The following is a 72,089-nucleotide window of genomic DNA, read 5'->3' on the forward strand; positions in this document are numbered from 1 at the left end:
TCCCCGAAGGACCCAACCACTGGCGATACGGGACAAATGTGGGGGATTAGACCGTGTTTGCCATGAAACTGTGCCCGAAGATGGGGCCATTGCCTCAAACTGACCCCCTGGCTACTTTCACGGACAAGCGCAGAATTTATAAATGTCCTATCCATGGCATTGGGATGGGGGAAATGTGGGGATTTGTTTTAGATGTGGATTTTCCAGATCGTCTTTAAGTTACCAGGGACAAAGATACGGTAAAAAGTCATAAGCTTCATAACCACTGCACAGTGTCTAATAGGAATACATAACAAAGCAGTGGGCACATACCACTCTCCTTCTTCAACTTGGACGAAAAACACGAACGCAGATAGTGTTAGGTAGATGTGCTGTACAATCGATCCGGTCGGCTGAAGTTGTTCGCACTATTTACGCAAACACGGCAGACATAACCGTCCGAGTTCAGAATATAGTGCGTGCCGTCTTGACACGTTAAAGGATGCTAGTTTGGTGTAATTGTTTGACATTTAGCAAGTACTATACTTTGAAACAATGTCAATAGTTAAAACTTTGAAATCATTGTCAGCTACCCTCGCTACCCCTCACTACCCGAAATCTTTTTTGGGGTAGCGGAAAATCTCATTTGAATAAATTAATCGTGCAGATGTCACCACAGATAACGTGGACAAACAACGTTTGTTGGGATGCTGAAATTCCACTTTTAATCCAAGTAACGCGAACATGTTAGTCACGGATAAGATCACTCCAGAAGGCAACGCTAGGGTGACACCAATAAACGACTGACCGCATTCCTATTGAAATTGTTCTTCACTCACCAATTCCACGTGACGGTCGCGGATTACTCGTGTCACCATTTTCATAGTTCTTGACCAGACAGTCATGATTCAATTGTTGCCGCTTGACCTCTTCCAATAAGGTAGCCATCGATGAGATTAATCACTTGTGCTACTGTGACACTTTATTTACGGTGAAACTAACCAATCGTGTCTGGTAAGGGGCACGTAAAGGTAATGTGCGGCTTTGGAAATGTCACGCCTGTATTGGCCCTATTACGCGGCTTATAATACATATTGGTTATTGTAACACAATTTCAGTACAAAATCTACTACCTCTAATTGATGAATTACAAGAACAGGAAAATAATCTAAATTTGCGATGTCATAATTAGTTTTATCGATTAGCAAAAACTGGTTAGTTTGTCGTTCAAAGTTGTCGTCAGCAACAGCTGTCTCGAAAACTAGTCTTTTTGGCCCTTAAAGGTATACTGTCACCTGTTCCAATTTTGCCACAGTTACCATGGAAAGAGAAAATCTAACCAATCATAGATTTTAAGCGGGTGGCCGCTTTTTAAAAACATCGCCCTCACATGGGCATTTTGAATACCAAGGAAGCCTCTTTGACCATATATGGGCATTTTAGATTACAGGTGACTGTACACCTTTAAACTATCCGGAAATGAGAGGTGGCGAAACTCTTGCCAGGTTTCTAGGGACGTTCCTCCCAGAATGCCCTTGGTCTTTTAAAAATATTTTTGTGATTATGACTGCAATGGCTACAAATGATAGCTGCATAAATCCATCGATTCAGCTAGATACTGTATAATGTCACAGGCAGGGCAACAACAAAGCCTCAGCTGGCTCGGTCATGACCTACACACGATACCGACTACACTGTCCCATTGCAACGAACCAGTTTATGCCCCCACAAGAGTTCTTCGTTCATTTGGGCAAACCACATAACTGACTTCAATCTTTCGTGCACAATAACACGGCAGTTTTATTGTAGTTTAAATGGGCGGGGACGAGGTTGAACTTTGGAGTTCTGAATTGAGGTGGTTTATAGCCGCAATCTTGCCTTTTCTTTGTACGACCATGAATACCGGAAAAAACAGGCCACCTCTGAAATCAAATGGGGCTCTGTTGACCTTCACCTATCACTCTACCATTTAGAGAAATGCCAGACACTATTGCAAAAAGGCAAGGTATCCAGTAAATCGCGTAGCCTTGACACCAGAGGAAAATAAATCTGTTTTGATTTTCAAAACACAAATGGTTGTAATCGCACCTTTTGCCACTATGCACATGTGTGTATTGAGGAAGGCTGTCAGAAAGATCACCCTCAGTATCGACATAAGGCAGCAACTTCTCACAAGGCTTCAAATGCTCTAGCCTAGGACAGAATCACTAGCCCTCTGACGGACTGTTTAGCAACTTGTAAACGTGAACTTGCTTCGGATTTCGACCACGATTGTCTGATCAACGGCGTAGAAAATGGCTTTGATATGATATTATTACGCCTGGTATCCCCTGTCTCGAGTGGAAAGAAGCAACTATGCATCGGTCAACCAAGCAAGTACCTGTGCAATAGTAGAGGACCAAATTATGCACGAAATTGCTTGCGGCAAATACATTCGGGTACCAACAAAACAAGACATTATCAGTAGCCTTGGGCCATCCCCAAGAATCACTCAAACGAAATCAGACCTATACATGACTGCAGTCAGCCAAAGGGCCTTGCTGTCAACTCATATGCTACCCCCACTTCATTCAATTACGAAACCATTGATTACGCTGTTTCGTTATGTACACCTGGCGCCTTCTTAGCTAAAGTGAATGAAGTCGGCATAACGATCAGTACATAAAGATTCTCAGCGAGCAACGGGACTGAAGTATAAATTCACCGGCGATACTAAATGGACACATATGGTTGACACTAGGCTTCCGTTTGGCGCGGCCAAAAGTCCAGAAATCTTCAACAGAATTACACAAAGTGTCACGCGTATGATGCGACGTAAGGGATACCAGGCAGTGATAGTATATATATATATCTCGATGACTTTTTAATTATCACGGAATCACATCAGGCGTGCGAAGATGCCTTCCAGGCACTATTTAACCTCCTGCAACTATTAGGCTTTACAATAAGCTGGACTAATAGAATCTCACACCCCCAAGGACCTGGGATCAGATTTCTCACACGAGTTGGGGATATTTTGTCTCACACTCGCCTGCGGCTCGTGTGAGACAAATAACGAGTGTGAGAAATCTGATCCAAGGTCCTTGGTGTGTGAGATTCTTTTTCTCACATGACCACAAAATGCGTTAAATTCATATTGGACACGTACAACATTATCAAAAATCGTGACAACTCTGTCGTCTGCCACTGTACTTTGACCTGCTTACTTTGTAGTTCTGGTCCATGTGTTACTCGTCGTGTCATTGGATAACATTTTGCGCGTGGAACAAAACAGACTGTTTATCATCCAATCAGAGCTCGTGTAATATTTACTGCAGAGTGTGGGACGGTTTCTGAGAGTGTGGATCGATTTTTCCCACACTGTCGATCCCGCACTCCCAGCAGCCAGGAATGTGAGAAAAAGTAATTCGTCCCTCACAGTGCCTTACCTTCTTGGGAGTGCAAATGAACACAGTTACATGGACACTGTCCCTGACTACAGCAAACTGCAGGACTTGCGTGAATATTTTAAACTCTGGCGTAATAAGAAGCATGCTACAAAACGCGAACTACAACAACTAGTTGGGAAGCTGAACTGGGCCTCTAGGGTCAGCGGTGGGCGAACTTTTCTGTGTAGACTTATTGATGTTGCAAACACACTAAATCGTCAATCTCATCATGTGCGGCTTAATGCTCAAGCAAAAGTGGACATTAGCTGGTGGACAAACCTTAGTGAAACTTTCAACGGCACGGCGTTCTGTATCGACGAGACGCCGTTGCCCCAACAGGTTTTCATCACAGATGCATGCTCCAAAGCGGCGGCAGGCGTTTATAACAATGATTGGCTCTGCTGTCAGTGGCGAGCTGACTTCCCTACACTAGTTGATATGCATATTTATTTAAAGGAATTATTCACTGTCCTCGCTTGTCGGCAATGGCACTGCTTTTGGGAAAAACGGCACATTGTGATGTACACAGACAATACAACCACTATGTATGTAGTGAACTCGGGCACTTCACGCAATAAACAAGCTATGGCACTGCTCCGGGAGATTTTCTGGCTCTCAGCCACCAGTAACTTTTACATTATGGCAAGATATGTGCCTACAAAGGAAAACAGTGCGGACTCGCTATCTAGACTGCATGAGTGCAGTAACTACTTCAAAGCAGTGGCATAGTTAGCCTTCATAGCACTGACCTCGTCAGGAACTGGCACTTACACATGTCTGACAGCATGTATTCTTTCCTATTGCAGGACCTGTGCAATCCTAAATACAGAAGTTGGATAGTGACATTGCCGCATACAAGGGAGCAGCCTACGCGGAATCTACAAGGCGCACATACAGCTCCCAACGTCTAGCCTATCTACGCTTCTGTCTGTATTTTGGAATCCGTCCAGTACCATGTGCCCAGATTACTGTCTGTCGGTACGCGGTCTTCTTGGCCAGGACTTTAAAGCCGTCCAGCATCCGAGAATACCTCAATATTATTCGCTTGATTGATGCATGCAGAGGTGGGTGCACCAAACCCCCTGGAAAACAACTGATTGTTAGATATTGGCAAGCGAGGCATCGCTCGCACTCATGGGGAACCCCCGGAAGTTAGGTGCGGAATTGTGTCTTTTCCTGAAAGTCATTTCTAAACTACGTGTATTCCTTATTGGGGCTAAACTAGCTAAAAACGATAAACACGGCAAACCCCCCGATAAATATCGCTTTCTAAATAGCGTTCTAAATGTAGAAAATACCTGTAGTTTAGAAAGTAAGGCCTCTGGTGAAAATATTTTTTCCAAGAATATATCGGATAAAAACGATAATTATCGCTTTCTTAATAGCGTTCCAAATATATAGATTAGCTGAAGTTTAGAGAATCGGCCCTGAAGTGTAAAAAGGTTTTCCAATGATATGTCAAATAAAAACGATAATTATCGCTTTGTAAATAGCGTTCTAGATTTAGAAATTAGCTGTAGATAAGAAAGTCTGGCCTTAGGTTGAAAAAACATTTCCAAAGATATATCGGATAAAACGATAATTATCGCTAAATTGCGTTCTAAATTAAGAAAATAGCTGTAGTTTAGAAAGTCGGGCCTCTGGTGAAAAAATTTTTTCCAAGGATATATCGGATAAAAACGATAATTATCGCTTTCTAAATAGCGTTCTAAATTTAGAAAATAGCTGTAGTTTAGAAAGTCGGGCAACTGGTGAAAATTTTTTCCAAGGATATGTCGGATAAAAACGATAATTATCGCTTTCTAAATAGCGTTCTAAATTTAGAAAATAGCTGTAGTTTAGAAAGTCGGGCCTGAGGTTGAAAAAGTTTTCCAAGGATATATCGGATAAAAGCGATAATTATCGCTTTCTAAATAGCGTTCTAAATTTAGAAATTAGCTGTAGTTTAGAATCTACATGGGCTGAACATCGCTGGTTCCGCAGGTGGCGGAATTTTGGTTGAGATTGACAGTTGTTGCATAGCAATATATACTGGTGCTATGAATATTCATTTTTACGGAGAGGACTGATTTACTCAGTTGGATGTATTTGGGAGTTACTAGTTGTTGCAAAACAATGTCTTTCTTCTGTGACGGCATGATGACACAAGTTCATTTCTTTTATTGAGCGTGGAAAATTCTGGATGGCGGATGATATAAATTTTTTCTGTTAAACAAAGGTTGCAACCTTTCGATTTCAAAATAAGAAATACAAATCAGGGGTCACCCTGCAAAGTTTTGGTACATGAGAAACAAGTTACCTATATTACCGATATTTGAAATTCAATATGTCCACATCGCTGTGTTATCTCCCTGGGAAAAAATAAATTCCCGATTTTCACAAAACTAAGCCGGTGACAACTTTATTTATTCCTTACACTGTCTTCCAGATGAGCCCCCACAAGTCTTAGGCAAAAAGGCTAAGAGTCAGAATATCTGTCCCCGAGGCGCATTCTAACTTAAAATAACGCTATGCACATGTTTCACAGAAAACAATTCTCTCTGAATTTGAAGGAAAGACAATGGACTATCGGCCTGTTTACAGTCGTAACAAATTCGTACCAGCCCGATTTCAAATATTGTAATTGTTTCCGTATAATCTGGTATATTATACGCGGCATTTTTTGAGCTAGGCAAAAATACGAAAGAGTATTTTGGTCTGTGGTTAATTCAGCTAGATCTTACTCTTTTAAAGTGTAAAGCACACACATAAACACAGCCATACTTTCACATCAACGTTATTGTTTCACGTTATTAGTCGGTCATCATATACCATACGTACCGAGTACGTGTGTTGCATACAAGTGTGGGACAGCCGGCCATTGTAAACTTTCATCTTTTTTACACCTGTGAAGTTCATTTTAATGTGAAAAGGCCGTAGTTTGTCTAGATGACCATGGCATCAAACGGCGTGCTGCATTTCTAGTCTGTGTTTCTATTTGTCTGTGGTCTGTGACGTAGGCTATCAACTCGCTACTCTTTTACTGTCCTTTGAACAATTTATTCGTGGCGGTCCACGTTTCCTTAAATACTTTTGAAACATTAAACGACAATGATTTCACGAAAATAGCTTAAATATTAGATAGCAAGGATCATTACAACCTGTTAAATAATAAATAGCAAAGGTTTATTAGTAAAAATGCATTATTTTAATTAGACAAAACAGGAAGTTTTAATAGTATGGCCCTTGCATTTTGCTATGCCATGTCATGTGGCCTTATATGTATGAGTCGAAAGTACTGTTTTCATGTTATACCATGGCATTTGTTGAAGATTAACGTGCCTTATTTTTAGCTTTGTTCTATGTCCATGTAAACGATACGTTTGGACCATAGGGGATCGTACAAAAGTCCGTCCCCAGGCGTAGGGATCGGGGTAGGGGTGCCTTGGTCTAAGCACAAGGCTCTTCTTGCTATGGTTTATTTTATTTTAATACGTCTGACTATGATATATATTGCTAATAAAGACTTTGCAGCTTTGGTCACGGTGAATTTGTCTTAGCACTGGTCTTGTAACGATTTCTTTTTCTCCTTAGTGCCTCCGTGCAGCCTATTTGTCCTTTCATAATCTTACGCGAAGTTTTGTCACTGTGTTGCGTCTATTATCTGACTAGTTTGATTGCCTAATTTGCCAAAGTAAGCAAGGGTAAATTACTAATCTCTGGTCGCTGTCACAAGATTATCACTGGAGTAACTTTGACAGAGTCGACAACGAACGCACCAGCAAGGTATTCTGTTTTCGCGGTCCCCATTCAAGGTTATATCGGATTGGTCGATTGTCACTATTCACAGCAAATTAGGGAGTTTTAATTTGTATTATTCAATTATAACGGTAAGATTCTGCAACCAATAGGATAACAGCTTCCAAATCGCTGCAAGTCGACTCTGATATTGTAATACAACATATTTCTCACAAACTCAATCAACTGTTTAGCTTCATCGCTTGTCCGAAATGTATACGCCGTTGTTTAATTTTCCCGGCCACGACAAGGTGCATTATGGGCACCGCGAATTATTTGAGGTTGGGCATCATTTAGAATGCAAGTATCCCGCGGCGGGTAGCAAACGTAACGTGTGACTAACTTCCATATGATCATGACTTCGTGTCGATTCATGATAGCAGGATTGTCAATGCTGACTCCATGTGCTGTCCACTGTTTTGCAATCTTCGCAGTCCTTCGACTTGAATCGCATGGCCCAGCTTTGGCGTACAGCTTCTCTCGACTCGAGTGATAAGTAAGTCCCTCTATCATATCGTGTGTTATGATTAAAGAATGAAATAAAGTGTTGCGCTGACGGCAAATCTAAAGATCATAACTAGCGTTGTACTCCGTGATCGCTGCAGGTAGAATCCCAAAGAAAGTCAGATACGACAGCATGCCGGTGACAAGACCTTGCATGGTGCCACTGAATAGATTCCCAAGTCTATACCTGTAGAACAACTTAAACATGTACCTATTCCGATCCCTATGGGGAAATATGAGAGCGTGGCTGTGCGGAGGTCGCCAAGTTTTCACAGTGGCGGCGGAACTGAAGCTAACGGGTCCTTCGTGACAAGCAATCGCGGTGAAAAGAAGCCGTACTTCAGTCGACCTGGGTACAGTCTCAGGGAAACCCCTTCGAATATCCCGTGGGTGCAGAGAAAAAACATTCAGGATATTACATGTGATTAGAAAGCTTGTCGTTCGTTTTTTAAACTTACACTATTCTAGATACATCGCACTGCTGTAACACGTTGAGTCGTTACTCTCCGTCGGTTTCTGCGGCACGTCTTCATCGTCACTGTCTTCGACCATGGAGCACTGCTAGGCGGAGAAACTCAGGAAATGTTCCAGTATCAGCATCAGGAAAATTCCGACGCAAACGAGGAATTTTGAGATCGGGCAACCAGGATCAGGACATATCACAGGCGACCCAATAAGTTCTGACTTTTTCACACTGTTTTCTCTATCATTTTCTCTTCTTTCTTCATGCTCTGAATGATCGGAATAAATAAAATAAATGGTTTATATAACCTAACCTAGCCTCTGTGACTCTCTATTTATTTTACACTCCATTACAAGGACGTATATCTCTCATACACACATGCTGTAATTAATTAGTCACACAACTAATTATGCTAATCCGTGGACTTATCAGAGGTTGGTCAACATCGGAAAGATAGTGATGTTAATGAAAAAGGGTTTTAGTAACCATTCCTATCTTTCGCGATGTTGACCAACCCGTAAAATCCCTGATAAGTCCACGGATTAGCATAATTAGTTGTGTTGACTAATTAATTACAGCATGTGTGTATGAGAGATATATATCCTTGTAATGGAGTGTAAAATAAATAAAGAGTCACAGAGGCTAGGTTAGGTTATATAAACCATTTATTTTATTTATTCCGATCATTCAGAGCATGAAGAAAGAAGAGAAAATGATAGAGAAAACAGTGTGAAAAACTCAGAACTTATTGGGTCGCCTGTGGACATATCAGACTCTCTTACTGTGATGTACTAGCTGACGTGATGAAGCTCCAAGTGAACCTTAGGTAGCATGTGCAGCGTGCTCATTGCCAAGATGACGCCCCCAAGAAAGTGTAGGAAGCCGAGCAACTGTTCCAAGACCGAACTCAGTACGCCAAGGTAGAACGGAATTAATCCGCTTGTTCACGCTACCAAGAACAGACCAATACTTGCAATGGTTTGCGCACATATTAGATCTCTGTCGAATGTGCACACAGGAACTCTGACTGAACAACAAAAAGAAAACAATTAAGGAAAAAATTGAAAAAAACAATACAAAATAGACAGATAAACAAGTAAACAAAAACAAAAGTAAACAAGCAAACAAATAAACGACTACCGGATCAATTGTGAGAATAAAAACGGTCAAAAAAGAAAACAGCCAGAATAAACAAAAACGAGTAAACAAAAACAAACAAGTAAACAAGCAAAGAAACAAAACAAACGACTGACAGACGCCATAGCAACTTGAAGGTGAAGCTAGTCTTTCATGCAAGTCTCACAATTGATCCGTCAGATATTTGTTTATTTCTTTGCTTCTTTACTTGTTTGTTTTTGTTTCCTTGTTTGTTTTGTTGATTCTGTCTATTTTTTTCCTTTTTTTACGTCAAAGTGAATGACATCTGAGACACTGACATCTTCAAACAAAGAGAACACGGGAGGAGGGGAATATTTAAGGAACAGTTAGATGTGCTGGAGATGTGCTTTTTAAAAAATACGGTTGCTCGTTCATGTTCTACTCCCTAATCCTGTTAAACGTTTATATTACCTTTGTGCGTTTCGTCAACTATTATTTCTGTCTCTGAATTTCAGCCAGGACTGGAATAAATTCACTGTTTGATAACATCATAGCAAGTTGAACACGATGAGTTGTCTTCGAAAGACTAATGGATAAGCTTACTTTTGTTTTTTACTCTAAATTGACCATAAACGTTTAATACAGACCGCGATGGCGTGTCAAATACTGCTCAATTAAAGCTAACAGTAAATAACACAAAAAGAATTACCCAAAATGTCATCAAAAATTGACTCTTGTAATCTAGGGGGAGGGGTATCATGAAATTTATTACTTTCGAAGGGTAGGGGTCGTGAATTTATATTGATACTACTTGTTTTTGGAGAGGCACGAGAAGATTATAACAAGTGAACGTTCAAGAAACCTGTCACCAAACTGAGGAATACGTCATTTCCTCTCGGAATCACTATCACAAGCACTAATTTCACCAACTTCTTTTTTAGTTTCCATTTGATAAATCCATGATTCAAGGAGTCGGGGGTTGTCTGTGATATCTTCTTCATCGTTTTTTTTTTTTTTTTTTTTTTTTTTTTTTTTTTTTTTTTGCGCTAATCTAACATGCATCGCCGTCCATTGTGTGTTATATACTAACTCGAACATGACTGACTGTTCTTTTCTGATGAGAATTCATCAGTTATAACTTCTCAACTGACAGTAAAACACTGTCGAGTTGTGTACTTCATTAAAGCTCAGTCAACCTGCCTAAAAATGGAGGCTATTTTGTCGGGCCTGTCTTCTCACGAGAACATTTAGTAGAAATATATTTGATCGGGTGATGAGTTGAAAAGCCCGATTGGAAAGTATCCAATTGATATTTTAAACCTGCTGGCTCAAGCCACACATCGTATCCTACGCCCGAGAAACCTTTTATGCCTAAAAGGCGTTCGAAAGGCATCGAACATATAAGGTTTCTCTTGCGGAACCACGCGTACTGGTGAGCATTCAAGGCGCAATTTCCCCGTGTTTCTCGTTTGTCCTAACTGGAACTGCTACGTTGTCGGACGTATCTCATGCAGTGACCCACAATTATTTTGAATTGGCTTATAACAGAGATGTCAACGGCGTTAACCAATGCGGAAAGGTGTAGTGAGCTTGATCTACCATGAGGTGTGTTCTATTTTCAACTCTTTACAGTGCGGAACAACATGTGCACATTCGTTGGAGTGATTCTCAACACCAGTTACGCTGACATAAAAACAAAAAAAAAAACAAAAAAAAAACACAACAAAAACAACACCAAAAAAACAATCAAGACATGAAATTAACACAAACAGTTGTGCTCCATATGGCTGATTGCACCTTCGAAGGGTGAGGATATTGTATCCCAACCAGTGCCAAACAATAGGGATTTCGCCAGTGTCGAGATCGTGTGTGTCTATTTGGATTGACTTTCTTTTTATCAACGTTGAGGTCGCCAGTGCTATTTCTTGTCTTTAGCGCTTTGAGTCGCCGCGACAAGAGTGACGCAGAGTGATCACGCAAGACACGTAACTTGGGATCTTCTTTGCAAAAGGTCAAACCTCCCCTAATACCTCAACAGATTCTGTGTTTTCTTAAGGTAGTATGCACCTCGAAAGTGAAAGACTTAAACTTTTGCTCTAACTTTCCTCAAGGAATCTTTCAATCATTCTCTTTCAAAATCAAGAATAAAATAGGGGGTCACCGTGCAAACTTTGGTACTAGAGAAACAAATTACCCAAGATTTACCGATATTAGAAATTCAAAATGGCCGCCATCCCTGTGTTAACTCTATGGAGAAAAATAAAATTTTCGAATTTCGAAAAACTAAGCCGGTGAAAAGTTTTCTTTCACCAAGAGCTTTAAAATGAACCCCCACATGTGGTATATCAGAAGAGAATTGTAAATGTTTGAGAGTCCGAATGTCTGTCCCCGAGGTGCGTTGTTTCTTAAGCGTGACCAGCGATCCTGTCTCGTGAACTGATGAACAGAAATTTAAACTGGGTAAAGTACGGTTCTGCAAATCATAGGTGCAAGGTATCATTACCTGGTTTATCACGGTTACTTACGATAAATGCATTACAATGTATGAAAAGTATGCATACCTTAGCTTTGAGTGCTCAATGGATCAATTTGACGACAAGAGAAAGTTGTTTAAAGTAATGTACCCTACTTTATTTGGCTACCAATACTATAAATATATTTTGTCAATTGAACTTAGTATGTACGACGCTGTGAAGATGATTAAAGGGCCAGTAATGCTAACGTTTTATAATATGTTCACCACTTTTACAGTGTTTTCTCTGCATGCTCATCGAAAGGGAGACTTCCTGCCCCACTTATCAAAATTAGGGGACAGACTTGATATTTCAGGGGGCAGTCAAGTTTGATATTGATTTTGCCTTGAGTTTCAAGGAAGAGCTTGCCTAATATCATTACGATCGCCACCAAGTTCAGTTGCGTCGTCTATGTCGCTTGCAGAACCAGTAATAACATCGACAATTCATGATGCTTGTCAGCTTGTGATATGGTCGGCTTATCTCTATCTTTTGTTGATTTGTCACCCACAGGTTTCCCCGACTCAGAATTTGACGTATTTGTTCCCTTGGACATGATTCGGTCCGAATTTGGGGGTTTAAATCCATAAAAATATACACCGGTCCCCATGCGCCGATCAAACGATTGCGTTGCATTGCGATACGCATCCCTACACAATGCCAAAGCAGAAATTTTCTAAATTCCATCATTTATACACACAGTTCCCTACACTATGCGCTTTGGTCACTCATGTATATCAGTATATGTGGACGTCTTTGTTTGCTATGTTTTGATCGCGATTTTCGCGCTGTCAGTACCTTTTTCAGGGCGACAGTATGGTTCGAAATGCGGAATTTGAGCAATCATGCAGTCGAAAGAAACCCCTGCTTTTATTTTGAATTTGAACCATAATTCCCTGTTCTATTCCCCAAAGCTTCTCGATCTATACAGTATTCATCTTCTCAACTCAGCCCATACGTGTGTAAACTGCACTGTTAGTGTTGAAATGACTTTCGGGCTGGACTAGAATTCAAATGTAAACAATAAACAATGCATTTTGCACACTGGCATGTAAACTTTATGCTAAATTGACAAGCTAAATAGTGGATGTTTCAACATTCTTTAGGGAGTAGCAAAAATGTTGCAATTTCTATATAAAATAAAAATAATGGAAAAAGTCATCGAAAGTCCGCATTACTGTCCCTTTAAAAAGAACGTGACATTATGAACTTTAGGGACAATTGATTAACGTTTTAAAGGCATGCGTCAGGCGTCAGATTGTCTTGCCAGGAAATTTACTTAGGGGCAACATCAAAAGTTCAATATAATAAATCTAACTTAATTATCTGTTGCAAAGATCAGTAATGTTAGAGTCATGTACTTTCGTCTTCTTGACACCAGCAAAAAGGAAAATTACAACATGGCTGGCGCCAAAAACTTCCCGCTAAAGTTTCTTTTGTAATTTGGTGAGCAACGGGTACAATGGATCTTCTGTGCTGTGATATGGCTTCGTCCACGCGAGATATAATATTCCCGATTTGATCATTAGTAGCTGGAAGAGGGTACTGTTCAGCTGGATCTATCCTCAAATCAAAAACAAGGGGAGGGTCGTGGCGAGTCGTTCCATCTCCTGTGCAAGGGCAATACATAGTTCTATTGCAGTCTATTTCTCCCGCTGGTATATTCGGTGTGACGTACTGCAACTTATATATCGCGTTATCTGTTAAAAGAGGACAGAGACAGGTAAAATCTGAAATTTAGTGTGCAATTATGCAATAAAATTTGACTGGGTCTGAGAAAATTATAAGGTGAAGCTATCTTGCACAAACTGATAACGTGTATCTTTCATTTCGAAATTTCTTCTTCCTTTACATTTTACTCGAAATTATTACAGCTTTGTCAATACCAGTGAATTTGTGATGTCATTCCCAGATTATTAATGATAGTATCCGATTATCCAGCATTGAAGCCCCAGATGTTTTTCTACATCTACAAATACACTGGCAATGCCCGAACTATAAAATAATAGCGATAACGCACCCCCTCCCAGCCCATAATGAACTCAAGAAACTTCACTGCATAATGTAGTCGGCTTCGCCTTGTACATTATATAATGCAACGTTGCTTAATTGGTCCATTATGGGCCGAAAGGGGTAAATTATCGCTAAAATATGACTGGAATATGGGACATAGTTTTTAATTTAGCTAGAATTTATGCAGATTATTAGCGTGGATATATGTTGTTGTGTTATATCTTCTTGAAGTGAACATGATAGATCATAATATAAATTTTGCAACAATAGCGTGTGTATACACAATAATATGAATGTATGTGATATACATCTATATCAAAAATCTATATTATCAGAGTTGTTCCAACAAGGAAGAATCGATGGTTAAGGGCCGTATAATAATTACCAAAGAAATAGATATGACAAAAAATAAAAACATTTTGGCCAGGAAAAAAAATAAATTGTTCATCGGAATCGCCGCTTCTACTTTGGCATATTTGGAATTTTTTTTTTTTTTTGATCGCGGCAAATTCTTACTTCCGCATTACAAATATTTTTAGTACTGCCGCTGGTGGCGCCCTACACTGTGTCGGGTTTTCGCGGGCAAGGGATTCTGAATGAGACTTCATTCGTGTTCGGACTTAGTTGACCGCCAACACGTTGTTGTTACGTCTGAATTTGGCGAATCACGACGCAAAGTGGGTCGATTTGGCCAGAAATTTGCTCGTTTTGTAAAGGTTAGTACATGTCACATGAGTATTAATTTGATCGCCAACATTCGACGTGATGGCCAACAGTTAGTTCCAGAGACGCTATTCAGTGCAGTGTTTGTCCTGATATTACGTTCGGCGATTTGTTCAACAAGATCGTGACAGCAGATGGATGGTGCATCCGATTGAATGAAAATTGCATCGAAAGTATAAAAATTTACGGCAATGACAAAACACATGGTTGCGTCGATGTTAAAGTACGATCTGAATGATGACTATATAACTTCACTCCGATCACATTACAGTGTTGTTAGACCATTATGTAAAATGTGTATATATAGACAGTGGTAAAGAGGCCAAAACATGGGGCCAAAGTAAAATGAAAAAACTCAGATGCTAGGTCCCACCGGGACAATATTAAAGGACAATACTGAATTGTTGAATTTCAGTGATTTGCTGTACATTTCAGTTTTATTCTGAGAGAATGTTGAACTGCTCAGAATATGTTGTGCAAACACTAACTGTGAATGTAATGGCCTATGTTATTGTTGGGAAATATAGTATTGAATTCAGTTACCAGTATCAGTGTTTCTTGTCTGAGATATTTCAGGTAAAAAGGGAAACAATTATCTTGCCTTGTCTGCATCTGTGCAAAAATGCCACCGCGTTTACCTTCGGCCTAAAAAAAAATAAAAAAAAAAATTCGCTCGCCGCTCCTTGGACTTGGTCCAAAAAATCCGATGAACAAGATTTTTTTTTTCTCTGGCCTTATTGCCATTTATGTTCTCAGATATTTTTATTCGCCGAATACGTGTCGTTTGTAGCCGTTTGTTACTTCAATATATTGCACTTGAACTATCTATATTTCGTGGACAAATATAATATAGGGTGACATTATGACCATGTTTGCGATTAAATATAGATAAATGCATTTTCATAAGAAACTATGATAATGAACACCTTTCATAGAGTGACTCCCAACGAGAGAAACATACAATGAATTGTGAAAGTTTTTAAATAAGTTATTTGCGAATGGAAGAAGAGTGTGTCGATTGGAAGCACTGCCATTCTCTGTTATAATGTTCATGTCATAAAGGGCAAACTCCCTTGTGATAAATTTAAAAGGCAAAATTAATACTGGAACTACATTCTTTCTGTCAACCTCGTACATTATTATGTTGTGTACAAAACTGAAACTTCTGATTGTGACCCTTCCAGACAAACCTTCTGGACACTAGTGTTTCAATCGATCTCTTGAATTGGCTGGTGTCTCCAATACTGTCTAACACTTTACCCTTCAATGGTAGCCATGTGAATGAAACTCACTGCTTCCAATCCCATCCATTTATGTAAAAAGTTCACTTAGATAGTCTTGAAAAGACTATGGATTTTTCGATATCTGTTACGATTTTATTATTTAGAAATAAGTACCTCTCTGAGATGTGAAAGTAACAGCATTCAGCCACTGACCGCAATAATGGAACAGATAGTCGTGAGGGGGTGCTTTCATCGTCCCTCTCAGCAGAGGCATCAAGTCTCGCCCATCAATAACTCTATCACTTGGCAGATCCACTCCAGCCAGCGATGCGATCGTTGGGAAGACATCCATTGTGCTTGTTGGAACTGATATCCCAATGCCTCTTGGTATCATCGATGGATAGCGAACAACTGTGGGGACGCGTATACCGCCCTCCCAATTCTGTCCTTTACCTCCTAAAATGACATCAAAGTATATAAACAATTCAATCAAAATTAAAACTAATTCCATCAAACAAAAAATATCTATTTCCTTGTTAAGTCTCACCTCCCTGTGATGCAATGCTGTTTTGCTTGGCTGCACTCAATTTTATAGTGTAAATGATGGTACTAAATAGAATTATTAAAGATCGACATCTCTCAGGGCAGTCACTGTTAAACACGATTGGAACTAATTTGGGATAATTGGATTTAATATTTTGCAAATTTCTCAAAAGTGTTGGGTGCCATATAGCTGAATATTTCAATATCGCAAATTATTCATAAAACAAGTGTGTAATATAGAAAGAAAAGCAGATAAGATAAAATTTGTAGATTAAATCGACATTAATTCACCATCCAATTATCCCAAATTAGTTCCAATCGTGTTCTTATCGATTCAACTGATAACCGCCTCAAGGTTGAAAAACTTCAACTTTTTGGCTCAAAGTTTCGTTACGAAGAGTAAAACCACTCCCATTCAGAATCAAGAATCATAAGCAGGGATAGTGCCAAATATGTATTAGAAACATATTACCAAACATTTACAGATATTTGAATTCCAAACATGGCCACTATCCCTATGTTAACTCTATGATGGAAATAAAATCTTAGATTTTCAAAAAACGTTCATTGAATAAGTCACATACACCATGAGCTTCAAATCAGTCCTAATATATGCTAGACCAAAAGAATGTATTGTAAAAACTTGAGAGTCAGAATATCTGTTCGCTAGGTGCCTTGTTCTTGGTTATATATCTTCTATGTTTGAAGGTTGATAAATCGATTGGCCCGCAGGACTTCGAGACCTTGTGTCATGTATTCTTTTGTGGTGGTTTTCCGAAAAAAACGATGGCATAGACAAAATGAAATACAAAATTACATCGGCGCGCCATCTTTACGAACGATGAAGGACAATGCCCGAATTTATTGCAAGCATTTGGAAATCAATACTAGCATTTTCGGGTAAACAGAACTTTGATGCAGAAATCAACGAAAAAACACTGAATTGTACAAGGCAAAATTTTTCTTTAATTTGCGCTTTGGGATTCACAACAGTGCAGATTAAGGTGATATGCAGCACTGAACAGCGTGGGCAAACTAATATTCAATGAAATAGTTAGAACCATGAATGTCGTAGAAATACTATCCGTTATCATTCCTGAACAGACACACAGGAAGTGACATAGCCACAATAGCCGATGTAACAAACACTGCTATGGATTAAGGTAGTGCGCGCCTCGAAAGTGAAAGACTTAAGCTTTTGCTCAAACTTTCCTCAAGAAATCTTTCAACCATTCTCTTTCAAAATCAAGAATACAAATCGGGGGTCACCGTGCAAATTTTGGTACTAGAGAAACAAATGACCCAAGATTTACCGATATTTAAAATACAAAATGGTCGCTATCCCTGTGTTAACTGTGTCGCTATCCCTGTGTTAATAAAAGTTTCGAATGCCGATAAACTAAGCCGGCGAAAAGTTTTCTTACTCTAAGAGCTTTAAAATTAACACCAACAAGCGGGTGTATCAGAAAAGAATTGTAAAGGTTTGAGGGTCCAAATATCTGTCACCGAGGCGCATTCTACCTTAATTTTAAGGTTTCAGATACCTTTATAGATTCCGTTCCATCCCCCTTCCCTCTCACCAACACGGGGAGGGAGAACAGAAACTTCTTTTAAAGCACCACCATGGTCTGAGGTGAAATAGATAAAAGTGTTCTCTGCCAAACCAAGTTCACTCAGCTTTGACAAAACTTTGCCGACCATCCAGTCCATTTCTTCAACGTTGTCTCCATATTTCCCGTGCTTACTAGACCCAGTGAAGTTCTTCATGTTAAACAAAGCAGTGTGCCTTTGAAGGAATGGAAAATAAAGCAAAAAGGGTCCTTGCGTTGCACTTCGTTCTATGAAAGAATTCGCTTGGTTTACCATTCGTGTCGATATTGTATCCAAGACTACGGGCTGCTCTATGACGTCATGGTTCTTCACAAGCACGCACATGAATTGGCGAAAAAAACTGTATGACTAGCATAGTTCAAACCAAGCCACAAGACTATGTGGAATCCAATAATAATAACTCCTCTCCTGCCCAACACACCGAGTAAATGCAGCACCACAAGGACCACTGCGTAAGCCAAAGACCAGAGACAGCATCCCATAATGAGTCGCTTTTGGATGGACCATGCTATATATCTTCCATCTGGCCCGCATTCGTTGATAAGAGTGGTAGGCATACCATAAAAATAATCGAATCCTTGGTTAACTGGGTAAAAGTAGTGATCGCTTGACGAGTCGAAGTTAGTTCCGAGATGCCATTTTCCTACAAATTGGAACAAGAGAGTAAAACTCAGTTTTACTGAGAAGGTCAAAAATTCCGATAAACGACGGTCTTAATTACCAATCACGATAAATGTCTCTGTACAAAGCTGAAGTTACATTTATCTATCATCCGACACACATTCCCCAATTAGAGGATGAGGTACATTTTTACCTACATCCCAACCAAGCACTGAAGAGTAAAGTGCCTTGGTCACTGGCACGACACCGTGCTAGAGTCTCGAACTCACCATCCTCCAACAGTTCCTCTGGACCTACTTAGTCTCGGACTCACCATTCTCAGATGATGAGACCGGTACCCTGACCACTGCACAGTAAGTAAACTTACCCAAAATTCTCCATTATCCGCACACACCGAGATCATTCATTGAACTGATTTGATTTAAGTGTAGAACTAGGAAGGAGAAAAGTTATCACGTAAAGAATCTTTTCATTAAACTTACATGAATTTCGCACGTTTCTAAGAATAAAATGCAGCAAAATCATCAGGAATGCACAACTAAACGGAGTATTGCGTGTACGCCATTGCGCCTTGTCAAAGAGATGTCCATAATTCCGTGTACTTAAATCTCTCTATGAATCTCTCTACCTGTGATAGAACATCGTATGTCAAGAAATTGCGTGATATATGACCATTGATTTTACACCTGCAATGAACTCAAATCATTTTGTTGCAAGTTGTATTCTGCAATGCTATTGAAATATAACGGACAAGACCATAGGGCCTAACCAATTATTTGACTCAGTTACCCTCAATAAGTCACTATAATAGTTTTTGCCTGTAAACTTGTGGTTTGATACACGCGATGGCCAATGTCTGTGTAAAATTTAGGGATATTGGATCGAGTGTAATCATCATCATCATCATCATCATCATCATCATCATCATCATCATCATCATCATCATCATCATCAAACTTGACCTTAACATTCAACGGTAACCTCGATACATTCTCCCTGTCTTTGTGTTATCTTAACATCTCACTACCTGACAACAACTGACAAATAATGAAAATCCTTTTATCTTTCTGTCTGTCAGAAAGGGTAACCTACATAGTCATGAACCACGCGTTTTTTCCTGTGTGCACAGTTACTCACCTATAATGGCAGTAGCATATCCGGCTGCTTTCACCAACTCTGCAAAGGTAGTTTCATTCCGAGGTAGACCGGCCTTGCAGTCTGTGCTAGTTATCATAGATACTACTCCTTGCTGCAACGCAGAAGCCATACCTTTAATAAAAAGAAAGGTACGTTGACCCACAAGACATTAGGGCTCCATTAGCTCATTTGTGGCTTTGTTTCCTTACGATAACTTTGAAATCAAATGTTACGTATAGATGTGTAAAAATGTTCACCTAATCGTGATCACGGAATATTTTTGCAATCACGAGACACATGCTAAACCTAAATTTTAACAACTACATAATTTTTGAATTGCAACTAAAATGTGGCCGCCGCAGAGTATTAGAAATCGGAGTACTAGAAATCCCATGCACTTCTGTAGCATACTAGTATACATATGCAGAAGCTGCATTCTGATTTCGTTTTATTAATTTGCATTTCTATGCATTAAGCAGTAGGAAAAAAGATTTTTCGTCATTGGGATATTCACTTTTCAACGTTGACAAGATAATAACGGGAAATCGTGTCTTGTAGTTTCTAACACATTTGGGTTTTTATAAAATTCACTCAGAGTGACCACAAAATAACCCCGTTTTAATATGTAAAATTCAAAATGTCCGATATCAGGAGGGGTATCTCCTCTTAAACACATTAAGTAATTGGATCATTTGTGTCATTTGAGTATTCAGTCATATTTCTATGCATTAGCAGTCTTTCAAATCCTTACTCGGTTTTTGCCACATACTATTAACCTACTGCCTAGAACAAATCTTTAAGAGTAGTAGTGGTATTCGTACAGATTGAGACCTCGATTACTTCTTAATTGTCTTCATCAGGAGTTTTGCTGTACTAAAAGATGCTTCTATTTTCTTTGAAATTTTCCAGCATTCTGAAGCAGATTCTGCTTACCTATGGTTTCATATAGAGTTTGTGCTACTTGACATTTATTCCCTTATTCATTTTCGTCACTCCATATGAAATAAAAACAATTTAACATGCAAGACGGCATATATTGGCATTTCGGCGCGCATAAAAAGGTACTAGAACTCACACAGTTGAAAAAATAATCCAGGTGCAGCAGAGAGAGAAAAAAATTACATGGTCAATCTTCTGAGCCCACTCATGAATATCAAATGGTCCATTTCTTAACTAGAAGAGTTGAAAGCTAAATTACGAAAAACACTGTTAAATTATCAGCACGTTTGCTCTTGCGCCCACTACCGAAGGTAATGGTGAGTTTCAGACCCAAGAAGACCAGAAAAATGGGCTGACTTATGGAGCATGGCAGGCTCCAGCTGTGACCGCGTAGTAACTTAAATGCTGTAACATGTCAATCGTGCTCGGCCAGGGGCCGTCATCCCGGGACAGCTGCACGCCAACCAATAGGCTTTTCGGTAGTTAACTAAAAAAAGCTAATCCCTGTCGTTGAGGTAACTCTCAAAATCATGAAAATTAATGGATTAGTGTTTGATTCAATCTACACCCGCCTTATCACAAGCTATCTACGACTCATTTTGTACTTCTGCTAACTAGCGCGACATGAGAACAATCATGCATTCCCGTGAGCCTTCGGTGGTTTCTCTGCTCGCAACGTGAACTTTCGACCTCCAAGAAACGCTTTCAATGGGCTTTAAACTTGAGGGTGAAGGTTCATTAATCACAGGTTTTTATTCAAACCATGTATGCAGGTTCCGAAAGGCTACTCTTGTTAAAGTTTTTCGAATCGTGGTGACATTTCATATTTGTATTTTGGGGGCAATATTTGGTCAAAAAATTCATATTATCTGAAACTGCCTATCTAACTTTGAAAACTGATATGCATATTTCTTGGTTAACCTTTGTCTAGCGCTTTCACACTGTGTTAATATTTTCATAATTGCCTTTGGGGAATTTTCCCCACTATCTGTCAAAAAATTACTTTTCTTCATAAACGCCAGTCAGATTGCTTTGAAACTTGGTATGCATGATCCTAGTGTTGACCTCTCTCAGATTTGTCTAGATCTAAAGTGTGGTTAACTTTCAAATTTGTATTTCGGGCAATTTTTTATACTTTTGGTCGAAAATCAATTTCTCTGAAACGGCTTGTCTGATTACATTGAAATTCAGTATGCACAGGGGGTCCTATGGGCAACCTCAGTTGAGTATCTTCAATTTTTTTTCTTTTTCGTCAAATGATTATCTCTTAAATTTCTGATCTGATTATTAGTTACGAAATAGACGATATCAAGAAGAAACCTGTTCTGAGACGTATCAAGACACCCCTATCCCCGCCCCTACCCCTTGGATGAATAAATAAGCAGCCCCTTTAAGTTTGCGTCAAACTGACAGTAGTGGTTCAAATAGTCTGCCCATCCCCTTGGTGAAAAGTTCGATAAACTTTGCCTTTGTACTAAATACGACAGAAAGTCGCGTGTTTTGTTAACACAACATTCGATGAATATCCACGGGTTCATGAAGCTTACAAAGGTGCTGATATAATTCCTCTGTTTGTGTCCTGTCAGTGCTACGCGTGTTTTTTGCAGAGCTCACTGTCACACTGTTAACCATTTCTATTCGAATGAGATAAACATCACGCCACAGTACGTCCAGGACGTGATCACGCTTTTTACAGTCGTTTTGCCATTCATGAGCCTACGTATACCAGACTGACCCCAGTCGCCTGGCTTTCTCGGCAGCCGACTTACTGGCTGACCAAGCAAGGCCCTCACCCCACGATCTGCGCAGCTGCTTATCAGTTCGTGCGACAGTCTGCGCTGAAGTTTGGTCATTCAATTTATTCTGTTTTGATATTTAATATGCCTACAGACTTGCAGCAAGTGCACTGTCCCTCCATAAAAGGACCAAAATGAGTGTAGTGTCAGAGTCTCTTGACCTGAAGCATCACAATAGACTTCGGCGTGTTGCCTTTGACCTATTTTAAATCACGCGTCAACATCGCCGGGAGAGAATTAAAAAACAGTGTCCAAATTGACGTTACTTCGCACATTTTCAGGCTAAAAGTTCCTAGTGTTGAGATTATACGCCGAAGGAACGCAATTCCTGTCCCTTACAGGTGCACATTTACGTTTTGGTTTTGGTGTGATCTTTACATAAGTCGCATTCTTTTTCTCCATGTAATTTCATTCTTAAGAAGTTTGTTTGTTGATTACACCACACGGGCATCGGGTAGCATGTTTCTTATTGTAAAGGAAGGCAAGACGATCTATCTAAATTTTCAGAGCGGCATTCACAAAAGACCTTGACTTCACAGTCATGATCAGCTATAAAAAAAATTCTGTGGTGACCTATCACCGCTGTTATTTAGTAAACATGTTATATACTTTGCAGGTAGGCCATCATGAGAGATATGGGGACCCACATATTTATACTTAGGGCGAGGTATCAAGTACCTCCATGCATCGGCGAAGTTGTAATGATAATTGAGAGGGTGGGGGGGGGGGGGCTATTTTCCACATATGCCAGTAGGATTGCATCAAGAACAACTATGCTTTCCCCAGCAAACTTTTTAGGTCAAGGTCACAATATGTAAAATCAACATATCAACCTTCGAAACATGTTTTGTGAGTGATCATTTTGTAAAGTTGACAAGATTTACCAGTTTGTGGCACCCTAAGATATTTTGATTATTGAATATAGAACAGAACACAACCAGGGACTTTTAGTAATCACTTTGCATACCTGACCGTATTGGGTACCGTCCAGTTAATAGAGCTGCTCGGCTCGGTGAACAAGTGGGTGCAGCCACCAGATTGTGAGTCAATTTGGCACCTTCTTTGGCAAGGCTGTCGATGGCCGGTGTATGGATTGTGTCGTTTCCAAAGCAGCCAATATCTCCGATTCCCAGGTCGTCGGCTAGGAATATGACAAAGTTTGGCTTCACATTCGATGTTGCAAGTGTCGAAACTACCAGGACTATTGAGATTTGAAGGAGAGCAAGCATTGTGCAGCGTGTTGACATAATATGTAGTATAGTTAGATCCCTTCACAGGCTGGGCGCGTGGTATCTGTGAATACGCCGCGGTGCTGTGGAGTATATTGATCATGATCTGGAGACGCCACAGGTTTTGCGGTGATGACCTTGACCCGAGCGCTACGTATTACCTGAAATGTACCGTGGACGAAAAAAATTCTCAGCACTGTTAAAAATTTCTCTTCTGTTTAAAATTTCTCTACTGTTTAAAATTGCTACCATTTGAAATTTCTCTTCTGTTTTTTTCAGAGATGACATTTTTACGATTTACACAAGAACAAAACGTGAATTACAAACATTTGTGGAGGAGTGCAACACCCTGCACCCCACGTTCAAGTTCACATAACACTCTATCGAAAAAATCTCATATCCTGACCTTGTGGTCTTCAAAGGTCAGAGTGGGGAATTTCAAAGAGTAGAAAGAAATTTCAAACAGAAGAGAGAATTATCAAACACTAGAGAAAAAGTTGAAATAGAGGAGAGAAATTTCAAATACTAGCGAAATTAAACAGTAGAGAAAAATTTCAAACAGAAGGGAGAAATGTCAAACTGAAGAGAGAAATTTAAAACAGTAGAGAGAAATTTTACTGAAAACAGTGCGGAGAATTGTCGTTTTTTTCCATGGTAGGAATATGCCAAGCAGAAAGAATGTGGGCATGGGTCCGCCGGCTTGGGTCTCCCTGTCCCTAATTCTTTCCAAGGAGGGTCACTTCCGGGTTTCACACTCCGACCTTGACCATAACCGAAACTTAAATAGCTCAGATATCACCCCCTATGACTGCTAGTGTTATTTAAATTCAGGTAACTTCTTCATCCTTGTATGGTCAAAGGTCTCCACTCTTAACTTCATAGGCTTCGTCCATAATATTTATAATTTAGTAAGAAAATGTCTTTCTTTTCGTATTTCAGACGAAAAGTCTTTCTGCTAACTGTGGCCATGCGAACAGCATATATCACTTTTACAACCACACAAGTCAAACCGATAGAATTCAAATAAAGGGATATTGCAAAGTGATTTAAGATTTAAAATGCCACCATTCGGTGTGGGGGATATTTACTAAAGAGATATTGCCACCGATTATTCCCAGTGAAACTTAAAAAACTCGATATCAGTTCTCGACCAACAAAAACATTGGTTTATTACATTTAAACTCAGGGTATACAGAGCAGCACGCCGCATCCATGTGCGTAGCCATTACAGGTTCTACAAAGCATGATGGGAAATCTGGTAGTAATGAGAATTTAACCTCAGAATCATAACAAAGTAACATGAATACATGCAACCATGAAGCAAACTGTTGCTCAACAAAAATGTCCATGTTAACACAGTCCGCTCAAATAAATCATAGTACATGCATAGTGATGAGTGTACTGAAAATGTGCATTTAGGTCAAAGTTCAGTCATTGTCTGCACATAGATTCTCATAGCTGTGTCAAAACTCTAGAAAAGTCTCAGTTGAGCAAAGTTTGTACGTCATGGGCAGTAAGTGTTCAGAACATCAACTGTTGTGTATAACATTTTGCCAAATTCCCAGAAACATGATAAACACGATAAACAACAATAAACAATAACTAAGTTCGGTGTAACTAATACAAATAGTAAAGTCGGAAGTTTTCCACACACCCCCCCCCCCCTATTAAGGATAGTCCACCCAAAATGTAATCTGCCTTATACAGGTTTCTATGTATGTCATAAAAGCATTTATCATTAGTTTTTGCACAGAAACAGCGATTTTTTGAAGTTATCTATGAAAATAAATATCAAAATCAGGCAATATGGAGACCTTTTTAGCCGACTGTGCGCGACCATATTGTCTACTTCCTCGCAAAGCATGTCGGGAGAAATGCCCGGATGATGACGTAAAGTTTTCGTGTTTTGGTGCATTGGCTAGGGGGTCTGATCTAGGGAGTCTCATAAATAGCTTATGCCTGCCTGTAAGTATTACGGATGTACCAATAATCGTGAGCGAGATTTCGATAAGGCATTCTGAATGATTCGAAACCCGAAGTGAAACACCGCCTCTAGAAATTGTTGCCGGTAAAGATTGCCACTGACGTAAGTTTTTAAAATTATAAGTGCAGTGCATGTTTTTACGTATGCAAAGGCCATTTCCAAGAGAAGGACTTCGTCGGCAGTTTGACGACCCACAATCAAATTTGGATTAGGAAAGACTTCAAGATGATGCTGTACCACAAACTTACACTGGAAAGCAAATGCATTGGTGAAAAGAGGACATACAAGGGCGATTGTGGGAGAGACTCTCCATAAAAGAAAAGAGGTTCATGGTTTAAATATTTATGATTTTTCTGAACCGCCGGAGAGTTTGTTGAGACCATCTTTCTTACAAAAAGTTTACTTATTATTCTTGTTATCTTTATGACATCGCATTGGTATTTAAAACATAATAAAGTTTGCGTGATCAGTTGAAATCAGAAAGTTGTATTTTTGCTCGGGCATGTTTAACCACATCAACGCAACTATAGCATCCACGCATCAAGTCAACAGGAACGATCCATATGTTGAAATGAGTTATCTGGAACCAAGAATAGGTTCAAAAGAGTTCGAGAAGAAGTAGATGACAACTTTCATTGATGTCGGAAAATTTCAGACATAAGTCTTTCCTTCCTTTTAGAAAAAAATAGGCACGTCAAAGTAAACTTTATTATCGGGCATCCATGCTGTAAGTTCAATGTTTCTACGATACCACGGCAGCGAGTCATATTTTTGTGGCGTCGAAAAAAATAATGAGCAATTTTGCCACTAAATTGTAAATAAAAACAAGAAGCAGTAAGTGAAGTTCGTTACTGCGTTGCCAGTGCGGAATTACAAAGGATTTTCCCCAAATATATTATCACATGGATTTCAATAAATGGTCCAAAATGAACCAACGTTTCATATAAGCACGCTGCACGACCGGTCGTACGACCATGTTGGATTGTAGTGAAAACGAGGCTCTCTGTTGTGGGGTTTCTAGAAATTTCCATGCAACTACGCAAAGATTTGAGTGCATCGTATCGTAATTCAAAGACGCCACTCAACCTCAGCAAGCACATAGAATAACATCATTGAGCTAAAGCCTGAAAACTTTAAGTTCCAAAGTGAAAAAACGGAATCAGATACTCAATATATGTGATCGAAAATATTTAACGTTTCTCAGTCAGGCTATTCAGACACCATTACTCTTGTAGCGTAGAGTAACCGTGATTCAGATTTATTATTTCTCAGAGCTATTTCTCTCCATATTGCTATATAATAGTACATGACTTTTTAATTTTGCCATCTTCCCGCTCCCGATCTGTCGAAGGGTAGTTTATTTCATTCCCTTTTTTCTGTAATTTTTCTCTACGACCAGTCGCGAGGTCGTGGCTGTAACTTTAGTGTTGAATTTTTGCCGACATTTTTCTCCAAGACCGGCCGCGAGGTCGTGGCTTTCCGGTTTATTTTTTCGGTCGTTTCTCTCCACGACCTGTCGCCTGGACGTTGCTGTAAAGTATTGAATTTTTCCCAAAAGTTTTCCCAATGACTGGTCGTGAAGTCGTACTTTCAGATTTTGACCATTCTCAATTATTTTTTTCCAAGATTGCACCAAGTTGACAGCAGCAACGGCTACTAGGATTCGCGATCTCTTCCCATGGCGGTTTCTAATTACCGGTAACTTACGTTTAAAGTTCAATGTGAGTTGTGAGAACAGGACAATTTTAGTGTGTTTTATGACTGTACGTTGAAAGGATAAATTGAAATTTCATTTAGTACTCCTAAAACATGAAAGTGTGTTTGAAGTTTAATTTAGTGCCCCGGAGAATATGAAAGTGTGTATGTATAAATGTTGCTTGTTAGATGAGGGACATACCATTTAGAGTCGGACAGCTGAGCCGTTTCCGGTCGTCCGCTTTGTCTCTCCTCCCTCCCCCACGGAGAACGGTGCTTGGAATTTTTTTCTCATTTGTTCATTCTTTTTCTATATGTAACTGAAAAACTAGCACTTGAATTGGCAATTTTCGCTAATCATTCTTGTTATAAAAAGAGTTAATCGTATTTTAAAACCAGCGTTGCAATGGCTAAACATGCGGAGCAATGTCGTCATACAGTTCTCTTGGGAGTTTGAAATCCAACATCGTATTTTTCAAGTGATAACAGCTAGCTTGCAATGCTGATCAAAATGTTCTACCCAAAAGTACAACCATTGTGGGTAAGTTAGAGTTCGTTTCATCACCAGGCGATATCGAAGATGTGTTCAGCCACGGTTGAGGGACCGTGGTTCAGCTCCAAACATGGCCACGTAACAGTGAGCTACCAAAAGAGCTATACTTGTACAGCTTCCTTCGGTAATTGGTGGAACCACGTGCCCTTCTTTTACTTCTGAATTTATCGATGTGTCCGTCTTTTCGTCGAAAGCACCAAGTTCGAAATCCTGGCGTTCGGTACCGCTGAATCCGGTTCAAAGTTATAAAGTTGGAGGCAAAGTGTATCCATGGGGCAGCAGCTCAAACAATACAAACGTACGGTAGATCAGACCCCCTAGCGATACCCCCTAACTTCCTCAACCAAACACGAAAACTTTACGTCATCAAAAGTTAAGCCTCTCTGAGGAATTCCGATAGGTGGCGCTTCCATATCGCGAAAATGGCGTCATACACATCAGTTAATAAAACATTAATTTCTAGGATAATAAACAGCACATTTTTCATCTTTTCATCATCAATGTTACAAAATAATCTTCTTCAACTTTTAAAGGCAGGTTGTTATTTGGGTGGACTATTCCTTTAAAGTTACGTACGCTCTCCTCATAGGTGTATGAGGAGAGTGTACGTTAGCAGAGAGTTGTATCGGGCCAAGTAATGATAGTGTCTTTGTAGCGATTCTTATGACATCTACGTTACGTTTGAAACATTAACAACAACACAACAGTTATGTTCGTTGAATTTTATTGGTCAACAACAACAAAACAACAACAACACGACAAATAAACATAAACAACAATACACACAACAACAACAACAACAACAACAACAACAACAACAACAACAACAACAACAACCAGATGTCTGGGTACCCTGTGGTCTCATATGCCTTGATCATTACGTGAGATATATGGTATCCCAAAGGTGTCGCAGGTACGCAGGCTCTGGCTTTAAGAAAAACGGAAAATCGACTGTAATGGTCAAGAGAGTCCCGTTTATGATACATTTCCGACTCATACTTAAAGTATAAATTACTACTTGTACCAGTATAAACCAGTTAACATCCACCACCAATTGTTTCGTATAGCCATCAAGGCTGGTTACATTTGTCGGATGGCTGATACAACCACCCGACGAGTGTAGACAGCACTGCTGACTACACGAAACAAATTTGTAGTGGGAAGTATACGACATTTTCCAACGGCTATAGTGAAACCAGACATCGGGTTTACTTTGACAGGAAAACCCCATTACTTGCAATTTTCAAAACTACCGAAGTCATTTTCATTGAGATTAGGAAACTAGTCGATACTTGCCTTCCTAATTGGTCGCCACAGAAACTCTTGCACCAAAAACTAATATAAATTTCGTTTGCTTTCATTCCTACTTGAAATTATCATCAAATAGAACCTGTTGTCATTCAGGTCATGATTAATAATATATGTAAAATATCTCAATTATTTGTTGCAAAGATCAGTAATGTTAGAGTCATGTACTTTCGTCTTCTTGACACCAGCAAAAAGGAAAATTACAACATGGCTGGCGCCAAAAACTTCCCGCTAAAGTTTCTTTTGTAATTTGGTGAGCAACTGGTACAATGGATCTTCTGTGCTGTGATATGGCTTCGTCCACGCGAGATATAATATTCCTGATTTGATCATTAGTAGCTGGAAGAGGGCGCTGTTCAGCTGGATCTCTCCTCAAATCAAAAACAAGGGGAGGGTCGTGGCGAGTCGTTTCATCTCCTGTGCAAGGGCAATACATAGTTATATTGCAGTCTGTTTCTCCCGCTGGTATATTTGGTGTGACGTAATGCAACTTATATATCGCGTTATCTGTTAAAAGAGGAGAGTGACAGGTAGAAGCTGAACTTTAATTTGCAATAATGCGATACAATTTGACTGGGTCTGTGAAAAGTATAAGGTAAAGCTATCTTGTACAAACTGATAACGTGTATGTTTCATTTCGAAGTCGCTTCTCCCTAAATATTTTACTCGCAATTATATTACAGCTTTGTCAAAATGAAAACATTTATTGCCATTTGTGTGCTCAGATATTTTTATCAGATCCGATTGTAGTCTTTCGTTGCGTCAATATATTGGAGCTGAATTATCTCATATATTGGACTAAACTATCTCGCATTTCGTCGTTAAATATGATGTCAGGATCCAATCACGACCGTGCTTAGGATTAAATATAGATAAATGCATTTTCATAAGAAACTATTACGATGAACACCTTTCACAGGGTGACTCCCAACAAGAGAAACATACAATCAATTGTGAATGTGTTAAAAGCAAGTTATTTGCGAGTGGAGGAAGACTGTCGGTTAGAGACACTGCAATTCTCTGTTATAATGTCCATGATCGATGGAAAAGGGGTAAACTCCCTTGTGATAAAAGTTTTAACAATATTAGAGTCGAAGGGCATACAATTGCTCCTCAAAATTAATACAGGAACCACATTGTTTCTGTCCTCCTCGTTCACGATTATGTTATGTGTACAAAACTGGAATTTCTTATTTTGACTCTTCAAAACAAACCTCCTGAACACTTTCGGATCAATAGATCTCTGGAATTGGCTGGTGTCTCCAATACTATCTAACACGTTACCCTTCAATTTTAGCCATATGTATGAAACTTACTGCTTCTAATCCCATCCATTTATGTAAAACGTTCACTTAGATACTCTTGAGAGGTCCAAGGATTTTTCGATATCTGTTACGAAGTTACTATTTAGAAAACAAGTACCTTTCTGAGATGTGAAGGTAACAGCATTCAGCCACTGACCGCAATAATGGAACAGATAGTCGTGAGGCAGTGCTGTCGTCGTTCCTCTCAGCAAAGGCGCCAAGTCTCGCCCATCAATAACTCTATCACTTGGAAGATCCACTCCAGCCAGCGATGCGATCGTTGGAAAAACATCCATTGTGCTTGTTGGAACTGATATCTCAATGCCTCCTGGTATCATCGGTGGATAGCGTACAACTGTGGGGACGCGTATACCGCCCTCCCAATTCTGTCCTTTACCTCCTAAAATGACATCAAAGTACATAAACTGTTAAGTCAAAATTAAAACTAATATCAGACAAACACATCTCTATTTCCTTGTTAACCGTCACCTCCTTTGATGCAATGCTGTTTTGCTTGGCTGTACTCAATATTTTCGAGTGTACATGGTGGTACAAAATAGAATCACTAAAAGATCGATACCTCCCAGGGCTGTCACTCTTAAAGATTAAGCTGATACTCGTCTCGAGGTTGATAAAAACCAACGCTTGCTCAAACTTACGTTAATATAATTTAAACCATTCCCTTGCACAACCAAGAATCATAGGCAGATATAGTGCAAAATTGGTTCTAGAGAAAAATATTACAGAATATTAACCGGCACTTGAAATTCAAAATGGCCGCCATCCCTATGTATACTTTATTAGATTTTCACAAACATAAGCCTTTCGTTAAGTCACATACACCATGAGCCTCAAAATCAGCGCCAATAGTTGGTAGACCAAAAAAATGTTTTGTAGAAAAGTGAGAGTCAGAATGGCTGTATATATGAAGGCTGATGAATCGATTCGCCCGGATCACTTCAAGACCTGTGCGTCATGTATTTTTTGTGGTTCTCCGCAAAAAAATGCCATACACAAAATAAAATACAAAATGATATCACCACGTCATCTTTACCGACGGTGAAGGACAAGGTACCCATGTATTGCAAATATGTGCAATACAAATATCCGATATAACAAACACTGCCATGGATTAAGGTAGTTTGCCCATGAAGGTGAAATATTTTTGCTCAAACTTTCCTCAGGAATCTTTCAACATTCCCTTACAAATTAAGAATATAAATCGGGGTCATCGTTCAAATTTTGGTACCAGAGAAACAAATAACCAAAGATTTACCGATATTTAAAATTCAAAATGGTTGCTATCCCTGTGTTACTCTATGGAGAAAAATATGATTTAGAATTTCGAAAAACTAGTTTTCTTACACGAAGAGCTTTAAAATTAACCCCTGCAAATGGTATACCAGAAAAGAATTGCATAAGTTTGAGAGTCCAAATGTCTGTCACAGAGGCGAATTCTACCTTAATTTTAAGGTTTCAGATACCTTTATAGATTCCGTTCCATCCCCCTTCCCTCTCACCAACACGAGGAGGGAGAACAGAAACTTCTTTTAAAGCACCACCATGGTCTGAGGTGAAATAGATAAAAGTGCTCTCTACCAAACCAAGTTCACTCAGCTTTGACAAAACTTTGCCGACCATCCAGTCCATTTCTTCAACGTTATCTCCATATTTCCCGTGCTTACTAGACCCAGTGAAGTTCTTCATGTTAAACAAAGCAGTGTGCGTTTGAAGGAATGGAAAATAAAGCAAGAAGGGTCCTTGCGTTGCACTTCGTTCTATGAAAGAATTCGCTTGGTTTACCATTCTTGTCGATATAGTATCCAAGACTACGGGCTGCTCTATGACGTCATGGTTCTTCACAAGCACGCACATGAATTGGCGAAACAAAAGTGTATGACTAGCATAGTTCCAACCAAGCCACAAGACTATGTGGAATCCAATAATAATAACTCCTCTTCTGCCCAATACACCGAGTACATGCAGCACCACAAGGACCACTGCGTAAGCCAAAGACCAGAGACAGCATCCCATGATGAGTCGCTTTTGGATGAACCATGCTATATATCTTCCATCTGGCCCGCATTCGTTGATAAGAGTGGTAGGCATACCATAAAAATAATCAAATCCTTGGTTAACTGGGTAAAAGTAGTGATCGCTTGACGAGTCCAAGTTAGTTCCGAGATGCCATTTTCCTACAAATTGGAACAGGAGAGTAAAATTCAGTTCCACTAAGTGAAAAGGTCAAAAATTCCGATTTGCTTGTGAGTGCATATCAAAAGCGGCCGTTAATTATCAATCACGATAAATGTCTCTGTATAAAGATGTTTTCAATGTCCTGTTCTTACTGTAGATTAATTGTCCAATTACAGGCTCAAGTGCCCATTTTGCGCTTTGCCAAATCAAGCACTGAAGAGTAAAATGTCTTGCTTAGGGACGTAACATTGTGCTTGAGTTTCGAGCTCACCATCCTCCAACAGCGAGTACGTTACTCAGGACCTCCTGGGTCTCGGACTCAGCACTCTCTGATGGTGAGACCGGTACTCTGACCACTGTACAGTAAGTGAACATACCGACAATTCTCCATGATCCCTACACGCGGAGATCACTCATTGAACTGATTTAATTGAAACAGGAACTTCCGCTATAAAAGCTGGATTGTCGTAAAACTATGTAAATGTTAAAAAAGCCGCGCTACTGATCAGACATGCCGTGTTTGGTCCAAGAACCCAATAAATTTGCCATGTTTCTGGCGTTCATTGTCACTGAATTTTGCATATGATGTCTGTGAATATCCAGCGACTAATTTGAGTCGAAAATAAACTGAACAAATGTTATGTCGAAGAACGCATATGCTTCAAAATGTGTTCCCTGTACAATCATTTGATCCCTCTATGCATGTTTCAGGAGAGTGCCCATCATGAATATTCAAATTTATCATACGGTGAACGCGATGCTATGAGAATTCAAAAACTCCCGCACAGTGTATGCAAATGGCTGTGTCATCAGTAATCCCCCTATTGTGAGCCAGCGTTCCTGTGACTTCCATTTTAAGGGTAGAACGATGAAGGAGAATAGTTGTCACTTAAAGAACCTGTTCATAAAACTTACACGAATTTCGCATGTTTCTAAGAAAAAATGCAGCTAAGTTATCAGGAACGCAAAACGAAACCGAGCAATACGATTACGACATAGCGCGTTGTCAAGACGTATCAATAACCCCGAGTAATTAAACCTTTCTAATCTTAATCTCTCTACCTGTGATAGAAAATTGTACGTCAAGTAATTGCTCCATGTATGACTATTGATTTTACACCTGTAGTGAACTCAAATCATTCCGTTGCAAGATGTATTCTGCACTGCCTTGGAAAAAATCACAAACATTGCTGATAAGGCCTAACCAATTATTTGACTCAGTTATCCTCAGTAGGGTAACTATAAACACGATTGGAACTAATTTGGGATAAGTGGATCGTGAAGTAATGTCGATTTAATTTACAAATGTAATCTCATCTGCTTTTCTTTTCATATTACACACTTATTTTTATGGGTAATTTGCAATATTGCAACATTCTGCTGTATGGCACCTAATGCTTTGAGAAATTTGGAAAATATGAAAATCAAATTATTCCAAATTATTTCCAATCGTGTTTATATAATAGTTTTTGCTCGTAAACTTGTGGTTTGATACACAGCGATGGCCAATGTCAGTGTAAACTTAAGGAATATTGGATCGACTGTAATAATCATCATCATCATCACCATCATCATCATTATCATCATCATCATCAAACTTGAGCTTAACATTCAACGGTAACATCGATACATTCTCCCCGTCTTTGGGTTATCTCAACATATCCTTACCTGACAAAGAGCGACAAAGAATGAAAATCCTTTTATCTTTCTGTCTGTCAGAAAGGGTAACCTACATAGTCATGAACCACGAGTTTTTTTCCTGTGCGCACAGTGTCAGTTACTCACCTATAATGGCAGTAGCATATCCGGCTGCTTTCAGCAACTCTGCAAAGGTAGTTTCATTCCGAGGTAGGCCAGCCTTGCAGTCTGTACTTGTTATCATAGATACTACTCCTTGCTGCAACGCAGACGCCATACCTTCAATAAAAAGAAGGTACGCTGAGACATAAGACATTGGAGCTCCATTGGTTCATTTTTTGTTGTTTTTTCCATAAGATAACTTTGAAATGAAATGTACCTTGTGTGTTAAAAAGGTTCACCTATGCGTGATCCCGGAATGTGTTTGCAAACATTCGACATACACGAAACCTAGATTTTAACAATCAGATCATTTTTGAGTTGCAACTCAAATGTGGCCGCCGCAGATATGTGCCGAGCGCCTTGATAAAATTGCCCAAATCTATGACCAAGGATTGAAAGAGTGACATTTTCAAAAAATATAGCTCCAAAGGAGAATCCAAATTCATGAGTAGCATTTTTGGTATATTAAATGCTAAAAGACACAGCTAATGAGGATTGGGGCCTGCCCTTCTAGTATATATTTGAAGGGTGGGGAAGTGGTCAATGCCCGACATGCTGTATTATCGTATAAAATTGATAATATTGTCTAACTTCTAAGTTAGAGTCTAATATTAGAAGGGTGGAGAAGTGGCCAATGCAAGACATGCTGTTTTATCGGATAGTATGTAATAAAAAAGCAATATCGTCCAAATTGTAATAACTTTACTAGTATATATATATATGCAAAAGCTTTATTTGATGTCTTTGCATTAATTTACATTTCTTTGTATTTAGTGGAAAAAGTACTTTCTTCTTTGGGATAATTACTTTTCTCTTATGACAAGGTAATAATGGGAAATCTTTTTGTGTCTGATTCATTGTTTGTTATCATGAATTCACTCAAAGTGACCACCAAATAACCCAATTTTAATATGTAAAATTCACAATATCCTATATCACGAGCGAGGGGGTATCCCTTCCTAACCTCCGAAAGTAATTGGATCAATTGTGTCATTTAAGTATTCAACCATACCTCTATGCATTTGAAGTCTTTCAAATCCTTAATTGGTTTGTGACACATACTTTTAGCCTTCTATGAGCAGTAGTGGTAAACCTCGATAAATTCTTATTTGTCTCCATCAGGAGTTTTGCTGTACTAAAGGATGTTTCTATTTTCTGTTAAAATTTCCAGCATTCTGAAGCAGATTCTATTTACCCATGGTTCAATATAAAGTTAGTGCTACTTTACATTTCTTTCCTTATTCAGTTTTGTCATGCCATATGAAGAAAAACATCTTAACATGAAGAACAGTATATATTGGCATTTAAGCGCGCATATGCGCGCGATAAAAGAAAAACAAAGTTGGTAGAACTCACACAGTTGAAAAAATAATTCTAGGTGAAGCAGAGAGAAAATAAAATAATTACGCGGTCAATCTCCCATGGATATCAAATGGTCCATCTCTTGACTAGAAGAGTTGAAAGCAAAATTGCAAAACACACTGTCAAATTATCAGCACTTTTGATCTCGCGGCCACTACCGAAGGTAATGGTGAGTTTGAGACCCAAAAAGACTAGAATAACTTATTTTATCACATGCACAAGCCAAGTTTGTCGTCTCCGAACAAAAAATACGGGATTTATTCTCTAGTCGTTCTACGTCACGACAACCCGCGTCTATGTCATCAATTTTGGTGCGTCGGACCTTTTTTTGTCGATCTTCGGTGTGCTCGTAAACATGTAAACAAAAAACATGGCGGCCGATGTTTCTCCCACGATCAAAAGTCATGTAATGAAATCGATATTTTCACAGACTACGACATTAATAATCCGAACAATTTAAACACAAGAGTGCCTACCGCCTGTATATTCCGAAGGAATTACGTGAATAATTTTCGGAAAACAACTCAAAGCTGGTCGCGTAATACCGTGACGTGGGTTCCGTACGCACTGCAAACAGGGTCAGGCGCGACGTTTCGCGCCGTCGAGATTCAGTCGATATTTGTTCCCGAAAAATAGCGTATCTTCGTCTGTGATAAATTTCTAGGACTATGCTATCTTTGAAATAGAGTATAACTTTGCGGAAGGTAGCCTACGTGTAGACCGAGAGCTGTCATTTGCTCCACACACGAACGAACGAACGTGAGCGCTAACGCACACGACGGACGACTGGAAATGATTGACAACTTGTGCACGGCGTACTGATATTTATTCCTAAAGTAGTTCAAAAGTTTAAACGCGGAATCGTCATGGAAAACTTATTTTATTTTGCAAAAAATAACGAATTCTTGGCTTGTGCATGTGATAAGTATATTATTCCCTAATGTTTTTCTTCGTTCAGCTCGGAAAATACTCCTGACGTAATGACCGTGTCACCACTCGTCTTCGACTCGTGGTGACACGGTCATTACGTCAGGAGTATTTTCCTCGCTGAACGAAGAAAAATATTAGGGAATAATATCTAAGAGCATGGTAGGCTCTAGCTGTGACCGCGCAGTAACTAGAATGTTATGGCGTACCGATCGGACTCGGGTCAGGGGTCATCGCCCTAGGACGGCTGCGAGCCGGTCAAGAGGCTTTTTGATAGTTGAGAAAAACACGTGATCGGTATTATTGAGTTAGCTCACAAGATCAACCTACACCCGCTTTGTCACTGGCTACCTAAGACTCATTCTCTACTCCTGCAAACTGGCGCGACAGTAAGAACATGTATTTTTGTGAGCCGTCGGTGGTTTCTGCTCGCAACGGTAACTTTTGACCTCCAAAAAAAGTTTGTAACGCGCAATACGCTTGAGGGCAAAGGTTCACATTCCTGTGCTGAGACCAAGGCTCCCCTACCCCTGGGGACGGATATTTCAGCAGCCCCCCCCCCCATGTTTTAAGTTTGCATTTAACTGACGGCAGTCGGTTACATAATCTGCGTATCCCCCTTTGCGATAAGACCGATTTTGCCTTTGTAATACGACCGAACTGTTTTGTTAATATAACATTTGATGGACATGCATGGATTTCTGAAGCATAAAAACGTACTGAAATAATTCCTCTGTTGGTGATCTTTTTGTGCTCCACGGTTTTTTTGGTTTTTTTTGTGTGTTTTTTTTATTTTTTATTTTTTTTGTTTTGTGTGGTTTTTTTGAGAGTTCTCTGTCACACTGTTAACTTTCTATTCAAATTACATAAACATTACGCCACAGCGTGATCACATTTATGACAGTCGCTTTGCCATCATGAGCGCACATATACCAGACTGACCCCAGTCGCCTGGCTTTCTCGGCAGCCGACTTAATGGCTGGCCAAGCAAGGCCTTCACCCCACGATCAGCGCAACAGCCTATCAGTGCGACAGTCTGTGCTGAAGTTTGGTCCTTCAATTTATTCTGTTTTGATATTAAACATTCCCAACAGACTTGAGGCAAGTCTGAGTGAACGGTCCCTTTACAAAAGGACCGCAAAGAGTGTAATGTCTAAGTCTCTGGACCTGAATCGTCAACTTTGGCGTGTTGATCTACTTTTCTGGGACGCGTCAAAACACTTAGACCGAATTAAAAAAAAGTGTCCATATGACGTTACTTCGCACATTTTCAGGCGAATACTTCCCAATGTTGAGCGTATACGCTGAAGGAACGCAATACCTGTCCCCCGTAGGTTCACATTCACATTTTGGTTTCCGTGCAAACTTCACGTTAGTCGTATTCATAGTCTACGTGTAAACCTTTGTTTGTTAGTCACACCATACGGGTATCGGGTAGCATGTTTCCTATTGGAAAGAAAGGCAAGACGATCTTTCTAAATTCTCTTGACCTCACAGACGAAGAAAAAAACTTTGTCTGTGGTGACCTACCACAGTTGATATTTTGTAAACGTGATATATGCATTGAAGGTAAGCCCTTAGGGAGCCGTCATTATTTACGACCGGGGGGTTGGAGGAATGTGATGGGGTCAATCAAATATTGAAAACTTCAAAGGGGTTACTCAAAATATTGAGGGGAAGAAGAGGGGTACTCAAATTTTTGTGCTCAATATATTGAAACACCTCTAAGATTGCACCATTGCACACATCAATTTCTCAAAATTTCGATCCAGAGAGGGTACACTCCCTCTCGTGCTCTCTCCCTTGGGATATTCTAAGTTTTACTAGTAAAAGACAAATTGAAAACATCCCTCACATTACACACATCAATATCTCAATTTTTTTTCACAGGATCTAGGACAAAACTGAACTGTTGTGAATTCATCATTTATTATCGCAGAAACATAATTAATTGAGTTCAGTTCAATAACCATTTTGACAGCTAACCATACTGTATTCAGGTCTTTCATTAGAAACTGGCAGCTGGCGAAATAACACAAGACGGTCAAATATTTTCCATTCCTCCATATTCTTTGATCATCAATCTCGGGCAAACTGAGAAATGTTTTTCACAAAATGTATTGTCATTGTTTGGTTGTTGAATATTGTGACTCAAACACTGATCATGCAAAAATAAAATAAAAATATCAGTGTTCAATGTCATTTTCAAACGATTTTACCGTGTGCAAAATAAATTGAAACACCTCTCAAATTGCACCATTACACACATCGATTTCTTAAAATTTTCAATACGTATACGAGAGGGAGCACCCCTCTCGTGGTCTCCCCTTCAGTGGGAGGGCTATTTTCCATATATGCCAGTGGGAGGGCAAAATTTCTGAGTTAGAAAGGGTGTTTTTACAGTTTTACTTAGAAAAAAATTAAAAATACCTCTCAGATTGAGCCATACTGCAGCATTGCACACATCAATTTCTCAAAATTTTCCGTCCAAGATTGGCACAGCCCCCTCTGACGCATCTCGCGTGTTCTCCCCCTGTACTTTAAAATCTTCCACGTCAGATATCCTAGTGAAAACCCTGACATGATACGCAAGCAAATTTAACAATAATATATGGTTGGATACTGGTTATAGCGAGTGAGCTTTTACATCTGTATTTGGTTGTCACTTTGTGCTGTATTTTGTAAATTTTACAAATACATGGATTGATATTAGGGGATTAGTCAAAGTTTCTGAGTTAGAGAGGGGGGTTACTCAAATTTATCATGGTTGGAAGGAGGAGTTACTCGGAATTCTTGAGTTTCCGTTAAAATTCCTCCAACCCCCATCCCCCACGGCCGTAATTAATGACGGTTCCCTTATGAGAGATATTGGGACTTTTTATACTCATGAAAAACACCGCAAGACTTTGGAAATTCCAATAACCTTCACGTAACCCATATGCAATCAAACTTCACGAGGAGAAATAGTCGCCTTGCATCATGCCATTGCTGTTCGAGTTGTTTGATTTGGTATTATCGGTGTCGACGTGATTCGCACTTCTGACCGGCTAAGCCTACAAACCAACCCGAAAATTCTAAGGATTCTATACAGGGCGAGTTAACATCGGAGGAAGCAAGTACCTCCATGTGCATCGGCGAAGTTGTAATTACAATACAATCGTGTGGGAGGGCTATTTTCCACATATGCCAGTGGGAGGGCAGTTACGAACAACTATGCTTTCCCCTCCAAATTTTTAGGTCAATGTAAAAATATGTAAAATCAATATATTAGTCTTCGAAACATGTTTTGTGAGTAATTATTTTGTAAAATTGACACAATTTACCAGTTTGTGGCACCTGAAGATATTTTGATAATTGAATGTAGCACACAACTCAACCAGGGACTTTTAATAATCACTTTGCATACCTGACCGTATTGGGTACCGTCCAGTTAATAGAGCTGCTCGGCTCGGTGAACAAGTGGGTGCAGCCACCAGATTGTGAGTCAATTTGGCGCCTTCTTTGGCAAGGCTGTCGATGGCCGGTGTATGGATTGTGTCATTTCCGAAGCAGCCAATATCTCCGATGCCCAGGTCGTCGGCTAGGAATATGACAAAGTTTGGCTTCACATTCGATGTTGCGAGTGTCGAGACTATCAGGAGTATTAAGATTTGCAGAGTAGTAAGCATTGTTTTAAACGCAGTTTGTGTACCAGCCTGTGTTGATACAATATGCAGTATCGTTAGATCCGTTCTCAAGCTTAGGGTGCGGTAGCTATGAATGCGTGTAGTCTCGATCTATATTCGCCCCAGGTTCTGTGGCCCGGGCGCTGCGTATTGCGAGAATGTTTACGTGAGTCTGCAGGCTCGGGTGTCCCTGACCTTCTTAGCTAGGAGGTCACTTCTTAGGCTGCACATCCTGACCCTTGACTGATTAAGTTGAAGGTACAAAGTCACTACACCTTACGGTATGGATGTACAAGAATTTACTTTTGTACATCCATGGTTTACGGTCAATTCATCTTTCTGGCAGCTATAGCCCCGTCGTAAATTAGGCCAAATGAATAAGTGACCGGTCGAAGGTCACACGACAAAAGAACACATGAATCGATGGAGGCGTTTTAGTTCACTTTCGGTCACTTGAATTGAGAGGATTCGGATCCTCGCGAGCGACGCACAAATTACAGCAATGTTACACTGAAGCAACATTAACATTTTGCTCCTTAATCTATGTGCCTTAACCCTTTTACCCCCAGTTCCCTGTATACAGGTCCAACTTTACCATAGAAAACAATGGATTTGGGACAAACCATTGTAATGAAAGGTTAAATGCTGCCAAAGACCGAAAACGTAATATCCATTCGCCGACCGATAAAGCTGAAAGATATCATCATTTGGTGGATAGGCCTGGGTCATGGATTTTCAATTGCTCTGTCGATGCTTTCAAACAAAATATATCCTGAAAGGCAAAATGGTACTTGTGTCAATGATACAGATGAAAAGGAGAGGAAAACCATGATTAATCAGTTTAAAATATCTGATGTCTGGTACAGACTTCATTCACATCTTCTCCAATACAGCTGGCATAGACACAGATAAGACAAAGGAAACTTTCACACTGAAGACTAATTTGGGATAATTGGATCTTCATATTTTTCAAATTTCTCAACAGTGTTAGGTGTCCTACAGCTGAACGTTGCAACATTACAAATTACTAATAAAAACAAGTGCGTTAACTTAAAAAAGAAAAGTAGATGAGGTTACGTTTACAGATTAAATTAGATTACTTCACCATCCAATAATCCCAAATTAGTTCCAATCGTGTTATTTTAAAAGTTCCTCTTTGCTCTATGAATTGGTCCAAATTTAGATCAACGATGTCGTCAGTCTCTGATATATTGTTCTTATCTATTCAAAGGTTGACCTAGATTCTCTGTCTTTTCAATTTAACGAAGACAAGCCTAAAAATCGATACGTGAAGATTGTCGTCAGGGGTGCTGTACAGGTGTTTGAAGCGAAATTCCTAAAAGTCATAGGGCCGGAAAGGTGTGAGCTTACAAATGTATTTGATATTCTAGCCGATACACCGTCGATTCTACCCTCGCTGTAAGTAAAGTTCACATATTGAAAACCCATTGTGTAAGGTAAGTTTAATGTTATAGCAAACTCGTGTAGAAAGAGACAATTGTTCTCTACTATTTATGTTCAAACTGAAATTGTTGTATGTTGTTGCTTGACAAATGGGCGCCGCTGTGGTTGACGAAATTGAAGCTTGGAAGCAGCCGAAAGTGTAGCAGCATTAATATGCTTCATTTCTCTCCATTTTAACTTTGCGAATGCGAACATCAGAGCTACGTTTAATTAAAATTTAATCTGTGGGGGAACACCAGACCAGACTAACGAGTCCGTGGCTACACTTTGAGTTTTGGTAGTTTGCACTTCGTCGTTAGCCACAATCTCCATATTAAAGCTTACCTTCAACCTTGTATTTGACGTCTTACAGTATCGCAAGGAAACACATGAAAGTAACTGTTGACTCAAAATGAAAGTAATACGTATTAATTATGACTGTAGTGGGATTTTAATCATCAATATCAGTAGCATTGTCTGGTATGACGTCAGTCGTTTGTTATAACACTCGCCCTGATGGGCTGTAACCTATGACATAGGTCATAAGTCATACTTTAACCTAGTTAGCGTTATCAACAAGGTGATAAATAACAGACCCTTTTGTCGTTTGTGTCGGTCACACATTACGAACCAACCGACAGAACGATGTGTAATTTGCAAAGGAACGGCTGTCCTTGTATGTATGTATGTATGTATGTATGCATGCATGCATGTATGTACGTACATATGTATGTATGTATGTATGTATGTATGTATGTATGTATGTATGTATGTATGTATGTATGTATGTATGTATGTATGTATTATGTATGTATGTATGTATGTATGTATGTATGTATGTATTATGTATGTATGTATGTATGTATGTATGTATGTATGTATGTATGTATTTATGCAGGCAAGCACTCACTCACGCATTCATGCATGTATGGACATATATTTGTATGGTGTACGAATGACTAGACATATAATTCAAATGGCGGGCCAAGGAAGGTGGCACCCCTGTACAATAGACCCTTACAGTGAGATTTCATGTAATAATTATTGCATTATGGCGTCATTTGTTTTCTTTTGCCGAAAGATTACATAGGTTGCGCGTAGATCGTAACTTATGTGGTCGACCTAAGGCAAGAGTGTAAACTATATCTTTTCATTCTTACAGTGATATCATTTATAAATGGACGAAAGACAACACAGGATTTTAACGAGGAATCTGAAATTTCTGTCAGACAGAATACGAGTGGGAAATGTTGTGGAAAAAACCCGCGAACTATATCCCGGTGTCTTCACGAAAGAACATCTGAAGGAATTGAGTTGTAATAAGTGTATCACTGAAAGACAATTGTGCACGTTACCATCGCCTGTACTGAGGGAATGCCGGTGATGAACACATCAAAAGAACATATTGCTCTGCTAACTTTGATGGGAAAGGATGGTGCAAAAAATATGACATATGCTGAATTCTATCATAGTCTCTCGTGAATCTAAAAAAATACTTATGATTTTAAAAAAACTAGTATGGAACCTTGTCGATAATATAGTTAAAAGTTGATAATGCTGCTGCTGCTGCTACTGATGTGATGATGATGATAATGCTGCTGCTACTGATGATGATGATGATGATTGTTGTTATTTATATTGGTGGTTTTGCTGTTGTTGTGTTGTTGTTGATGTTGTTGTTGTTAACTTTTAATTGTTATTGTTGTGCCATTGTTAATGTTTGTAATTTTCTTCCTTTATCACAAAACATTTTGTCGAAAATGATGTTACTTACCTACTTCATGTTTTCAGAGAAAATCTGGGGAACCTCGCGTAGCCTATGTCATACGTGTTTTCAAAGCTCAGAGTGACGGGTATGGACAGTTATTTGACGTCCTTAAAGAAACTGGACACGGGGATACTGTGTTGAATGTTCTGCGGCCAGGACTCAACCTACAAACAGTGGTGAGTTGATAAAGCGTATGTTTGATTTGATACATTGACAATACTGCACGCGTTTTGCACATTGCGTATGGAACACGATTGAAACTAATTTGGGATAATTGGATCTTCATATTTTTTAAATTTCTCAAAGTCTATTAGGTGCAATGTAGCTGAATGTTGCAATATTACAAATTACTCATAAAAACAAGTGTGTTATATAAAAAGTATAAAAAGAAAAGCAGATGAGATAACATTTGCAGATTAAAACGACCTTACATCACCATCCAATCAGCCCAAATTAGTTCCAATCGTGTTATAGATTTACCCTTAACAGAAGACGAACGGGCACTGTGGGACTGATACCTATGTTTTCCTGCATTTCCTATAGACTGGCGGGAAATCTGTGACTAAACAGCAACTTGTTATAACAAAATACACTTTATTTTGAGTGCTTGATTTCCTTTCGTTGTTTTTGTTCAATCAAAATTTGTTTCATATCCCGCTTTTGGAGAAGTTAAATTCGATGTGTTAAAATTAGCCTTTGCCTTTGTAGAAAAACCAAGTCACAATCGAAAACTGACGATGTCAGATCTCCAGAAACAATTATATGTTGTTTTGAAATGACTGTATATTTTTTATGGTAAAACATGCATTTCATTTTAGGTGTTGCAATCCCGTCATCCTCTGCTTCCCCTGGACCTGACACTGACGGTACGTCTGCTGCTTACTTATGTTTGTTCGTTATTTGTTCGTTTCTTTAATTTCTTTTTCATACATTGTTTTTGTTCTGTTTCAGGAAGATTTTGTGTATCATTGTAAAATATTGGCTAGGCAATCATGACCCATTATAGGGTTATAAATGAACCTCTTTTCAATTATATCATTGTTATTTATTCGTCAGCAAACCCATAGGATAATTGGCCAAATATTCATAAAGAAAACAAGTGTATTTTCTTATGGGGCTTTAGCGTCAGCTTTTAGAACCAACAGGACCTTATATGATTATGCCATTCTGCAAACTATACAGTCTTGGCCCAGCCTTCTTTACTGTAGCCGTTCAATAGTTATGTCAGTTCCTTGATAATGCCCCTGTCTCCTCTCACCTTTCTTTTGATGACATGTTGAATACATTCAATAATCTTAATCAGTCAATAAATGTTATAACCTGTCACTATGAAAGAAATCTGGACATTCGTATAGTGACCTTGCTACCTTTTCAAGGGAATAACCTTCCCCAATCAGCTGACAAAATAATGACCACATAAACAAAGCACGATCTAAATCCAAACACGAAGTGCATTCTTCAAAATGTTCTTTATCTATGTGTACACTTATTCCATCTTTTCGATAATTGTTCCTATGTTGAGTAACTCCATGTTGTTTTAATTTCGATACTTCGATTTTGCATATGTTTTGACTTTCATTATTATTGTACTGGATTGGTCCCCAACGTTTTTATCACGTACTCCTGGTTTATATAGAAGCTGTAATAAGTTATTATTGATCCGCTCTATTCTATGGCAGTATACAGATTCGATTAATTGTTCGAAAATTATTAGAAAGTATAGGGAGGCACCATGGGGCAGTGATTAGGGTACCGGTCGCACTAGCAGAGGACGTTAGTTCGAGACCCGGTAAGTCCAGATTAACTGATTGATCACCGTCAGAGGACGGTGAGTTCGAGACTCCAGCACGGTGTTGTGCCCTTGAACAAGGCACTTTACTCCTCATTGCTCCATTGGTCATGGGTACATGGGTACATCATGCTGTAATTGATGGATCGTATAAAAAATAGCTCAATGCATGTATCAATGTAAAATGGAGCACACCGAGCGATTATGTTGTCTGTTTTCAAGTGCAATGCTAACATTGCGTTTTACAGCTATTGTCGCAGCTCTCGGAAGTCAGATGAACAACCTCATGCTGGCCCAGGAACAAAGACTAGCGGCAAAAATCGATGACGTCAAGTTTGGTATAGAGGAAGCCATGCAAACTATGAGAAGCGATCTTAGAGACCTGAGCAATAAAATCAACAAACTAGATGATCTGGAAAATCTCTGCGAAAGTTAGAGGAAGGTACGAATATTAGATTATTTATTCAAGATAGTGGGGGTATAGCTGATGCAATTTTCTCTTCAAGAGTCTGCCTAGATTCATAAAATCTTCGAATCGGCTTTAAAGGATTTAGCTCATTTTGAGTCAAGATCGTCGAATCATGAAGGGATAATAGACGAATAATGATGACTAATCTCAGGGTATGTCTGAGAAAACATATCGTATACTTTGGTTTGTGGGGTTGGAAAAAAGTGATTTACTGATTCAAAGGTACAAGAAAGATTATTATTAGGTTAAGCGTTTGGATTTGTAGCTGCTTGCCATTGTTTGATGAAAACAGTTTGCCACAGTAAACACTTAAAACTTATAATTTGTTTTCATGTTTGTTTTATAGGAATTATCTTACATATATCTTTATCTTCCCTGTCTCTTGCTTTGGCGTTTTACAAATTTCAAATGCCCTGTCAATGTCAACGTGCATACGTTCTTAACATACCTGCATAAAATATTTGACTTTATGAGTTACATAATGCTCGCACATATATCCACCTCGAGTAAGAATGTTCTGAAATAAAGAAGAATGTGCAGAAATATATAATAAGTGTGTTTTATAGAATCATCGATTCTACTTATGACTTTGCCGATGATGATGAATGCGAAATCAAAAACGGCGTTGAATCTGCCACGAAAGTTTTCATAATACAGTTTATGTAATACCGTTGGCTGCGTTCTTGTTGTTTATTAAAAGTCAAGCTATATTGTCTGTGTCTATCCAATAATAATACATTAGGAACAACTCGGCCTTATGGTAGAACTTTTAATGGTTAGAAATACACTATTTTCTGAACAGTGAACATAAGTAACTCTTTGAATGTTTGCGTACTTTGTCTTTGCCATGAAAAGAAAAGTGTATTGCTTCGTCTGCCTGACTTGATATGATTCTGCATGTTCTCTAAGGTCTGACCTCGGAGACAAAATCCAAAGAAGAGCTGCAGAAGATTGTGTCACAACTCGTCTCACAGATCGCTGAACTGAAAAACAAAATGACTGAGATTGAAAAGCGAGATGGTAAGGCAACTGATATACTCCAAATACACAACATTGACCAAATGATGAATGATATCTTCGATATCCCACAAATGAACAATGAACCAAGAAAGTGACCCAGGCTTTTTTAATCGATGTCTACGAATTTGTATACATATATTTATGATAATCGTTGCAAGACTTTAACGTTGAATTCTTGGCCGTGGTGATTGTTGGTGCACAGTAGAGTGAAATGAGTGTTTAAATACTATACCGACAGAAAGAGCATAATGACCGTATACACACATGCGGTTGAAACCCAACCCGTAAAATCATATGATCATTTTCGTAATAAGTTCATAAATATTAAACATGAAATCGTTAGAAGAGATAATAAAAGAATTATGAAAGTTTTCTCAGAATGCTACGATCAACAAGCCATTAACGAACGATGAGTGTGAAATTCCTGAGCTAAAAGAATTATCCAGCTGAAATCGTTGTCCGTTTTCTTAAATCTTACCAGTGGGAATCGTCCATAAATGTGAACGTAAACACTTAGAGGCACACTTCTACTATTTCAACCCTGTTTGTCCCAGATACTTTAGACACGCGAGTCGTGGACAAAGTAGTAGAAAATTTGAATAGGATGAAAGAGACTTGGGATAAGTGAAATCGACGAAATACGGAAAGAGTTAACGAGAAGTAAGGGACTGGACAAATCAACAGTGTGGTGATATCAGAGAACGAATGAACCAGTTTGAGAGACGATCGAGTGAAACAGGTAAGACAAAAACGAATCATGATGCTTGATTAAGAAAGTTCTGTAAATGAGATAACAGATCTTGAAGCCAATATGAACACAAAGTGATTATTTAGCATTCATTGAGATCCAAAAGTTAAGAACACTAACAGTGGTTTTATTCTTTAATTTCATTGTCGAGGAATCAAATTTCGATACATATGAAACAATTTCATATTAATATGCATTGACAGTACACACCCGTTGAAAATTGCAGTTGTTTATGTTAATAATCACAACCAAATCAGAATTTCTTTAAAATAGTTCTTCAGTGAAAGGTTTTACTTATTGATAAGAAGCTTTAAAAAGGGTCGTATTTATAACAAACCGACCAAGACTTGATAAATTTACCGAACCAAATGCTTGAATTAAAAGTTGTTACGACTGTTTTCTCTCGTCTAACAGCTAACTTTTTTTGACACGTGTCAGATCTAAGTCAAGGTAGTGTCGCTATAGCGGAAAGCGATGCAAAGAAGATAGCCGTGAAGATCAAAACAACCTGGGAAGTCATCGCCCGAGATGTTGGCATAGAAGGGGAGAAAATCAAACATTCCAGAGGAAGCCACGAGTTGACAGGAGAAGCCGCGGCTGAAGCTTTCATCACGCAGTGGATACAAATGAGTGCTGACAAGAGCACAACGCCCTCAACGCCACCAACATGGGACTCATTGTACAATATCGCTAGGAGACACAATGAAGCAGTGGCCAAAGAAATACAAGACCTGAGAAAATTATCAAAGTAGTATACCATTGATCAGTGCGAGATATATAATCTGAATATGACCTTCCAAATCAGTCAAAGCAGCCAAAACTAGTTCAATTCTACACTTTAGAAATGATCGTCACATTGAAACTCGTTTAGTGTACGGAAAATGCCTACGATTTAAGTTCTCCATCTTGATTTAGTGTCTTCTCATAGACTCATGTTTTAAAATAATGGTTCTGCTAGTAGCTACAATCATTTCTAATTTGAAGTTGGCAAATTAGAGAGAGATGTCGTCAGCTGTTTTTAAAATGTCAATGTACCATAACCCGATGTATTACTACTGGCTCTTTGTTACAGAGTATAAGGCTAGGTTTTGACCCACCAATGAAATGAGAGTATTGACCTATTTATCTGACAAGTTCACGAGGCAACATTTACAGATTATTTGCAGCCTCAAAACCGACCCGCTAATGCTCGACAACAGAAATCCATGAATAAAGTTGTACATACAAAGAAACCTGAAAGTAAAAAAATACGAGCGTACTTGTAGCTGTTTTGAGTAGAATTGTTTTATCTTTGAATGTTATCACTGGATCTGAGCCGCCAATATGAGATTACGCCAACACGAATACTTACTTTACTTTGCTTAAAGGAAAAACTAATAAACCTAACGATAAGCAGCAATAAATGTTTTATGTCCCGTAAACGTTTTCTAGGTGCAGATAAAAGTCAGCACTGTTCGTTTTATTTGTATGTTTCTTTCCGCATTTCGACAAAGGAAGCCTGCTTCAGTGCTAGGCAACGAGAAAAATGATAGAATTAAACGAATCGTTAGGTCAATAGCCAAACAAGTGGCATGGTAGTTAGTGTGCGCTCTAACACTACAGAGAAGCCGACTGGGTTATATTTACACGAGTGTTTTAACTCTAAATACAGAGATCCGGGTGTGTAGTAGAGTAATGTGAAATCTTTTAAAATTTATCTGAAACACGGCACAAAATTCACATCAAACCGCACTTGATAAATCTAGAGGCTTAGCACCAAATACTTTCATACTATCACATTATTTCGTATCCTAGTGAGGCAAGAGCAACTTTATTGTTAAAACCGACAGCACATCTAGATCACTATCAACTTACACTTTCGGCGTTTAAGTGGTAGTCTGTTGTCTTCAACACAGCTTCCTCTTTTTTTGACGTGAAAAATCACAGACAGTGGCTCAGAAGATTCCGCTGTCTATGGCAAAAGCTAGTATTTTTAGTGTGACATTGGATACTGTAATAAGGAATTCGTCCGTAAATCAAAGCAAAACGACATTTCACCAAGATAGCATACGTTTCTCAATTTGTATGCAAAATCTTCCCCAGACAGCCAGCTATTCAAAGGGGATTACAATATCAATAAAGGAACAAGGGTAAGTCGCCAAATAGGACATGAGTCATTTGTTGTCATATATGAACACAGTCTTTAAAACGCAATCTGACAGGAATGAGTGCTCACAATAGGGTCATCGACTGCTCTTGTTTGACGAACGGAGTGTTTTGTTTATTTAGTAGCACGGTCGGCGTCGTGTTTTATACCTATATGCACAATGACAGCTAAGAATCGTATAGTACAGTCACACTGATACAGTCTGCAAGTTTTCTACAACTAACATAATTCGGAATACCCTGAAAATCTTTGTCTCTACAATGTGGCACTGTACAGAATAAGCGATGTATAAAGAGAGAGGAACCAATCCGTTTTTCGTTTTACAAAAACAATTATTATTATTACATTACCTTATGTAATCGACGAATTGTTGACATTGACGTCTGCATCTCTCTCTCTCTCTCATCAACTTTAACCTAACTGTTTAAAATTGTTAAAAGGCAGCGTTCTGAAAATAGATTCTGCACAACCGGTGAAATGCATTATGGGAAAAACTCACAAAGTGTTGACTATGCAAGAATACTGTATTTCAAGAGTATAAAGGTTATACTAAGCATGGCCGGTAGGGTTCTGCCGGAATCGATACACAACAATTTTGTAGTGAAACATCATTAGCATGTCATTATACAGAACTATTACCACCTCGATCATGTTGTTCTCGGAGCAACTGTCTCGAACAAAGTTTACAACTATAGATCGTCTAGGAAGAATTTGACCGGTCATGGACGGTCTACGTAGGTCTACATAGGGGCATGGTCGTGACTGGAGGTAACAGAAATTAACATCACGATGCCATGGGGAATATCTCAGGAGACAAGACAGTTGTTGGAGAATACCCTAATTAAGGTATAAATTGGTCTGCATAATAAGATGCTAATATGAACGCTCGACTACAAATTTTGGAATCTATTTGCCAGAATAGCGTCCCCTACCATGGTAATAAGGACACCAAGTTGGTTATTTCTTTGTTTCAACGAATGGGTAACTTCATGTCCAGTATGACAATAATTAATAACCTTCATGCACTTCCTACAAAACTCGTTCTTTCAGTGCCACGTTAGTGAAATTGTGATATTGATGGTTCCGACTCGTATTTTCAGTAATTGACTACAAACAGATTTTATGCCACACCAGGCTGTGCGTATCAGCGTAAGTTTATGTTATAAGCTTATACTATGCAAATACGCACAGCCTGGCGTGAACGTGAGTGAGTGAGTGGGCAAGGCCATACGCATCAGAGGATGTCCCTGCCTTAAAATACTATGAGTTGACGAAGCTCTAAACTGCAACTTCCGCTAAATTTTTTGTCCGTTTTTGTAAGAAATCGCGCGAGATATGAACAGCAAATTGGCCTTTCCGGGATACGCGACCCCAAAGATAGCATTTGTGAAAAAATAGCCTTTTGAACTTCCTCTTTAAGCACTTTAATGCCAGGTGAAGCCTTTATAAAGTAGTAGCATATTCGGTTCTGATCTTTTCTTAGGGTCAAAGTGGTAACGCACTTACAAGGAGATCCCCGATGAACTTAGTGGGAGTGCATGGCAAATTCATCAAATACCACACAGACAAAAGGTGTCTCATCTGGAAAAAGGAACCATTGAAGGATAAAATATCTTCACATCATTTGAATATAGCATCTCAGTATTATGCGAGTGTATATTGTGTAAATTTGTCGTGGAATAAATATGGGGAATAATTCTGAGTACGCCTTAGACATTTCAATAGAATTTTGAATTCGAACTCAAATTTGTGCAAATACTTATCAAAAAGTCACTAATGAAGTTGGTTTTTCATGAACATCATGACATTTTTGGTTGTTAGATTTCGGAACCAATTTTTTACTTGTTTCAAACAAAATTTGGTATGAAAATGTTTGGACAGTGCTAGGATGAATTACGAGCTTGTTGTTATTTTGCTTCAAGAATTTTGTCGAACATTGTACCATTATTGTTTTATCGTAATTGTCTGTTACATATATCTTTATCTTCTCTTACTCTCTTATCGTCTCTTACTGTGGCGTTTTACAAATTTCAAATGCCCCGTAAATGTCTACATGCATACGTTCTTAACATACCTGCATAAAATATTTGACTTTATGACTTAAATAATGCTGGCGCATATATCCACCTCGAGTAAGAATGTGCTGAAATAAAGAAGAACGTGCAGAAATAAAGTGTGTTTCATAGAATCATCGATTCTACTTATGACTTTGCAGATGATGATGAATGCGAAATCAAAAACGGTGTTGAATCTGTCGCAAAAGTTTTCATAATACAGTTTACGTAGTATCGTTGGCTGCGTTCTTTTTGTTTATTAAAAGTCAAGATATAGTGTTTTTGTCTATCCAATAATAATACATCAGGAACAACTAGGCCTCATGGAAGAGCTTTTAACGGTTAGAAATACACTATTTTCTGAACAGTGAACATAAGTAAGTCTGAATTTTTGCGTATGTTGTCTTTGCCATGAAAAGTAGAAGTGCTTCGTCTGCCTCACTTGATATAATTCTCCATGTTCTCTAAGGTCTGACCTCGGAAACAAAATCCAAAGAAGAGCTGCAGAAGATTGTGTCACAGCTTGTTTCACAGATCGCTGAATTGAAAAACAAAATTACGGAGATTGAAAAGCGAGATGGTAAGGCAATTGATTTACTTCAAATATGCAACATTGACCAAATGATGAATGATATCTTCAAATATGTCGACAAATAAACAATGAATCGAGAAAGTAACCCAGGCTAATCGATGGCTACATATTTGTATACATATATTTATGATAATAGATGCAAGACTTTAACGTTGAATTCTTGGCCGTGGTGATTGTTTGCGCACAGTAGAGTAAAATGAGTGTTTAAATACATAATGACAGAAAGAGCCTGATTACAATATACACACACGCGGGTGAAACCCAACCGGTAAAATCATATGATCATTTTCGTAATATGACGACAAATCAAACATGAAAATCGTTAGAAGAGATAATAAAAAGAATTATGAATTTTAAAGTTTTCTTAGAATGCTACGATCAACTCACGATTAACGTGCGATGAATGTGAAATTCCTGAGCTAAATTAAAGGAATTATCTAGCTGAAATCATTGTCCGTATTTTCACATTTTGCCGGTGGGAATCATCCATATGTGAGCGAAAACATTTACAGGCACGTTTCTACTATTTTGACCCTGTTTGTCCCAGATACTTTAGACACGCGAGTCGTTGACAAAATAGTAGAAAAACTGAATAGAATGGAAAAGAGGCTTGGGATAAGTGAAATCGACGAAATACGAAAGGAGTTACGAGAAGTAAGGGACTGGACAAATCAACAATGTGGTGATATCAGAGAACGAATGAACCAGTTTGAGAGACGATCGAGTGAAACAGGTAGGACAAAAATGTATGATGCTCGATAAAAAGAGTTTGGTAAATGAGATAAATTGCACTTGTTTATGTTAATAATCACAAATTAGTCAGATAAAATAGGTCTTTGGTGAAAGGTTTGACTTATTGATGAAACTTTTTATCAAGACGAATTTTTATGACCAAACGACCACAACTTGATAAAGTTACCGACCAAAACGCTTTAATTAATTACGCAGAAGTTATTGCAACTGTTTTCGGTCGTTTAACGGCTAGCTCGTTTTCTATCACGCGCTAGGAGTAAGTCAAGGTAGTGTCGCTATAGCGGAAAGCGATGCAAAGAAGATAGCCGTGAAGATCAAAACAACCTGGGAAGTCATCGCCCGAGATGTTGGCATAGAAGGGGAGAAAATCAAACATTCCAGAGGAAGCCACGAGTTGACAGGAGAAGCCGCCGCTGAAGCTTTCATCACGCAGTGGATACAAATGAGTGCTGATAAGAGCACAACGCCCTCAACGCCACCAACATGGGATTCATTGTACAATATCGCCAGAAGACACAATGAAGCGGTGGCCAAAGAAATACAAGACCTGGAAAAATTATCAAAGTAGTATACCATTGATCAGTGCGAGACATATTACCTGAATATAACCTTCCAAATCAGTCAAAGCAGCCAAAATAGTTCAATTCTACAATTTAGAAATGGCCGTGAAACTTGTGGTTTATGAATGCTGAGACAGTCGCATGCCAACGACTTTGGTTCTTCATTTCGATAAAGTGTCTTCTCATAGACTCATATTGTAACATAATGGTTCTGCTAGTAGCGAAAATCTGTCCTAATATGAACAAGTCAAATGAAGATGCCCTATAGCTATTTTTTAATGCCAATTTATCATAACTCAATGTATCACTACTGGCTCTTTATTTCAGAGTAAAGCGCTTGGTTGTCGATGAGCGATGAAATGAGGGTATAAATCTTATCATGTGATCAGTTCACGACGCAGCATTTGCAGATTATGTGCACCGTCAAAACGGACCGGCTATTGCTCAACAGAAATTGTTGAATAAAGTTGTGCATGCCAAGAAAGCTGAAAGTCAAAAAATACGAGCGTACTTGAAACTGTTTTTCGTATAATTGTGTTTCCTCGAATGTTAATGTTGGATCTCTGAGTCACCACTATGACACTGAGCTAACACCCTAAACTTACTTTACTTTCCTCAAAGGTAAACTTATAAAATTGATGAAAAGCAGCAAGAAATGTTTTTGTATACCGTAAACGTTTTCCAGGTGCAGAAAAAAGTCAATACTGTTCCTTATTTTATGTGTCTCTCTGTTGAATAAAGTTGTGCATGCCAAGAAAGCTGAAAGTAAAAAAATACGAGCGTACTTGAAACTGTTTTTCGTATAATTGTGTTTCCTCGAATGTTAATGTTGGATCTCTGAGTCGCCACTATGACACTGAGCTAACACCCTAAACTTACTTTACTTTCCTCAAAGGTAAACTTATAAAATTGATGAAAAGCAGCAAGAAATGTTTTTGTATACCGTAAACGTTTTCCAGGTGCAGAAAAAAGTCAATACTGTTCCTTATTTATGTGTCTCTCTGCATTTCGACAAAGGAAGCCTGCTTCAATAACAGGCAACAAGAGAAATCATAGAATTAAACGATGTGCGGTCTACCATTACAGAGAAGGCGACTGGTTTATTTGCACGATGTACCAACTGTAAATACAGATCCGGGTGTGTAGTTAGTAATTTGAAGTGTTTTGGTGAGATGGATGGATGGTTAAAGGCCGTGATGGAAAGAGAACTCCGTGAATGTTATGAAAGTTAATAATTAACAAACGTTACAAAGCGTACCATTGCACTTTGTGGCAGGTGATAGCATAGCATCGTTGATGTGCCTAGAAGCACTTGAGGGTAGTTAGGATGACAAGACATTTCAAAGAAAAATGCTGCAAAATATGTCTTAATGACGGATATTATGGTCATAGTCATTTCTATCGCAAAAACATTAAAACGTTTTTGTTAGTTAGATACAAAACTTTGAACTTTGCTATAGCGCAACCAATAGGTGATCTTTTATTTAAATACATTGATTTCAAGACTATTGACTTCATATAGCATCTGCGAGAGATTATACTGTATTAACAAATAAGGATACAAGAGAAATAATTCAATAAAAATGTCCTACAATCGCTTCGCTGTCTTGTGTTTTCGTTTTTGTTTAGTTGAAATTATTTGTTACTCGGAGTAAACACAAATCAGGGCTTGTATAATAACGAAACTTCCTGCACTGTCGTATCACAAACAACTTGGTCATAAAATCTGTGGCATATTAAAGAAATTAGTTTTGGTGATATTACTCCTTTATTAGTTATCTCATTGCCATTAGTTCGCTATATTTAGGACCCACGTTTTTCTTAGTGACCTCTTGCTCTAAGGAGCTTGAGTATTGTGGCGGGGAATGTCTGTGGTGAGGTATGCGTGTATAGCATGGATTAACGATTTGAATTTTTAAATATAAGCTTGACTTTCGGTACAATGCAGAATGTAAGTGTGTAAGAGAAAGTCGGTAGTCTCATTGTGTCAAACGTCCCTTTTATGGTAATTGTAGCCTGAAGACTTCTTGATGACACCATCAGTTCCCCAATCGTGATAAAATCAATCCATTAATTTTGTATTCGACAAAGATTATAAGATTAATATTGAAAATGTTCAGCAAGTTACGTCCCTTGATCGTATAGTTTGCAGTAGAATAAACCACAAGTGTAATTCTTGTGTATCATATTTGTAAACACTTTCATCTTTCTCACTTGGTTTCTTTGCATCTTCAAATAATTTCTTCGTCAAAAATATAGAACGGCAACACAAAATCTAATCATTGATCGCATCTATTGCATAATAGAATTACTTTTTCTCCAGCGTTTTCTACATACCTTTGGCGACATTACGTAGAATATCCTGTACACAGGGTTTGTATATATTGACGGAATGGCAAATGAAGACCAGTGACTTCATAAAACTATGACAGCGGACTTGAACATCATTTGTTAGGATGATGAAGTTCCACTGTGAATCCCCAGTAACACAAAAATGTCAGTCAAGCTAAAAAACACTCTGGAAGGCATGATTAACGTGACACCTATACATGACTACAAGCATTCCGTTAATTGTTCTTCACTCACCAAAATCCAGCGTCCCTGATTACTCGTGCCACCGTTTTCATTGTTGTTGAACAGAGAGTCAGCATTCGGATCTTGCCCTTCGACATTGTCCACTATAGCTAGCGGTGGGATCAATCACTTGTGATACTGTGGTATTTTCATGTAATATATCGGTTATCCTGAATATCTGCGTTTGGACTAAGAAGATATATACCTTCTATTTACTGTGGATATAAGTAATCATGTGTGCCAAGAGACACGTAAAACTATATGTGACGGCCATGGAGATGTATTTGCCTCATTGTTCGGCCTATAATACATATTGGTTATTGCAATATTACTTTCTATTACTGATAAATTACTAAAATTGAAAAAAAAATCAAAATTTGTGTTGTCATGATTATTTTTGTCTATCGGCAAAAACTGCTTTAGGCGTCGTTCAAACGGCCAGAAATGAGAGGTGCCGAAACTCTTGCTCAGCTTCTAGGGACTTTGCTGCCTTAAATGCCCTTTGATCTGTAAATATAATTTGTGTGATTACGACAACAATGGTTACAAATGACAGCTACTTGAATTACATCGATTCGGCCACATACCGTATCGGTCACGACCTACATATGATACCAAATGTTTTGTCCAATTGAAACAAAACCAACTTTAGTTAGTGCCCCCACAAGAATTCTTCGTTCACTTGTGTAGACTACAAAGCTGTCTTCATTCTTTCAACAGAGCAATTTATTTTATAATTATGTGTCTTCAGAAGTGATGATATTGATAACCAGTGTTCCCGCTAAGGCTTATTTGCGCGCCAATTGCGCAGTGTCTCCGACTGCTCTCGCAGTGAAATTTCATGTTTTGCGCAACTTTAGTCTCAGTCATTTCGATCGGTAGTTTTGGAAACGATAACTCGGGGTGAAATGTGCGATCTCGGCGTAGATTTTACTTCCGCGTTTCGGGTTTAGCGCCCGTTGGTGGCGCAGTTGCCACCAACGTTCATTGTACGTTGTGACGTACCTCAGTAAATTAGCATATACATGAACGGACCCAGCTGTGAGACAATAATCCGACGTATCTCAACACAGTCCCGGAGGGACCGTGATCTCAAGTTGCGCACCCTCTTGAAACCTCAGAGGGAACACTGGTGATAACACATGATTTCCAATAACAATTAGTTGAAATAAGGGAGCCGTCATTATTTATGACCTGGGGGTCAGAGGAATGTAAGGGGGTCACTCAAAAAATTGAAAACTTCAAGGGAGTTGCTCAAAATGTAAGGAGGAAGAAGGGAGTCACTCAGTTTTTTGTGCAAAATAAATTTAAACACCTCTCAGACAACACCATTGCACACATCTATTTCTCAAAATTTTCGATGCGAGAGGGGACACCCCTCTCGTGTTTTCCCCTTTGGGGTGTTCTAACAGTTTCACTCAGAAAAAAATATTAAAACACCTCAGATAGCACCCATGACTGCACTATTGCACACATCACGTCAATTTTATAAAATTTCCACGCAAATTAAGGACCTCTAGCGTGTTCTGCCCCCTGCCGTACTTTCAAATTCTGCCCAGTCAGATATTCTAGTGAAAAACCTGTCATGATACCCACCCAATTAAACAATACTGTAGGGTCGGACTCCGGTTATAGTGTGAGCTTTTCTATCTGTATTTTCTTGTCGCTATGAATTTCATTTTGTTGGTTTCACCCTTTTCAACAGTCGTAAGATAACAAATAATAATCCAGAAGGATACATCAGGATTTGAAAGGTTTTTACAATTGCTGTATTTTGTAGATTTTATAAATACATGTATTGGTATTTAACTTTTGTATGTAGGGGGTCAGTCAAAATTTCTCAGTGAGAGAGAGGTAACTAAAATTCATCATGGGTACGGGGGTTGTTCGAAATTTCAATGTTTCCGATAAAAATTCCTCCGAAACCCCCAGGCCGTCAATAATGACGGCTCCCTAAAGGGAGGGGGATGTGTTCGCCATGAAAGTGTATCCGGGTGCGGCTTACAAGGCCAAGGATATGAATTTTGAAAGCTCCGTTTTGTTATATTAAATTGGCTCGGTTTAGATCCATGATAGCGTCAGCCTTGCATTGTTTTTAACTGTTCACAGATTGACGTAAATTCTCTATCGTTTCAATTTTACGGTGACAGGTCGAAAAATCGATACGTTAAGAATGCTGTCAGGTGTGCTATGCTCTGTGTGCAGCGACATTCTGAAAGTTACAGGGCAGGAAACGTGTGATCGTACACATATATTTGACATTCTAACCGATACATCGTTGATTCTACCCTCGCTGTAAGTAAAATTCACATATTGAAAACCCATTGTGTAAGGTAAGTTTAATGTTATAGCAAACTCGAGTAGAAAGAGAAAATTGTTCTCTACTATCTATGTTCAATCTGAAATTATTGTATGTTGTTGCTTGACAATGGGCGCCGCTGTGGTTAACGAAATTGTAGCGAGGAAGCCGCCGAAAATGCAGCAGCATTGATACGCTTCATTCGATTGTCCTCCGTTTTAACTTGTCAAATACGAACATCAGAGCTGTATGAAATTAAAATTTAATCTGTGGAAGTGGCAAACTAGGCAATCGAGTCCGATGCTACACTTGGTAGAGAGTTCAAGTTGTTGCTGCTTTGTCGTCGTCCGCTCATCGCCATATCATATCTCATTCCTTATCTTGGATTTGACGTCTTTCAGAGTCATAAGAAAACATATCGAAGCAACTGTTGGCTAATAATTACAATACGTATGAATTATTCTTAACCCCAGACTTCAATTATCATTATCAGTAGCATTGTCTTGTACGACGTTGGTCCTTTGTTGTAACACTGGGCCTCACCTGATTATTTGACACCTCTGACACGGGTGCCACAACTGCTGCCAATGTATAATAAACCGATCTCAAAATATCCTCATTTTAAAAAGAGTTTTCTCAAGTTAGATCCTTCAAAGACTCAAAAAGTGAATAACACTGCCATAATTGTCGAAAGTGGCATGTAAATTCGTAAATTCAAACTTTTTAACATCATTTTAGATTTCCTGTAATTTTTAGCAACGAATCATGTGACAGAGAAAATAAAGATTACGACAACAAAATTTTGGCCATCATGTGTTGTGCATTTGTAAGTTGCTTTTTGTATGATCTCGATGTTCATGTGTAGGAAATATTGGATGTTTTGTACTATTCCGTCGGGGTGCCATTTTATGAGTGTGACACCCGTTTATTGTTTACCTATTGAAACGCGTAGCCTTGGTCCAAATCATCGAGCAGTGATACTTCTATCCAGTTAGCACATTTATAAGAACCAACTTTTGTTTGAAAATAAAATCATAAAAATGATGCATAAAACTCGCAGCTATTAGGGGCTTGAACCTACTTAGCATTATCAACAAGGTATATAAAGGGCCCTTGTATCGGTCACACATTACAAATCAACAAATATAACCAGGAATCGTCCGAAAATGAATGGTTGCATGTGTACGTTTTTATGTATGTATGTATGTAGTATGTATGTATGTATGTATGTATGTATGTATGTATGTATGTATGTATGTCTGTCTGTCTGTCTTGTGTCTGTATGTATGTATGTATGTATGTATGTATGTATGTATGTATGTATGTATGTATGTATGTATGTATGTATGTATGTATGTATGTATGTATGTATGTATGTATGTATGTATGTATGTATGTATGTATGTATGTATGTATGTATGTATGTATGTATGTATGTATGTATGTATGTATGTATGTATGTATGTATGTATGTATGTATGTATGTATGTATGTACGTACGTACGTACGCACGCATGCACGCACGCACGCACGCACGCATGCATGCATGCATGCAGGTATGCAGGCAGGCAGGCAAGCACGTACGCACCCATTTATGCATGTATGGACATGAATTTATATGGTGTACGAATGACAAGACATAATTCAAAAGGCGGGCCAACGAAGGAGGCACCCTGTAGAATAGACCCTTTCAGTGAGATTTAATGTAATAATTATTGCATACATAGGTTGCAAGTATATCGTAACTTATGTGGTCGACCTAAGGCTAGAGTGTAAACTGTATCTTTTCTTTCTTACAGTGATTTTATTTAAAATGGACGAAAGGCAACAGGCAATTTTAACAAAGAGTCTAAAATATCTGTCAGACAAAATACGAGTGGGAAATGTTGTGCAAAAAACCTGCGAACTATATCCGGGCATCATCACGAAAGAACATCTGGAGGAAATGCAGGTCAGTTTGCGGTCACCGTTTCTCATGTAATCTATGTATCACTATAAGTCCTGTCTTAAAATACTGAACGACGATTGCGCACCACAAAATCGCCTGTACTGAGGGAATGCCGGTGATGAACGCATGCAAAAGAGGACACATTGCTTTGCTAACTTTGATGAAAAAGGATTAATTGTGCACAAAATATGACAATATAATGAATTCAATTTCAGTATTTTCTTGTGAATCGAAGAAAACACTAATAATTTTGAATTAATCGTTAGGAACTTTGTTCTTGTCGATATTATAGATGTTGATGATGATGAATGAATGATGATGACGATGATGATTAATATTATTGATGTTGTTGCTGTTGTTATTGTCATCGTTGATGTTGTCGTTGTGTGTTGTTCAAGCATATGTTTTGTCGTTGTTGGTCACTTTGTTATTGTTGTTGCCATTGTTAATGTTACAATTAAAATTTCTCACTTTGTTAGAAAACCTTTTGTTGAAAACAGTGTTACTTAATCTTCTCAGGAAAAATCTGGAGAACCTCGCGTAGCTTATGTCGTAGGTGTTTTCAAAGCTCAGAGTGACGGATATGGAAAATTATTTGACGTCATTAAAGACACAGGACACGGTGACACTGTGTTGAACGTTCTGAGACCGGACTAAACCTACAAACGCGTGGTAAGTTGATGAAACGTATGTCGAGTATATGACTGTTTTATTCGTTGAAAATAATTCACGCGTTTTGCAAATTGCTTACGCATTTACCCATAACATATCGACGGACGGGCATTATGGGACAGATAGCTGTAGTTTTCCTGCAATTCCTAGACTGTTGGGAAATTTTGTGACAATACCGCATTTTGTTTTTAACACCAATTTACTTTATTATGATTTGTTCGATTTCCTTACGGTTTTTGATTAATCAAAATGTATTTCTTATCACGCCTTTGGAGAGATAAAATTTAATGTATTTAAAATTAGGCCTTGCCTTTGTAGAAAAACTGAGTCAGAATCGAAAATCGTGATGTCAGATCTACAGAACAATTACATGTTGTTTTGAAATGACTGTATTTTTATTATTAAGTATGCCTTTAATTTTAGGTGTTGTAAACCCCTCATCCTCTGCTTCCCTGGACCTGACACTGATGGTACGTCCGTTGCTTACTTATGTTTGTTTGATTTTTATTTGTTTACTTATTTCTTTTTTCATATAGTGGTTTTGTTCTGTTTCGGGAAGATTTTGCATATCATTATAAAATAATTTTAGGCCCTTTTTAGGGTATTCTTCAGCAAACCCAGAGAACAATGGACTCAATCTTCATTAAGAAAACACGTGAATTTTCAGAGGGGTTTTAGCGTCATCTGTTAAAACCAACAGGGCTCTTTAAGGTTATGCTAGTTTGTAAACTATCCGGTCTATGCCCAGGCTTCTTTAATGTTGCCGTTAAATAGTTACAAGAAATGGTTAGGTCAGTTCCGTGATAATACCCCTGTCTCATCTTTCCCTTCTTTCGATGACATGTTAGTACATTCAATAACATAAGCCAGTCAATAAATGTATAACAGGTCACTATGAAAGAAATGAGGACATTCTTATAGTGACTTTGATACCTTCAAGGAAAACATTCCATTGGGATTTCAAGTGATTAACCTCCCATCCAGCTCAAAAAATGCAATCTAAATTCAAACTCAAGGTGCATTATTCTAAATGTTCATTATCTATGTATACACTTATTCTTTCTTTTCGATAATTTTTCCTTACGTTGATTAACCCCAAGTTTTTTCTTTCGATATTTCGATTCTGCATATGTTTTGACTCACTTTATTATTGCACTGGACTTTTTTATCACATACTCCTGGTCTACATAGAAGCTGTATAATAAGACATCACTGATCCGCTTTATTCTTTAGTAGTACTCAGAGTCGGTTAATTGTTCTAAAATTATTAACAAGTAAAGGGAGGCACCGTAGGGCAGCGGATGTGAGATTTCGGCCTGGTAACTCCAGAGTAACAGACTCACTGTCAGAGGACTGTGAGTTCGAGACTCCAGCACGGAGTCAAGGCACTTACTCCTCATTGCTCCATTGGTTAGGTTAAAGTATCTTATCCTGTAATTGAATGTTGGCCTGATGGATGTTGGATGATGGATTGAATTTTAAAAATGAAAAAACTAGTTCAACCCACTTATCGATGCAAAATAAAGCACACTTATATGGTGTCACGAAAGACGAGTTGACTAATCACGAAAGCGGTTTATACTGCCGTGTTCTCAAGTGTTATGCTAATATTGCATTTTGCAGCCTTTGTAGAAGCCATGGGCAACCTCATGAAGGAGCAGGAACAAAGACTAGCGGCAAAAATAGATGACGCCATGCAAATCATGAGAAGCGATCTCATAGCCTTGGGCAATAAAATCGACAAACTAGATGATCTGGAAAAGTCTCTGCGAAAATTAGAGGAAGGTACGAATGTTTAGATTATTTATTCCTCGCAAGATAGTGTAGTATAGCTGATGCAAGTTTCTTCTTCAGAGTCGGCCTGGATCCATAATATCTTCGAATCGGCTTTAAAAGAATTTAGTTCATTTTTATTAACATCAGTCGAACCGTGAATGTATAATAGACGAATAATGATGACTGATGTCAGCGCATGTCTGAGAACACATATTGTATACTTTGGTTAGTAGAGGTTGGAATAAAGTTATGTACTGACTCAAAGGTACAAGAAAAGATCATTTTTAGGCTTAGCGTTTGAATTTGTAGCTGCTTGCCATTGATTGATGAAAAAATTTTGCTACAGTAATCATTTTAAACTTATAGTTTGTTCTCATTTTTGTTTAAATCGTGATTATCTGTTACATATATCTTTATCTTCCCTTCTCTTACTGTGGCGTTTTACAAATTTCAAATGCCCCGTCAATGTCAACGTGCATACGTTCTTAGTGTACCTGCATAAAATATTTGACTTTATAACGTACATCTATGCTCGCGCATATCCACATCAAGTAAGAATGTGCAGAAATAAGTATATTTCATAGAATCATCGATTCTACTTATGACCTTACCGATAACGATGAATTCGAAACCAAAACGATACTAAATCTGCTCTAAATAGTTTTATAATACAGCTTACGTAATATCATTATTGTTGTTTATTGAAAGCCAAGCAGCTATAGGGATAGTGATCATTTAATGTATGTGTCTATCCAATGATAATACATAAGAAACAACTGGGCCTCATGGTAGAACTTTTAACGGTTAGAAATACACTATTTTCTGAAGAGTGAACGTATGTTTGAATTTTTGCGTATGTTGTCTTTGCTATGAAAAGTAAAAGTGTAATAATTGGTCTGCCTGACTTGATATGATTCTCCATGTTTTTAAGGTCTGACCTCGGAGACAAAGTCCAAAGAACAATTGCAGAAGATTGTGTTACAACTCGTCTCACAGATCACTGAACTGAAAAATAAAATTACGGATATTGAAAAGCGAGATGGTAAGGCAGTTCATTTGGTTCAAATATGCAATTTTGACCAAATAATGAATGATATCTTCGAATTTCCACAAACGAACAATGAACCAATAAAATAACCTAGGCTAATTTAATCGATGTCTACAAATTTGTATACATGTATTATGATAATAGATGCAAGACTTTAACGTTGAATTCTTGGCCATAGCGATTGTTTGCGTACAGTAGAATGAAATGAGTGTTTAAATATTATAACGACAGAAAGAGCATAATGACCATATACATATACGTTGTTGAAACCCAACCCGTAAAATCATATGATCATTTTTGTAATAAGTCGATAAATCAAAAATGAAAATCGTTAGAAGAGAAATAAAAAAACTTATGAAAGTGTTATTAAACTACTACGATCAACTGACGATTAACGTACGATGAATGTAAAATTCCTGAGCTAAAGGGAATTATCTATCTGAAATCATTGTCTGTATTCTCAAAGTGTACCGTAAATGTGTACGAAAACAATTACAGGCACATTTCTACTATTTTGCCCCCCTTTGTCCCAGATAATTTAGACACGCGGGTCGTTGACAAAGTAGTAGAAAAACTAAATAAGATGGAAAAGAGGCTTGGGATAAGTGAAATCGACGAAATACGAAAAGAGTTACGACAAGTAAGAGATTGGACAAAACAACAATGTGGCGATATCAGAGAACGAATGAACCAGTTTGAGAGACGATCGAGTGAAACAGGTAGGATACAAATAAAAGATGCTCGATTAAGAATGTTTTAATAATAAGATAATATATCTTGAAGCCAATACAAACTCACATTGATTATTTTGCGGACATTGATATTAACAACACCAATAGTGGTTTTATATCATGTCATTGCTAAGGAATCAAATTTCGATAGATGTGAAACTATGTCAGCTTTACATTTATCATGCAGAGAATACGTACTTAGACAGACATATATCGACTTTATTTATCAAGGATTTTGCAATTTCGATCATTAAAAATTTAATTTAAATGTAAATTTAAATTTAAATTCATTTTGAATTAATAATGTCAAAAATTAAGGAGCGTTTCAAGTGCAGTGAATAGGCACTGGTAGAAAAGCAGAAGAGACTCGGAGAATACATCTGTTAAATAATCAAAACCAAGTGTGATTTGTGATATGTCTTTGATTAATTGATGAGATGTTTTATCAAGACCAATTTTTACATCCGACCACTACTTGATACATTTACCGAAACAAAGTTAATTGTGCAGAAGTCGTAACAACTGTTTTCACTCTCTACTGTCTATCACGCGCTAGGAGTAAGTCAAGGTAGTGTCATTATAGCGGAAAGCGATGCAAAGAAGATAGCCTTGAAGATCAAAACAACCTGGGAAGTCATTGCCCGAGATGTTGGCATAGAAGGGGAGAAAATCAAACACTCCAGAGGAAGCCACGAGTTGACAGCAGAAGCCGCCGCTGAAGCTTTCATCACACAGTGGATACAAATGAGTGCTGACGAGAACACACCGCCCTCAACGCCACCAACATGGGATTCATTGTACAATATCGCCAGAAGACACAATGAAGCGGTGGCCAAAGAAATAGAAGATCTGAGAAAAGTATCAAAGTAGAATATCATCGATCAGTGAGAGATATATTACTTTAATATGGCCTTCAAAATCAGTCAAAGCAGCCAAAAATAGTTCAATTCTACCATTTAGAAATGATCGTCACACTGAAACTCGTTTGATGTACGGAAAAATCGCATGCCTACGATTTCAGTTCTCCGTTTTGATTTAGTGTCTTCTCATAATCTCATATTTTAAAATAATGGTTCTGCTAGTAGCGACAATCATTTCTAATTTGAAGTAGACAAATTAGAGAGAGACGTCGTCTACAATTTTTAAACATTTCAGTGTACCATAACGCGATGTATTACAACTGGCTCTTTGTTTCAGAGTATAAGGCCAGGTTTTAACACACCACTGAAATGAATGTATAGACCTATTCATGTGCTGAGTTCACTAGGCAACATTACAGATTATTTGCATCGTCAAAACCGACCCGCTAATGCTCGACAACAGAAATCCATGAATAAAGTTGTACATACAAAGAAACCTGAAAGTGAAAAAAGCGATCGTACTTGTAGCTGTTTTGAGTAGAATTGTTTTATCTTTGAATGTTATCACTGGATCTGAGCCGCCAATATGAGATTACGCCAACACGCATACTTACTTTACTTTGCTTCAAAGAAAAAACAATAAACTTAACGATAAGCAGCAAGAAGTGTTTTATGTCCCGTAAACGTTTTCTAGGTGCAGATAAAGTCAGCACTGTTTGCTTTATGTTTCTTTCCTCATTTTGACAAAGGAAGCCTGCTTTCAGTGCCAGGCAACGAGAGAAATGATAGAATTAAACGAATCGTTAAGTTAACATCCAAACAATTGGCATGATAGTTGGTGTGCGCTCTAACATTACAGAGAAGCCGACTGGGTTATAGTTACACGAGTGTTTTAACTGGAAATACAGAGATCCGGGTGTGTAGTGTAGTAACGTGAAGTCTTTCAAAATTTATTTGAAACACGGCACAACATTCACATCAAACCGCGCTTGATAAATTTAGAATCTTTGCACCAAATACGTCGGATACTATCACGTTAAGTGGTATCCTAGTGAGGCACGAGCAACTTTACTGTTAAAACCGACAGCACATATATATAGATCACGATCAACTTACACTGTGGGCGTTAAAGTGGTAATCTGTTGTCTTCAACACCACTTCCTCAGAGAATGCGAATAATATTTGCAAAAGAAAATTGGAGGAAATTTCTTTTGACGTGCAAAACCATAGGCTCAGAAGACTCCGCTGTCTACGGCAAAACCTATTTTTTTAGTGTGAAATTTATGGAAGACCGGTCACGACATGCGACATGCGACCTGCGACTTCAAAACTGCGACCTGCGTCCTGCGAGTTTGAAACATACGACCTGCGACTTCGGCATTTAGACCAAGGTGTAGGCCTAACCTGCGACTTCACAACAGCGACCTGCGTCCTGCGTGTTTGTCAAACTGCGATATCAGTCTTGATTTGTTCGCACCATTGCTCTGAACACGAGCCTGTAAAACATGAGGGACACCATTGCACTATATTAAAACAGCCGGTTTACCGCATTCTCGCGACCAGAGCATAATTTTCGCACCGCTGGCCTACGCAAAAATCGGCCAGCGAAAGAATTCAACCAGCGATAGAAGTGCATGAAGCTGTGACAGTAGAGAATTCACAAACGAAGAGCACAAATTTATTTTCCTTCTTACGAAAGGCAAACTGATCTGAAATAATGCAATAGCAATAGGGTTTTAAACGTCTACATCAGTGTTTAATAGTTTCTGGAACTTTTCTGCCTACATGATCTAAAATATTATATAGGCCTACACACAAAAAATAATATGTACATATTATAGTATGTACATATTAGGCTTAAACACTGAAAATAGGATTGTAGGAGGGTTTAATTATGTCCTGTTTTACAGTTTTAACTCGCGTTATCTATAAAGAAAGTCGGTCACTGGCTATTCATGGTTAGCAAATATGTTTGCACTTCTGTCAATATCAGTATTATTTTAACTACTTTACTTTGCATATGTTATTTGTGTAGACAAATGTAGTCCGAAGTTAACCAGTAAGAATATTTTTATTTTTCCAACTGAACAAAAGTAAAAATGAAATTAGATGAAAAGATGGCAACATCCGATGATCAATCACTGGAGAATTGGAACAAAACTGGAAATGTTAGAACATGAACGACAATAACTGAAATTCGAATGTTTGCAATGACACTGACGCAGTTATGATACAGGGGGGACAACTGATGAATTAAACAGACAGCTAGATGGTTATACCACAGTGAAATGAGGATAAATACCAGAGAAAAATCAAAAGGTTTGTCGATAACATAAGGAAAGACGCAGGCAGACGAAGAATATCTAAAATAATTTGAAATTATAATATAAACATATAAATGCCTATCACGTAGCATATTATTTTCCATGCATTAACACCGTCATAAAATTATCTCTCCAGATGAAAATGAGTGAACTGGTGTGTACATAAATTGAGTTTTGCCAGACTTGATGAACGATTTAACAAAGCGAAAGCAATGGCTTATTAATTGATCGATGTTGAACGTTAAATCTCCATTCTACGTTTTATCCTTTGAGCGGTGTAATTTTCTCCCACCAAAATTTTAGTGCAAAATTTAACCAATTGTATGGATTTTCTGTAATATTTTGATAATTTTGGACCAAATCGACATCACATTTCATTGGCTACAGGTTTTTCTCAAAATTTTTGCAAAAATTGGAGAAAAATTGACAGGGGTTTATTTTATAAAGGGGACAAAAATAGACTTTGGCGCTCAAAGGGTTAAAGTTCACGCAAGACGCCTCCAATCTAATACTGAGGAAAACACCATGAAACGTTACGTGTTGTTGTCGCAGGTCGCTGTTGTGAAGTCGCAGGTTACACCTAGGTCTAAATGCCGAAGTCGCAGGTCGCATGTTTCAAACTCGCAGGACGCAGTTCGCAGTTTTGAAGTCGCAGGTCGCATGTCGCATGTCGTGACGGTCTTCCATAGAAATTGGATACTGTAATAAGGAATTCGTCCGTAAAGAAAAATGACATTTCACCAAGATAGCATACGTTTCTCAATTCGTGTGCGGAATCTTCCCGAGAAAGCCAGGTATTCAAAGGAGAGTAAGACATCAATAAAGGAACAATAAGGGTAAGTAGACAAACAGGACATTGGTTATTTGTTGTCATATATGAACACAGTCTTTAGAACGCAATCTGGCAGGAATGTCTCTGAGTGCTCGCAAAAGGGTCATTGAATGCTCTTGTTTGACGAACAAAGTGACGTTCTGTTTATTTAGCGTCGTGTTTTATACCTATATGCACAATGACAGCTAAGAATCGTACAGTACAGTCACACTGAACTGTCTGCTAGTTTTCTACAACCAGCATAATTCAGAATATCCCGAAAATCTTTGTCTCTACACTGTGGCGCTGTACAGAATAAGCGATGTATAAAGAGGAACCAATCCTTTTTTGGTTTTTACAAAAACAATTATTATTATCATTACATTATCTTATGTAATCGAAGAACTGTTGCCATTTACGTCTGCATCCATCTCTCTGTCTGTCTCTCTCTGTCTGTGTCTCTCTCTCTCTCTCTCTCTCTCTTCAACTTTAACATAACTGTTTAAAATTGTTAAAAGGCAACGGAAGATTATGAATCAATCTCTCACAAGTTTCTGTCGGAAAATAGATTCTGCACATTCGCTGAAATGCATCATGGGAAAATACCAAAAAATGTTGAATCGAGAATACTGTATTTCAAGAGTATAAACGTTATACTAAGCGTCACCGCTAGGCTCTGACCGATTGGATGCACAACAATTTTGTAGTGAAGAATCATTAGCATAGTGTTCTCAGAGCAGCTGTCTCGAACAAAGTTTACTACTTGAGGTCGTCTACACAGAATTTGACCGGTCATGGACGGTCTTCGCTGGGGCATGGTCGTAACTGGAGGTAACAGAAATAACATCATGATGCCAACTATTTGAATATCTCACGAAACAAGACAGTTGGTTAGAGAATATCATAATCAAGGTATAAAGTGGTCAGCATAATAAGATGCTGATATGAACGCTCGACTACACATTTTTTGTAGTAAACCGGTCGGCACGAAATTGTGATCGACTGAACACTTTTCCGGTCAAAATCGAGAGACTCGTATAGTGTATACTTTGGAAAGGTTTAAGACACGTTACAATGGTTGTGGCCAACTCTTTGACCTCTTAAAACGATAGGACACTGCAAAACTATTCTGTGGATGTCTTGATGCTAGACATTATACTTTTTGAGTAGAATGTTAAAAATTAAAAGACGAGAAACTGTCGGACCTCCTCCAAAGTGACAATAGTCCTCTTTTCACGCTATATGAGTAACTGAATTTCCGGTAGAATGTGCCAGAAAGGCATTCGAATATTTGCATCAATTCGAAGTAAGCATTTTGCTCTTTATTTTTACTATGACTGAGCAATTTCATCCATATCTCTGATTACGACTCTTAATATCAACATATAAGATAGTAACATATTTGCTAGCCGTTGAACTGTTGCTTGGGCCATTCGTTTAGAAGAGTATTTTATGACTCACCACGAAAAAATATTTTCGTACAATGTCCTTGACTTAAACATGCCTACTGCTTAATATGACCGTTTAGAGGGGTCTAGACGCATAACAATATTTGTCACAATTCTCGAAAATTGTCCACATTAATGATTTAGCAAGCTTTAAAAAGAAATTAAGACCGCTCATATACAGTTTCGTGAAAATTCGGCTCCTATAGCACAAAGCGAAAAATATTTGATAAAAACATTATCCCTGGCTCCTACAAAATGTTTCAGTTGTATAGATTTTTATTAATTCAAACTTCAGTTGCGTGAAAAATTGCGTTTGGGAATTTTGATGACTAAATTTCATTTTAGGAGAGAATTGTTTACTAAATACGTGTTGTGATGAACTGCTAGATCTAATAAAAACACAAATTCGAATATTCGGTAAATATTTCGGTCTGTATAATGTATCAACAATGAGTATTAACGACATCTGAACAACATCCAGGCAGTCATCTTGTCGAATATCACTTATGTGAAGGCATGTTGCAATGAAAAATAAGGGTAGCTCTGCCTCCCACGTATCAAATCTATTTGCCAGAATAGTGTCCCCTACCTTGGTAATAAGGAACACCAAGTTGGTTATTTCTTTGTTTCAACGAAAGGGTAACTTCACGTCAAGTATGATAATAATTAATGACCTTCATGCACTTACCACAAAACTCATCCTTTCAGTGCCACGTTACAGCTTGGTGAAACTGTGATATTGATGGTTCCGACTAATATTTTCAGTAATGGACTACAAGCGGATTTTTATGCCACACCAGGCTGTGCGTATCTACGTTTAGTAAGTTTATGTTATAAGCTTCTGTTATGCAAATACGCTCAGCCTGACGTGAACGTGAGTGAGTGGGCAATGCCATGCCCATCAGGGGATGGCCCCTGCCTCAAAATACATTAACTTGATGAAGCTCTAAACTGCAACCTCCGCCACAAATTTTGTCCGTTTTTGTAAGAAATCGTGCGAGTTATGAACAGCGAAAATGGCCTTTCCGGGATAAGCGAACCCCAAAGTTAGCATTTGTGAAAAAATCGCCTTTTGAACTGCCTCTTGAGGCACTTTAATGCCAGGTGAAGCCTTTAGAAAATAGTAGCATATTCGGTTCTGATCTTTTCTTAGGGTTAAAGTGGTAACGCACTTACAAAGTAGTGTCTTTCTGTTTTAATGCAAGGCCCATGAGGAGATCCCCAATAAACTTATTGGGAGTGCATGGCAAATTCATCAAATACCACGGACAAATGGTCTCTCATATGGAAAAAGGAACCATTTAAGGATAAAATATTTTCACCTCATTTCAATATAGCATCTCAGTATTATGCAAGTGTATATTGTGTAAATTTGTCGTGGAATAAATATGAGGAATAATTCTGAGTACGCCGTAGACATTTCAATAGAATTTTAAATTCGAACTCAAATTTGTGTAAATACTTATCACAAAGTCACTAATGAAGTTGGTTTTCATGAACATCATGACATTTTTGGTTGTTAGATTTCGGAACCAATGTTTTACTTGTTTCAAACATAATTGGAATGAAAATGTTTGGATAATGCCCGGATGAATTAAGAGGTTGTTGCTATTTGCTTCAAGACGTTTGTCGGACGTTGTACCCTGCATTGCGTTACACCGGGTTTCTTAGTCAGTTGAAGGATAGTGGTGTCATTTTGTCTCGACTTTATATGTGAAGCACGTACAAGTGCGCATCATCTTCTGTCAGCAGACCTTTGACATTGCAACGTGCGTGGACACAACTAACTTTGGTCGTCATAAATATTGTTTACTCGCAATGACAGTGTGAAATACGTGGTTACGGTGGTAAGTTGCTGTTTGATA

General features: G+C 38.5%; 4 protein-coding genes across 6 annotated transcripts; 2 read left to right on the forward strand and 2 right to left on the reverse strand.

Annotated features, from left to right (window-relative positions):
- Nucleotides 1-12,111: 12,111 nt before the first annotated feature.
- Nucleotides 12,112-23,669, reverse strand: LOC139120375 (arylsulfatase D-like). Of its 2 annotated transcripts, XM_070684748.1 has the most exons (5): nucleotides 23,336-23,669; nucleotides 19,634-19,765; nucleotides 17,809-18,518; nucleotides 15,896-16,177; nucleotides 12,112-13,462 (listed from the first exon to the last, which is right to left on the reverse strand). In XM_070684748.1, the coding sequence occupies exons 3-5, from the start codon at nucleotides 18,197-18,199 to the stop codon at nucleotides 13,116-13,118; spliced, it is 1,020 nt and encodes a 339-aa protein (XP_070540849.1). In that variant the 5' UTR covers nucleotides 18,200-18,518; nucleotides 19,634-19,765; nucleotides 23,336-23,669; the 3' UTR covers nucleotides 12,112-13,115. The 2 variants fall into 2 exon arrangements, with proteins under 2 accessions (XP_070540849.1, XP_070540858.1); XM_070684757.1 differs by lacking the exons at nucleotides 12,112-13,462; nucleotides 15,896-16,177 and having other exon boundaries at nucleotides 18,108-18,518.
- A 689-nt stretch (nucleotides 23,670-24,358) lies between these two features.
- On the reverse strand, nucleotides 24,359-40,579 carry LOC139148307 (arylsulfatase F-like). Of its 2 annotated transcripts, XR_011555910.1 has the most exons (6): nucleotides 40,133-40,579; nucleotides 34,423-34,554; nucleotides 31,926-32,636; nucleotides 30,560-30,841; nucleotides 29,026-29,644; nucleotides 24,359-24,549 (listed from the first exon to the last, which is right to left on the reverse strand). XR_011555910.1 is itself a non-coding variant. In XM_070719679.1 (5 exons), the coding sequence occupies exons 1-5, from the start codon at nucleotides 40,392-40,394 to the stop codon at nucleotides 29,298-29,300; spliced, it is 1,734 nt and encodes a 577-aa protein (XP_070575780.1). In that variant the 5' UTR covers nucleotides 40,395-40,579; the 3' UTR covers nucleotides 28,688-29,297. The 2 variants fall into 2 exon arrangements, 1 of the variants encoding a protein (XP_070575780.1); XM_070719679.1 differs by lacking the exon at nucleotides 24,359-24,549 and having other exon boundaries at nucleotides 28,688-29,644.
- A 6,997-nt stretch (nucleotides 40,580-47,576) lies between these two features.
- Nucleotides 47,577-49,770, forward strand: LOC139148318 (uncharacterized). The gene is made up of 2 exons (XM_070719696.1): nucleotides 47,577-47,619; nucleotides 48,067-49,770. The coding sequence occupies exons 1-2, from the start codon at nucleotides 47,586-47,588 to the stop codon at nucleotides 48,378-48,380; spliced, it is 348 nt and encodes a 115-aa protein (XP_070575797.1). The 5' UTR covers nucleotides 47,577-47,585; the 3' UTR covers nucleotides 48,381-49,770.
- Nucleotides 49,771-50,329: 559 nt separating this feature from the next.
- LOC139150022 (uncharacterized) lies at nucleotides 50,330-53,741 on the forward strand. Its single transcript, XM_070722166.1, has 4 exons — nucleotides 50,330-50,336; nucleotides 52,298-52,408; nucleotides 52,968-53,153; nucleotides 53,428-53,741. Exons 1-4 carry the CDS (start codon nucleotides 50,330-50,332, stop codon nucleotides 53,739-53,741), a joined length of 618 nt encoding a protein of 205 aa, XP_070578267.1.
- Nucleotides 53,742-72,089: the final 18,348 nt, after the last annotated feature.

Source organism: Ptychodera flava, chromosome 2 (assembly GCF_041260155.1).
Source record: "Ptychodera flava strain L36383 chromosome 2, AS_Pfla_20210202, whole genome shotgun sequence".
Taxonomy (NCBI): Eukaryota; Metazoa; Hemichordata; class Enteropneusta; family Ptychoderidae; genus Ptychodera; species Ptychodera flava.

Coding starts and splice junctions, on each gene's coding strand:
- LOC139148318 (XM_070719696.1), top strand. CDS start 47,586: ATGAACCAGTTTGAGAGACGATCGAGTGAAACAG. Junction 47,620..48,066: donor GAGACGATCGAGTGAAACAG/GTAAGACAAAAA, acceptor GACACGTGTCAG/ATCTAAGTCAAGGTAGTGTC.
- LOC139120375 (XM_070684748.1), bottom strand. CDS start 18,199: ATGTGCGTGCTTGTGAAGAACCATGACGTCATAGAGCAGCCCGTAGTC. Junction 16,178..17,808: donor ATGGAACGGAATCTATAAAG/GTATCTGAAACC, acceptor ATGTCATTTTAG/GAGGTAAAGGACAGAATTGG. Junction 13,463..15,895: donor TACTTTCACATCTCAGAGAG/GTACTTATTTCT, acceptor CTCTTTTAACAG/ATAACGCGATATATAAGTTG.
- LOC139148307 (XM_070719679.1), bottom strand. CDS start 40,394: ATGCTTACTACTCTGCAAATCTTAATACTCCTGATAGTCTCGACACTC. Junction 32,637..34,422: donor ATATGCTACTGCCATTATAG/GTGAGTAACTGA, acceptor TCCAATTTGTAG/GAAAATGGCATCTCGGAACT. Junction 29,645..30,559: donor TACCTTCACATCTCAGAAAG/GTACTTGTTTTC, acceptor CTCTTTTAACAG/ATAACGCGATATATAAGTTG.
- LOC139150022 (XM_070722166.1), top strand. Junction 52,409..52,967: donor GGAGATTGAAAAGCGAGATG/GTAAGGCAATTG, acceptor TGTTTGTCCCAG/ATACTTTAGACACGCGAGTC. Junction 53,154..53,427: donor GAGACGATCGAGTGAAACAG/GTAGGACAAAAA, acceptor ATCACGCGCTAG/GAGTAAGTCAAGGTAGTGTC.